Consider the following 72,089-nt stretch of genomic DNA (forward strand, 5'->3'; position numbering starts at 1 on the left):
CTTATCTCTAGTAAATATTCTGTTTTGATCAATGGCTCTCCCCAAAGGTTCTTTCAGCCAGGTAGGGGTCTCAAACAAGGTTGTCCATTGTCCCCTTTGCTATTTATCTTAATTACTGAACACCTTACCTCTATTATCAATTCTGTTGTCCACAACAAGGAGCTTTGTATCACTCATGGTGTAGAAAAGGTTCTTCCTGTGTTAAGTCATGTGTTTTTTACTGATGATTTGTTGATTACCTGTAAAGCCTTAATATCAAATGCTAGAGTACTAGCAGCTTTGCTCAAGAAATTTGAGAATTTAACAGGTTTACAAGTCAGTGAACATAAGAGCAGTGTCATCTTTTCAAAGGCTATGGTAAGAAAGTTATCAATGTTGAGAATTCTGAAATGCTCTGAAGAACGTTTTCCAATTAAGTATTTGGGGCTTCCTTTGTGTCCATATGGTTTGAAGAAAGCTAACTGTCAAGGTCTGATTGATAAGGTTTCTCATAGAATAAAGTGTTGGACCACTAAGCTATTATAAGTTGCTGGTAGAGTTGAGCTTATTAGATCCACTGTCACCCCCATTTTTCTATACTGGTGTAGCATTTATAATGTTCCTATTTATGTGATTAATTAGCTTTAAAAGATGTATAGGGATTTCCTATGGGGTAGCACTGATAATTCTAAGAAAATGCATCTCTTGAGTTGGGATATGATCACTAAAACTAAAGCTGAATGTAGCATTGGTTTAAGGAAGTTAGTGGATATCCAGTCTGCTTCTAAGGTTGTTCTAGCTTGGGACTTTTTGACAAACAAGGATAGGTTATGGGTTTTATGGTTTAAAAATAAATATACTCCTCATTTCTCTTTTTAGACTGCTATTACTAAGATTACTCACTCTGTCATTTGGAAATCTGTTGTGGAGACACGAGATAGTATGTTACAACATGTTGGTTTTTATATAAGGGATGGAAGATCAGTCTCTCTTCAAGATCTTTGGTGTGATGGTTTGACACTGGCTAATAAATTTGGCCATAGGATTTTTCGATCTTTAAATGTTCCTAAAGCTACTACTTTGGATATTCTTATGGCAAATGGTAGTTGGGATTTTAATCTCTTACAGGGACAAGAGTTACAGCAGCTGAAGGATTATCTGGTGTTACAGCCTATTCATAATTCTGCAGACAAACTTCTATGAAACAATGGTAAATTCTCATACAAGGAAGCTTGGAAAATATGCAGATTTCAGGTAGAGGAAGTCAATTGGTATAAATTTTGTTGGGGTAAAGCGAGACCTCAATGGTCTATAACAGCAGTTTTTGTGATGTTAAACAGAATTCCTTCTACGGTGAATCTCTAAAGAAGGAAGCTCTGTTTGGTGCCTAGCTGTTCATTGTGTCAGAATGCAACTGACTCAATGAATCACATATTTATTGAATGTAGGTGTTCTCAAGAATTTTAGAGATGGCTGAGAAAGACTCTGAAGTGGAATATGCATCAGTTTGCTTAAACTGAGTCTTTAGTTAATCTATTTACTTGGTTCTAGACTGCTTCAACTGTGGGTTTTCATAAAACCTTATTTGCTACTGTGCTTTGGGGAATTTGGCATAAGCGAAATGCTAGACTATATGGTAATGCTACTGCTCCGGAGATTGTGGCAAAGAATGTGTTGTTAAAGGTGTTGGATATTCATAGTATCCTTATCTCTGATATTGCTGTTTGAATTGGTGAGTTGTCTGTGATTTTATATTGAACTTTTCCTTAATTTGCTGAATGTTGAAGGCTGTAACAAGGAGTTGTCAGTGTTGGTCTTAGGTGTTTTTTCATTTGCTTTGTTTTGGAGATGGATTTTTCCATTTTTCCTTATTTTGATTTTTTTTTTTTTTTGTTTGGTGAGTTTGGATGTTTGTATTCAACTCTCATTGGTGCTTTTACATTCTGAGGGTATGCCCTCTGTGATTTTTGTACATATTTTCTTTTCTTTTATACAACCACAATTATGAAAGAAAAAAAAAAATTAGTTTTAATTTTTAATTTTTTAATTTAAAAAAAAAATTCAAAAAGAGATCGTTTCAGTTCGATCGATCTGAGGTCTCAGTTCGATTGATCGAACTGGTTTGGGGAAGTTTTTAAAAAATGAAACCGAGGGTTTCAAGATCGATCTAACCCTCTCAAACCCTATCCCTCTCATCGCCGCTGCACCCAATCTTCTCCATCTCTGGCGAGACCTCCGGCGACTTCCCCTTATCTCGAATCACTCTCTCTCCTCTTGGATCTTGGATCTCGTCACTTCTTCACATCTCATCTCTTTTCTCTCATTTTTAGTAAAATCCGAGACTTCATTTGTGATTTCAAGCTTCAATATGTTATAGCCATGCTTTAAATGTTAGATCCATGTTATTTTGATGATGAAACTCTCTATTGATGAAGCTTTGACTCACTTTGTATATATATGTATATATGTGTGTATATATTTTTTTGTTAGATTTTTAATTTTTGATTTATTTTGAGAGTATGGGCCTCGTTAAGTGATTAGGAATAATTTTTTGTGTGTTGATGGGCCCACGACTATGTTCGTGAAGGCCCCGTGCCATCCACGTCACAAATCTGTGATTGTCCACGTTCTTCGCAGAGTTCGATCGATTGAACATATTTCTCAGATCGATCTAGTGAGATCGATAGAACTTAGTTATTTAATTTCTCAGATCGATCATGTGAGATCGATCTCACATTTTTTGTGATCGATCAAACTTTACAGATTTCATATACACATTCCATGCATCTTATCTTGTGTCTATGCTATCTCATTCATGCCCAATGCCTGTGATTTTCCACATTGGATGCATTTTACACTTATACTGCTTAGCATGTTCACATCCTGTCACTTGTATAAATTCATGTCTCTAACTGCTTTGTCTATCCTACTTGACATACATGATTCTATTTTATGTTTTAAATTTCTTATTCTGGCACTAACTTCTATTGCAAGTTTTTTTTTTTGTAGGTTATGACTCGATACAAGACTGTTGTCAAGAGGCACCACGGCCCACAGAGACGAGTCAAGCCTAGGACAGAGAAGCCAACAGAGCCCTCACATGTTCAGGAGGAGCTAGCAGAGCCCACACAGTCTCCACATTCTGATAGCAGAGTACATTCATCTGCTGAGGCATCACCTTCTCATTCAGCTGAGGCTGAGCCCACACCATCACCAACTCCACCAGCTCAGCCAGTTGAGGAGTTAGACCAGCCATTGCGCAGATACTCACGCCTTTCAGTGGTGCACAAGTCAGTCTTTAATACAGATTTCTTTTCTAGATCGGTGCTTACCCGATCCGCATATGACCATATACTACGGAGGGGCCTTGTAGCCATTCTTACCCTTATCACATACCCGATGTACCCGAGGCTAGTACGAATGTTCTTCCAGAACCTCCGGCCTGCCCCGCATAACACGGCGAAGCTGAAGACCTCCATTAATGGCCATTTAATTTCTATCACTGTGGACACATTATCCAAATCGTTTCATTGTCCACATGATTGCCCTCTAGAGCTACATGAGACATATCTTAGGCTATACCGGCCTTCATATACAGATATGGCCATTTTTCTTACCGGACATTATGCCGCTGGCGAGACCTTTGCCACCTGCACCTATTTGCCAGATGATTTGTGGTTCTTTGACTCAGTCTTGTTCCGCAACGTCTTCATGGCCGCCATAAGATTCAGTGGAGAGGCACCTACTTGATAGCTCTATACGCTTTTTATACAAGGCATTGGCTGTCTATCCTTGAGCTCATCTGGAGCATGATGAGAAAGCTCTACAATGATCACATTAGAAAGGAACGGCCCAAAAGGGCTAAGTTTCTTCCCTTTGGCCACCTCATCACCTAGATCTTGCTAAACCAGCGCTATCCTTTCCATCCACAGAAGCGCCCTGAGAGAGAAGCTTCTTCTTTCAAGAAGAATGACTGGGCTAAGAGCTACAATGCTATTATCAAGAGATTACAGGAGGACGCAGTCGAGGCAGCAGAGGATTTAGAGGCTGAGGAGGTGGCAGCAACAGCAGACCCGGCAGCGGATGATATACTAGTCGATTCGACTGCCGTACATATGGACATCGATTTGGAGCAGCCTGCCGAGGACGCAAAGCAGCACTCTTCAGTTAGGTCACCCATTCATGATGAGGAGCAGGCTCAGGATCATTATTCTTCCGATCTAGCACCTGAGGCTCCAGATCACATACCCAGCTTTGGAGAACGACTCCAGGCTTTGGAGGATGCTGTCATATCTATCCGCACCGACACAATCTCTCTCCGAGAAGATGCTGTCTCCATTAGAGCTGATATTGCTACCTTCCGCATGGATGTCGTGGCCGCATTTCGTGATCTATCCCGAGACATCCGCAGAGCACGACCTGCCCATTTTAACTCTTCTTCCTGATCTCTCTATCCCTTTCCTCCTGTTATTTTATATATATATGATCTCATCACATTTTTGTCACTATATACTTTCTTGCAGCCGGTCTGTCGGCTTTAATTTTATGATGTACTATGCACTTTATCCTGCTTTATATATATATTTTTTTGTATGGATGTCATATTCTTATATTCTTATATCTGTCTGTTTTACTCCATCAGGTGCATCTCAGTGACTTCAGTGAAAGAGAGTACTGCCCAAAATTTTCAGGACCACCCTTATACCTCTCTCTATATTTCAGTTGTTATCCCATTTACACTTGCATATCCACTGTACACTGTTATTATCCCTTTTATTATTTGATGAGTTTATCCGAGTGCCAAATTTTAGGACCATAGTTAATCCCAAGTTTGGGGGGGCTATGCCACCCACTTTGGATACTTCAGTCCCAGCCATTCTTTGCCTTAATTGCACTGGTATACTCTTTCATTTTGTTCTCTTTGCACATTGAGGACACTGTGCCATTTAAGTTTGGGAGTAATGGTGTTTTGCAGTACTTGTTTTTAAATTCAAAATTTTGAGCATGACTTGTGTATTTGAGGGATTTTCTATGATTGGTCCATGTTAGCTATGATTTTAATCTTTTGAGGACTATATTGCTTAGAATTTAAAAATTGCATGACTTGAGAGTCCAATACTCCTTGTATGCCTTGTGGATGCCATTTATGAGTAAATTTTTTGAAAAATTGATATCATGCTTGCATTTGTGGTCCACATCATCCTGATTTTGTGATTGTTTTAAGATTCACTCTAGTATTCTACACTACCACAGGCACACATTAGCATTTATTTGTGGGGTACATGCTTTGTTGACTATTGAATTGGTTATATCCCAATTGAGTTAGTAGTGCATTGAAAGCTTTCATTCTTGATAAAGGTGGATAACAACCCCTTTTCACTAAGTAACTGGGATTCTAGCCTCATCAGGCACTGAACTTCTCACGCCGAAAGGTGGAGGGTCCAAGCTCTAGGTTAATAATTGAAAAAAAAAAAAAAAAAAAAAAAAAAAGAAGGTTGCAAAAGCAATAAAAAAAATGAGGACTTCTCCCAAAAGGTGAGAAGTAGGAAATGATTAGATGGAGGTTGTTTTGATTTGTAACCTAGTTGATTTGAGCTTGTAAGTCCGTAGGTGTGTTTGAACACCTAGTGCCCTAAAGCCGTCTGATTTGGGAGTCATTGACCTAATGCTCGACCTCATGAATCGCTAGAAAGCTTAATAGATCAACACATTGCACCATGCTTCCATCTTTGATCCTAAAAAAAAATTAAAAAAAAAATATATAAAAAAATAAATAAAAAAATTGATGAGTGAAAAGAATAAGCGCACTTAGAATAATAAATCTTTAATAAAAGGTCCACTTCTTGTCTTGATGATCGGTACTAGATTTGTGTGCTAGTTTGAGGGTAAGGATGTGATTAATTCTTTAGTTAGCTTAGATAGCAACATATTTGATGCCGGTCCACTCAAAAAGAATACTAGAGTTGTTTTGATTTGCATGATCATTTTGTTGATATATGGAGGACCATACTTGCTTGCTTGATGTTGAGATTTTGGGAGATTGCTTGGAAATATTTGAAAATTTGCATACTTGAGGTAGTTTTCTCCCAATGCTTGTTTGCAATATTGGTACCTCTTTTGAAATAATGAGCTTAATGTTTATGGGTATCATTTCTGGAAACCCTCACGAGACTTCACTTGTCCACTAGGAGTAACCTAGGGGTTTAAAAGGCTTGTTACATATGCTAAGTGTAATCGTGTTCCCTACGAAAGTGGCGTTATCCATTTATTACTTTCTAGTTCATAGTTAATTAGTTGTTCATTTAATTTCATTACTTTCTAGTTCATTGCTAGGGACTAGCAATATTTAAGTTTGGGGGTGTGATGAGCGCTGAAAAGTACGTATTTAAACCCCTTAAGCTTAGGTATTTTAGAACCTTTATCGATCTTATTTTACCGTTTTGTATTGATTTCGTGTTATTTCCATTTTCAGGTACTTATCCCCAAAATAAGCTAACTCAGCCAAGTAAGAGCATCATTGAAACAATTCTGGGATGAATTAAAGAAAGAAGCAAAGTGGAGCAAAAGGAAGCAAAAAGGTGGAATTTTAGCAACTTCGATCAATCTTAAGAAAAGTTCGATCGATCCAACTTCCATCGATCTCAGCACTTCAAGATAGATCCAGGCCATGATGTCATTTTCAAAGATCTCAAAAGTTCGATCGATCCAACTTCCTTCTCTGATCGATGTAACATTCTTGTCCTTATCCAAATGATTGATCTTATCCAGTTGTACCACCCTACCAACCACTTTTGTCCTTTTCCCAAAAATATTTTCAAAATATCTCAGATTTGTTTTTATCCAAAAAGGCGCCGCCATTGAGGATCGATCCAACTTCAGTTTGATAGATCTCAGCCATGTTTGATCGATCCAAACCCAAGGTTCGATCGATCAAACTTCCTCTAGTGCGAAAAAGTTAAATTCACAAAAAGTTATCCTTTATCCAATCATTGGGGAATATTTGTTGTACGACCCCAGCTCATTTTGGGTGTCATTTGACCTACCTATATAAGGATAAGGATTACTTTTAATATCATATTGTATCATAACACACCATATCATATATACCTTAGAGAACTCTTAATGAGGAAGAAAAGAAGAGGAGGAAGCTGGAGACACCATTGGAGACTTTTCATCAACCAAGGAGCAGATTTCTTCCATGGAGCTTGCCCTTAAGGGTTGGAGAGCATCATCCATGAGTGGCTAGACATCCTCTTGGGGCTAGAGTTAGCCCTAAGCATGCTTTCTACTTCTTGATTTATATATTTTTGAGGGGATTTGTATTGTGATTCATGTCTTGACACTTTTATATATATAAATCTTGTTTATTCAATGATTTATGTGGTTTAATGCTTCCAATTGATCATTTCATTCTATCCATATGTCTATGTATGCTAGAATAGATGTTCATGTGTTTGTCTCTATTTCTTATGTTATTAATACATGTCTATGTGTGTTGATGTTATAGATCTAGATATTGTCAAGACATAGTGCTTAATGTCATGTTCTTGTGGTTTATTTGATGGTTCATACTCATTGGTTGATGGATTGTACTCTCCCTTAGTTTAATTAATTTAATTTCATATCATTAGCTTAGTTGTAGTGTAGTTGTTAAATGGGAGGACAATCCATGCTTGTTGTTGATGTTCCATACTTATGAAAAGTAAGTAACATGTTTCTCTATCCTTGTGATGTATTTGATTGTGAGCTTAAAGAAATGATTAATGACTTAATTTTATATGTTGTGCTATCCACCATGTTGTTTAGACAATATATGCTTAATTTGTCATCCATGCTTGTTAAAACAACGACACACACACACTCTATATTGCAATACATGCTCTTTCCCTCATTAATAATTCATTAAAGGTGTAGAAAAGTTATGCTTAGTGGTGATCTCTAAACCCCAAGATCTCTCTCTTTTATTCTCTCTATTGTATTATTGTTTACCTTAGTTTAATTTGCATCTAGTTTGATCCAACCAACCAACCACTATTTTGATCACTCGATCTACTAACCCTAATTTTGATTCCTCAACCTAGTACGACACTCAATCCCTTGGGACGATCCCTATTCACCCTAACTATATTTTTAGTGAAAGGTAGTAGTGGCAATTTCTAAATGTAAAACTTGGCCACATTGCATAAACTTTGGGTTTGGTTTGACGACACACCACAACATTCTAGAACTACCTAGATTAGGGTGTAGCCATGACATGCTCACTGAGCTAGGGACTATCAAACCCCTCAATCACTATGGTGATAGCACATGGAGCTAAGAATCAAGATAAAATCCATCAAAGGAAAGCCTAAGCAATGGACTACAAGGTTCTCATACAACATGCCAATAAAAACCATTCCACAATCTCATTTCCATTCTCACTATGAAAATGTAAACCATACAATCATGTGAACATATAATCTAAGACAATATGATAGCTTTAACATAATCATTTATATAAATTAAGATCCATTACAAAATGTAGAGTGTTCTAGATCATGGAACCACCATATATATGAACCATTTCCCAAATTAAATGAAATTAAAGCATACTTACAAGAAAGGGCTTCATCACCTCCCTAGATAGGGAGTTAGTTACCCATATGAGCAATAGAAGAAGGAGAAGAGGTGAAGAAACCTTCCATTTTCGCACCTAGAGGACCCAAAATACACAAACCCTCAAGAACTCAATATTTCTCTCCCTAAACTTAGCAAAAATATGAAATATCCAATAATACAAGCTTCCAACCTCTTATCTAGGCAAAATCCTCCCTCCAACCACTTAATTTCGAGCTCCAACAACCCTAGAAGCAATCTGGACCACAAAAATTGCATAGGGAACAAGATTCAGCACAAAAACAGGAGCAGGTGATCTACTACCTGTAGATCAGCAGGGGCCCACGAGGCGCTGGTGGGCACCCGCGGGTTCCCAACATTGAGAGAACCTACTGGACAAAACGGCGGGCGCCCGCGGTGGCGCGGCGGGTGCCTGCGGATGCTTGCGGCGGGGGCCTGCGCAACACTACGGAGCCCCGCAGAGGAAGGCTTGCTACTGGGGTTTTTGGCGGGCGCCTGTGGAGGCCTATCTTCAACACAAATCACCATTTCTTTGAATCACATGGATTGGCCCGATGACACGATTGTCATTCTGAATATAATGCTACAAAACTCACATGCATTATGACTAAAGAAACTTGGCCCAAAAGACGGTTCCCAGCAACTGCGTCCTTTGATTCTTCAAGAGATTGTCAAAACCATTCCTTTAATCATATTCGAAGCAACCAACCTGAAAGTGGAAGAAAATAAACAAATAAAGCTAAACTATACATTATGATCAACTAATGGACTTAACTAATGCAAATAAGGGCGCTTGAATATGCAATATTCGGCGCTTATCAGTGATCATTGCTTCCAATCTTACAAGTTTCCAAGAAAGTAGTCTCTTAAAAGTTCTTGAGCAAAATAAAGAGGCTATTGGGTGGAGTGTGGCTGATTTAAAAGGAATTAGCCCCTAATATGAAGGAGGTGGTGTTGAAGGAAGTTATGAAGTTACTAGATGCGGGAATAATCTACCCCATCTCAGATAGCAAGTGGGTGAGTCCTACTCTGATAATACCTAAAAAGACAGGTATTACAGTCGTTGAGAATTCTGAGGGAGAATTAGTTCCATAGCGCACCACCACTGGAAGGCATGTGTGTATTGATTACTGAAAACTCAACTCTGCTACTAAAAAAGATCATTTTCTATTTCTATTCATTGATCAGATTCTAGAGCGATTAGCTGGTCAGAGCTATTATTGCTTTTTAGACGGATATTCCAGCTATAATCAGGTGGCCATTGATCCTAAGGATCCAGAGAAAACTGCTTTCACTTATCCATTTAGTACGTTTGCATATAGACGGATACCTTTCGGATTATGTAATGCGCCAACAACATTCCAGAGGTGTATGATGTCTATCTTTCCGGACATGGTTGAAAAGTTTCTCGAAGTCTTTATGGATGACTTCTCTGTTTTCGAGTCTACATTCGAAAACTGTCTCCAAAATCTTTCCCTAGTGCTTCAGCATTGTAGGGGAGTGCGATCATTTCTTGGGCACACCGGGTTCTATCGACGCTTCATTAAGGACTTCAGCAAAATTTCCCGTCCTTTGTGTAATCTACTTGCAAAGGACGCTCCTTTTGTCTTTGATGAATCATGCCTTGAAACTTTCCATAAGCTTCGCTCTCTTCTTTCTTCAGCTTTTATTATGAATCCTCCGAACTGGGCTCTTCCATTTGAGATTATGTGTGATGCATCTGATTATGCTATGGGTGCTGACTTGGACAACGAGTGGATAAGCTTCCTCATGTTATCTACTACGGGAGCAAAACTCTATCAGATGCACAGTTGAATTATACCACTACTGAAAAAGAGTTACTTGCAGTTGTCTTTGCTTTGGATAAATTCTGATCATATTTATTAAGTTCCAAAGTCGTAGTCTATTCTGATCATTCTACTTTAAGACATCTTCTTTCCAAAAAGGAAACCAAACCCCATTTGATTCGATAGATCCTCTTGCTTCAAGAGTTTGATTATGAGATCCGGGATAAGAAAGGGTCATTAAATGTTGTAACTGACCATCTTTCTAAAATTTGTATTGAGGATACCTCAACTTCACTTCCAGTTTGTGATTCCTTCCTGGATGAACAACTATTTGGGGTATCTCAGTCGGATTTGCCTTGGTTTGCTGATATTGTGAATTATCTCGCAATAGGCCAAATTCATTTATCTTGGTAAAAACAGGAAAATGATCGATTCTTTTCTCAAATTAGGATATACTATTGAGAAGATCCTCAGCTATTCAAATATTGTGCTGATCAAATCATTCATAGATGTGTTCCTGAGAATGAGTTTCATAGTATTCTGACCTTCTGTCACAGTTTGGCATGTGGAGGTCGTTTCAGTGCAAAGAAAACTACAGCTAAAATTCTTCAGTGCGATTTCTTTTGGCCTTCACTCTTTCGAGATGCATACTTATTCTGTAGATCATGCCTTAGATGTCAGCAGCTAGGATCAATTTCCAGAAGGAACATGATGCCCCTAACTCTAATCTTAATTATTGAGGTTTTTGATGTTTGGGGTATTAATTTCATAGATCCTTTTGTTTTGTCAAATAAAAATGAATATATTCTAGTGGCTGTAGACTACGTGTCTAAATGGGTTGAAGCAATAGCTACCAAAATCACCGATCACATAGTTGTGGTTGAGTTCATTCAAACGAACATCTTTAGTCTGTTTGGTATGCCACGAGCTATAATTAGTGATGGAGGTGCTCATTTCTGTAATAGGTATTTTTGGACCTTGATGCAAAGATACTCCATTACTCATAAAGTTGCTTTTACATATCATTCCCAAACAAGTGACCAAGTAAAAAATATCCAATCGTGAAATTAAGAGAATTCTTGAGAAAACGGTTAAGCCAGATCGTAAAGATTGGTCTTACAGGTTGAACAATGCTTTGTGGGTTACCGTACTACTTATAAGACTCCGATTGGTATGTCACCTTACCATCTAGTCTACGGTAAAGGGTGGCATCTTCCTGTAGAGTTAGAACATTGAGCTTTATGGGCTATTAAAAAGCTCAATTTTGATATAATAACTGCTGGTTTTAACAGGAAGCTTCAATTAACTGAGCTTGAAGAATTGCGTAATGATGCTTATGAGAGTGCTAAGGTTTACAAATCAAAGACTCAGGCATTTCATGACAAGCATATCTTATGTTAGACTTTTGAGCCTGGGAAGAAGGTTTGGTTGTTTAATACACGACTGAAACTTTTTCCTGGAAAGATAAAGTCATGTTGGGAAGGTTCATACATGGTTATTTCTATTACACCTTACGTGCAATAGAGATACAAGATTGCAAGACTGGATAACTATCTAAGGTCAATGGATAAAGACTGAAACCCTACATAAAGGGTAGTGTGCAGAGAGGTACAGTGGAGGCAGTAGAACTTCATGATCCCATTTACTTGGACTAGAGAGGTCGGGTTTACATCGAGCTATCGACGTTAAACTTAGCATGTTGTCGAGCTATTAACGTTAAACTTAGTACTTGTATGTTGTACAGTAGATTTGTTTTGTTATTTCTGTGTGTTTTAATTAGTTATTTTTCTAGGTTTTTGTAATTTTTAGGTTTAGGTTATTTATAGCTTTGTTTGATTTTAGGTTAAAATGGAAAAATAATTTTAAAAAATCCAAAAATTTGTAACAATACTCGAGCCTGACAGTTGAGGCTCGAGCATCAGTAGCTATAGGATTGAGCATCCATACCTAGAGCTCAAGCCTTTCATCATCAAGAATCTAGAGATTAGTGGCGGTAAGCTCGAGCTCATACCCTTGAAACTCGAGCTTGAGGTTTAGAAGTTTGTAAGTCTGGAAATTAAAAACTCCGTATCCTATACCATAAAGGATATCTATTCTCTATATAAACTCTCAGAGTTCCCTATTCTTAATCAATGTTGCTTCACCGTCTCGTCTTAGATTTATAGGCATTAAAGAGGTAAACTCCTCTTTCTTCTTCCTCTTTCCATTTGGTTTTCTATAGTTCATTACCTTTGTCAGATCTAATGAGGAGGGGTATGATTAGTCCTTTGATTACATGATTCTTTGGATTTTGTTTCTGCATCATCCACTTAGACTAGTTGTGTAGCTCAACTCGTGATTAATTCATATACTGAGATCTGAAATTTGTTGTTCTGCAATCCAGGTAAGGCTCGAACTCTACAGATTGAAGCTCGAGCCTGAAAGTTTAAAGCTCAAGCCTCGGTTAACAGATTACATATGCTGGAAAGTTTTGGGGTATTTTTAGATTTTCTTAGGGATGGTTCATCCTAATTCTATTAAACGCACTAGAGAGACGAAAGATGTGTTGCCTAGTGCGTGGAGGACAATTCCAATTTCTTATGAAATGACCTTTGATTGTCAGGCATTCATCACTGATCCTCGCACTAGATAGGCTATGAAATCGTTCAGTTATAGGCACCTTCTTTGTCTCATGGTTCCTGTTACTCAAGTTGCTTATCCTCGTCTAGTTCGTTTGTTTTACCTCAATCTTGTTTATAGTGAACAAGACCCTTGGGAGCTTAGGACTACGATTGATGGGCATGAGTTGATTATTAATCCTGATGCTATTGCTACAACTCTAGAATGTTATCATGCTCTGCCTGAGGTAATAGATGAATGACGTAGTTATCTTGTTTTCACACCTTTTCCTAAGGTACAAATTGCAGAAACTCTGATTTAGAAGTTGTATGATGGTAGGTTTGCTAAGAGGAAGCGTAGTAGCACTACCAAGGCTAAAATTCCTAAGAGGTTGTAGATTCTAGATTCTATCATCTCTGCCAATATTCTTCCTCTTGGATATAAGAATATTAAGAATACCGATTTTCTCCAGGCACTATATGCTATTCAGTTTGAGCATTGGTATTTGTTCCCTAGAATGATTTTATGTCAGGTATTATAGTTTTGGTCAGAGATTGTACCACACAAAACTATTTCAACCCATAGGCTACCCTTTCTATACATGATTTCCAGATTGTCAGAATTGCAGGGTTTTGTGGTGAGTCCAAGAGAAGAATCATGTGATGAATCTCCTAAGTTTGGGATGAAGGAATGGAATAAAGTATGGGGACATATGTCGGCACATCGTCGGGATGCAATAGAGTTTGGTGATGAGGGATACGTTGCAGTTGCTGCTAGGAGGGCAGATGATGAGATTAGAGAGGAGATGGATTGCTCTGATAGTCGACCTCAGGTTAGGAGGAGACCTGCTCCTGCAGCCCAGCCTAAGAGCTCTTCTCAAGCTGAGATTATAGAGTTACAGGTTAGGGTGGCCGAGCTATAGGATGGTCAAACGATGTTGTGGCAGATGCTGGCTGTGCAGCAGAGCGTACTGGAGCAGCTATTGCACCGCACTCCGTCCGCTTTATCTTCTTCTTCTGTTCCACCACCATCACCTATGGATTAGTTCTTAGGACTTTTCTATATTTTTGTTGACTAGGGCAGTTCTTTTAGATGTATTTATTTCCATATGATGTATATCTGCCTTAAGTCTTTATTTCAAAAACATTATACTGATTTCAGATATATACACATGTTTTTTGTTCTATTTCCTTGTGTTGATATTTTAGATCACTGTGATATTTCTCTCCGCTTACTCTATATACTTGATACTCTGATATGTGTTGGAGTTTATTGATTTTTCTAGATACAACAGATTAAGTTTGGGGGTGATTTGACTGACAACAACCTTGGATGGTTTTGAGGAACCACTATGTTGAAGAAGGAGATGCTGGAAATTCTTTTTACCCGTCTTTGCATTATAATGTTCTATCTTTGCTGGTCTGCTTGTATGGTAATATCTTTCGAACTCTCTTTTATTCTCACACATTGAGGACAATGTGCACAATAAGTTTAGGGTTAAGGTTGTGTTGGGGACGAAAAATTAAATTTTTGTTAACACAAGGATATGTTCTGATTATTGATGATATAAGCATGTGTCTGAGTCTGTTGATAGTTATATACTCTGTTTGCAGTCTAATGCTGGTTAGAGATGGTTTGTATGCTACACTACTGTGAAAAGGATTTCTAAAAAAAATTTTGAAATCAGTTGGTGGCCTATGGTCCACTCTATTAGGATAATTATTGTTTAATAATATTAATCTCTGAGATGCTACACTTTGCACATAATCACACTTGCATGAATTCTATGGGGTAAAAATTGGAAGTCTTGTTTTGTTTTGAGTTAGACTAAGATGACTAGGTAGAATTGATAGTTTTGATGACCAAGGCATAATGAAAAGAAAAGAAAAGAAAACAAACAGAAACAATTTGGTATGTATGCAAAAATTCTTCACCAATGTGAATGAATAAAAAATAAAAATAGAAAAAGTAGAAAATGATCAAGTTCAGGTTTGTACTTAGATTGCTTGAGTGATTAAATCCCTAGGGGTGTGTTTTGACACCTAATGCCCTAAGATCGTCTGGTCTGAGAGTTATTGGCTAAAAGCTTGTTACACAAGGGGTTTAAGTTTCCTAGATTACTTGAGTAACATTAATCTAGCATGATAAACATATATATAAACATCTATATATGCTACACTAATCACATCCATTAATAGATTTATTAAATTTTCAAAACTATTAAACAATGATTAAAATAATAATCACACCTATACAAATTCACCATTTCTTTTAAAAAGAAATTCCTTTAACCTTAATCCCATCCTAGTGAGTTGTTAATCATTTAAACAAATAAATTATAATAAAAGGAATATTATATTTAATCCCAAAGCCCCATAATGATTTTAATTATTTAAATCACATATCCCAAAATCTAAGGTTTGATAAATCATCCATGGCTCCACCAAAATTGTTTTATTAATATAAAATAATATACTAACCTTTAAGTACTAGTTTATTCTAATTTAAGAATATCTAGTCCTAAACCAATCTATACATACAATAGCCATTGATGATATTTTAATCATTTAACTTGTAATAATTTAATTACGCTTTGGCAAATCAGCCATGCCATTGTAAATATTTTCATTTATAAATTGACAACTCAACCATGCCTCCTTGAATATATTTATTTATACCTTGGCAAATCAACCACGCCCCCTTAAGTATATATTTATTTATACTTTTAGTTAACAATTCATCCATACTTCCCACGTATGTATTTTATTCATACAAGTAAGGTAATATATTTAAGTCCTCGACAACTCATCCATGCCTCTAATTCAACCATGTACCAAACCTTAAAAGTTAATTTATCAACCGAACAACTCTTACATAGAAAATTAACTTACAAACAAAACAACTCATGCCTAGGCATTCCATACATATCTTGTGCATATACTTAATTTAATAACCAGTCTATCCATATATATAGAGTAAGAATAATAATTTAACCATCTTAAATGATATATACATATACACGTATATTATTTTATATATATATATATACCTCATTCTATACTATACTAATCATATTATTTAATTCATATATAAAATATATACATATATATATATATATATATATACACACTTCCTTCCATACCCAGTTTATTAACTAATTATAACTACGTCAATTAAACGCAACTAAATATCGTAGTAGCATCATACAGCCCTCAAATACCTAAAAATACATCATTTAATGGTTGATTCTAGTAGTAATAAGCTTGAAAACAATTATGGAACATCTCTGGACTTAACAGGGCTTTTCTAGGACTCCAAACACCTCCCCACGCACCCCCACACGAACCCAAACAATCCTTACCCGCTTCTACAACCTTTTCCACGCGCGCACGCGCTCCCACGCGCCCCTATGAGTTGACACACGCGCACACACTCTGGCACTCGCTGAGATGCGCATGCACACGCGCTTGGCTGTTCTCTTTGGTGACGCGGCGCATCCCCATTCGGCGGTTGCACCGTATCCCTCTAGGTGCACTGCACTAGATTAGACAACCTTTGACCAGACAAACGAGCCGAGCCCGAACAGCCTAAAGCTCGGCTCGGCTCGGCTCATTTGCAGCCCTACATTTAATGGCCCATAACAGGTGCACACCATTATAGTTTGATCCACACCGCACCGGATTACTCGTCTGTTGATGCGCCGATTCACAGACCCAGATATATATATAAACAGTATCTATTTATATATAAATTTTCAATAAATACAAAAGAATAAATTATAATAAATTCTCAAAAATACCAAATAATTTCAGAAAATTCAAGGAAAATACTAGAAAATAAAGAAACCCTAATTAATCATCTTGGGTCACAAACTCACCTATACATTGATTTTAAAATATATATATACAACACCTAATATATAACAATTTAAAACCCAAAATTCCAAAAGATTAATTATAATAATTTATGCTATTAATTAATCCGATCTAACAATGATTTTTAAACCAATAAATTTAAATCTTAACATTGATACTCAAGGTGATAAATTTATAGGTCCTAAGAGGAGAGTTAAAAAAGAACTTGCCTGAAGGTTTTGAAACGAAACCGACGCTTCAAGTTTTAATTGTCTCTTCCAATTCCAGCGTCTTCTTTCTTTAATCCGGCTTCCTCTTTGTCAGCCTCCTCCTCTTCTCTCTCTACTTCTCTTATTTTTCTAACTTGTCAACCCTTAACCCTAAAGCCTTATGTGTATATTTATACACATAAAAATCCAAATCATATTCCAACTAGGACTCTCAAATAAAATAATAATCTTTAAATAATATATATCTATAAACATATATTATATTACATGTATATATATATATCTTCCATAATTAACCCATTGGTTAATTAAATTATATATACCTATATATATCAATAAATATAAATATATATATATATATATATATATATATATATATATATATATATATATATATTTCAATAACAATTATTAATTAATTATATTTATATATAATTATATATATATTTATAATTAAAACAAAAATGATCATTTAAATAATTAAATAACCATGCTCCTTTATTAATTAACCCAATAAGGCTTCATACAAGCCCAAGACCACATCTTTTGGTCCAACTTCCCTTAAGCTCAAATCCAATTAATTTAAATAATCCAAATAATTAAATAAACACATAAATAAATAAAAATAAAAACTAAAAACTAATTGCACTAAGCACATAAACAAAATAATAAATTACAACCAAGTCACACCATTCTAATAAAATCAACACGCCAACAATTCAATCAACAATTAAGCATACACACAGCAATTATCATATCAATAATTCACGAAATATAAATAAAATAAAACAATTCATCTAAGCACTCAATTAATTAAAAATTAAAATAAATGCAATTAATTTAAAATTAAATCAAATAAATCATTTAAAAATAAAATAAAAGTAATTAATTCCAATTAATAAATCCTTTAAAATATCGGGGTATTACATTCTTCCCCCCTAACGAAAGGAATTCTGTCCTCGCAATTTATGAATCCATGAAATGAAAACATTAAGAATTTAATTATTCTTGTTTAATTAAGTTCTATCTAATGGCTCCATGGATCTAGTTGTGTTTTAGAAGTCGTTTCTATATTAAAATCATGGACTTGGACTTGTTGTGGATTCACTTGGTTATGTTTTGAGCATAGGATAACATTGTTGTTATAATTATATTCATGAGAGCATGTTTTCTTTATGGGATATATTGTTACCTTATGTAATGAGTTGCATACCTTGCATTTGACATTTTTCATGCCATAGTAGTTGTGGACTTAGAGCATGTACTGTATGTGTTTCCAAATTTGGTTGTGCGTGCTAGATAGTTGATATCTTGTATATACATGTCGATATATACGTTGTTGAATAACTTGTTAATTTTTGAAACTTGGGGATATCGTTGTTTGGCTACGGCTAGGACTTGGTTCTAGTACGGGGTATTGTCCCCCTACAATCTAGTGCGCACATAGGGAGGTTACCCATGGGCTAGTAACCATGGTGTCGGCCTGATCCGGCGTCACGTCCAAGTATCCACCTCATTTGATTTCGCATTTCATTTCAAGTTGATAACTGTGACGACCTTGATTTTTAGGCCAGTGTGTCCTATGATGAACCGAAGATTAACCTGATAACAGATCCGATATGCGGAAGCGAAAACAAAAAACAAGACTCTAAGAAGTCAAAGTGACCTTCCATGAGGTCGTGGAACTCAATGAGAATTGATGAAGAAGCAAAAGATCAAAAATATGACAAATAAGCCCCCAGGGACAAAATAGTCATTTTGTAAAGTATGGATTCCGGTGCCATCGAGCACACCGCTGGAAAGATAACAAAAAAATAATCACGATGGACTCAAGAATCGCATGATTCGAAGTCCGGACAAAGGAGAAACGGCCTGACGAAGAAAAACGAGCACTTAAGGCTAAAAGGGTAAACTGGTAATTATCCAGGATGATCCGGGTGCAACCGAGCACACCGTTGGAAAGATAGCAAAAAATTAGTCAAGTTCAAAAAAAAGTTCCCTCGATTTGGAGTCCGGATGAGAGAGAAACGAGGATTTGAAGTTGAGACGTCGCGGTAGCCCAACGAAGGCCATGGCGCAGATGGCGCCCATGCACGAGCCCACCGGCACCCATGCCCGCGCCCAATGGCATGCACAAGCTGACAGCAAAAAAAAAAAAAAAAAAAAAAAAAAAAAAAAAAAAAAAGTGAGATTCCAGAACTGAGGCTTGAAACGGAGGTCAAAAAAAGTTTTTCTGGAAAAACACGAAAAAGAAACCCCCCCTAAAATTGAGTTTCTACCTTACAATGTAGACGGAATCGAAAAAAACTCACTGTGAAATCCCCAAAATGCCCCTAGATCAGAACTGGACAGGAGGGCAAAAAGCTGCTACAGGATCTGTATACATCTAAGATCAAAACGGGCAAAAATTAATTTTTATGGAAAAACACAAAGAAAAAACCCCCCTCAAAATTGAGTTTTCTACGTGACTCATGAAAGAATTAAAAAAAAAACGCAATGTAGAATTCCCGAAATGCCCCTCCATGAAATCTGGTCATGGAGGTCCAAAAAGCTGCTAAATAGAAAAAACAGAAAGCTGAACTTTGCGATGGATTTCAGATACCAAGATGATGTTTTCTGGAAAAACCCAAAGAAAAAACCCCCCCTAAAATCACGTTTTCTAAGCGACCATGTAGAAAGAAGAAAATAAAACTGATGTAAAAAGTCTATAATGCCCCTAAAACAGATTATGCAACAAAATTGAAAAATGATTCCGTAGGAGACTCAAATCACAAAGGAAATGGTTTTTCTTCAAAACGATCATGTACACAAATGTAACTTACCTATTTGGATGCGCTACAATGGTCCATGGCTTAAAAATACCACCGATGCAAAATCCGACCCCCTAACGGCCGAAAAGGCAAAAATGGACTTGAAATGGAAAACATGAAAACCAAAATTGACAAATGATTTCAAATTACCATTTGGCCCTTGGCCAGACTTCAAACATGATTTATGAGACCCTATGAAAGAATGAAAATGGAATTCTCACACCCGATACAAAAGTTATGACATAATATCTCATGAATTTTTAATATTTCCATAATGAAGTTTGTAAGTAAAAGTGCATAACATACATGATATATGATATTGGCCTCCGACCTCATTACATACACATCAAAAAAGTGTCAAAAGGTGCACTTAAGTGCACATTACATGGCTTAAACAATAAGAACAAGTTTTGTCAAAATAAACAAAAGTAAACATGATATGCTACCATATGCTTATTCAATGTTATCAAAAATATTTCAAGACTTCTAGCATGTCTAAGAGTGTTGTATATCTCACAACAAAGCTTCTTTACCTGCAAAATACCCAGTAACTTCGGGGTGAATAAACAAGTCTAACAAGTTTATTCGTAAGGGACGAGCATGCATGACTCGATTTCTTTAAGATTTTTAGACAACATGAATCATTTCAAAAAGGGATCATGTCACCTAACATCTATGTCAAAGATTAGACTCAGGGATCATCCTAAGCTATCTTAGATCATTTTCAGCATAAATCACAACATCTATGCAATTCAAACAATATGGAAGCACGTTATACAAAGCAACAAGATAAAGGTTCTTAAAGGTATCAACTTGCAATCTAGAATACAGAAACAACTAAAGTGATCATGCCACCTAACGTCTATGTTCTAAATAAGTCTAAAGAATCATCCTATACCATGTTGAACAATCAAAACACAAATTACAATTTCAATGCAATCTAGCCACATAAAAGCATGTTATACAAGGCAACAAAATACAAATTCATAAAGCTATCAGTTTGAAATCCAAAGCACGAAAACAACAGAAGTGGGTCATGCCACCTAACGTCTATGTTCCAATTGAATCTATAGGATCATTCCTAAACTACATTAGAACATCAAAACACAAATCACAATATCGATGCCATCTAACCAACATTAGAACTTTTAATACAACACGTAAAGCATGGTTTCTCAAAGTAAACATCCTGAAACTTAAAACGAGAAAACAAGTAAGAAACAACAAGTTATAACATCATCTAGTTATCAACTTGAAATGAAATGCGAAATCAAATAAAGTGAATACTTGGACGTCACGCCAGATCAAACTGACAATGTGGTCACTTTAGGGTTACTAGCCCATGGGTAACCTCCCTATATGCGCATTAGACTATATAGAGGGACTATCCCCCGTACTAGAATCACGTCCTAGCCGTAGCCAAACAACGACATCCCCAAGTTTCTAAAATCAACAAGTTGTGCAATAACGTATATATCAGCATGTATATACAAGATAATCAACTATCTACCATGCACAACCAAATTTGAAAACCTATACAATACATGCTCTAAGTCCACAACTAATATGATATGATGAATGTCGAATCTTTAGTGTGCGATTCGTTACACGCTATACATGAAAGATGTTAAATACGAAATGTGCAAATCATTACACAAAGCAACAATATATTCAATAAGGAAAACATATTCTCATGAGTATAAACATCGCAACTATGTTATCCAATGCTCAAAACATAACCAAATGAATATACAATAAGTCCATATCCAGGATTTTGATATAGAAACGACTTTCAAACACAATTAAATCCATGACTCAATTAGATAGAATTTAATTAAATAAAAATAATTATATTCCATAAATTCTAATTCAATTCCAAATAATCTCAAATTAATACATATTAAAGAACATGGCATGGTCATCACCTATATCCATTCTAAAACTCAATTAGGTTATTAGAACAACAAAGTAGAACTCTAATTAAATCATGTTAATTTAATTACCAAGGTTCTAAAGCAACTTCAAATGGTCCACAATTAATACATACTAGTAAACAAGTCATAGCCAATACAAATATCAAGTTAAAATCTTAATTAAGCTAATGAGACCACAAAATAGATTTTAATTAATTCTTTTAATTAAAATCTCTAGATTTTCAAACTTAACCAAATGCTCTCAATTTAACATATCTTAGAGAACATGCCAAGGACTAATATAATATCACATTACAAGCTTATTTCATGCAAGTTACACTTATGTAAATTAAACTTTCACTAAAGTTAAATATAAAATAAAGGTTGCAATTCTCATGTAATTAATCCCAATTTAATATATGTGAACAACTATACCAAAGCTTAATTTTCTAGCATGCCACAATTCAATTCCAAGTTGTATATCACCAAGAGGATTAAATCTTAAACAAGGAAATTAATTAAATTAAAGGTTTCAGAACCTCACCGAATATTCTAAATCAAATATATGTGAAGCTATATGACATGTAGATTAAGAATATCAAGTCGGAATTCAAATGGAGTGAATAGTGCACTCGGGGTAAATTAATTAATCAAATTAACTAAAAATTACTAATTTTCAAAACACCTCCAATTACTTTCAAATTCAACTATGTTGAAGAGCATACTAAGACCAAATATAATATGCTATCACACATTAATTTCAAGCTAGTTAAGGCCACATGAATTAATATTTTATTCAAGATATTAAATAAAATCTTCATTTCTTATCCAAATGCTTCAATTTTAATATATGTTAATCAAGATATCAAGGTGTAATATAATGTCAAGCCACAAGTTTAAAACATGCTATAACTCACCGGGAAAATTAAATTTCATACTAGAAAATAAATAATAAAAAATTCTTGATTTAATATCCAAGCATGCAATTGAGTTGAATAAGCATCACAAACATGTAATAGAGCAAAAAATTAAATTATATAACACCCCCTACCTCAATTTGAGATGAAAACCTCAAAGGCCCACCGAAAAAAAAGTGTTCTGAATCCGCCGAAACCGAAGGGTTTTGACGAAGACAACAAGATCTACATGAATCCGAAGGAAGCCCCATGAAAATCACAACTTGACCTCAAACCCAAACTCAAGAAATAGTCGGAAATGAATTCTAATAAGGGGGAATGGTAGAACACGTCGAGGGAAACAAAAAACGTGAAAGTCGAAGACTTTTCACTTAGGAAAAGTAAATCAAATGAGGAGAGAGAATGTGGCAAATCCATGGGCATCCATGGCTGCTTCAGGTCGTGCAAAGGGAGTGGGGAAGATGAAGAATGAAATATCTCATCCCCCTTTTATAGAAATCTCAAAAAGTGCCCCGAACGGACCCCGCCGGGTCCGAAAAAGTGGATTTTGAGCAAACACGCTCAAACGGCAAAATTTCGTTAACAAAAAAGGTTCAAAATGAGAAAATATGAATAACAGAAGTGATAAGCGCCGAATACTGTATATTCAAGCGCCCTAAATTACATTAACAAAGTCCATTAATTGATTATTTTATGTAGATTATCTCCATTTGCATGTTTTTGTACATTTTCAGGTTAAATTGCAAAAAGGAAGCAAAAATGATGCCTTGTGGAATTTTGAACAAAAAGGGTGCCAATTCTGAAATTCTGGCAGCAGTAGAACCTGACTTTTGTCGCCATTTTCGACCTAGCAAACTCAAGAACTGGACTTCCATCATAACATGAAAGATTTAGAGCTCTGAATCAGCTTTCCAAATCTTCAAGCGGTTCGTCATTCGGAGTTCGGAGCAGAGAGTTATGATCTTCTTACCAGAGGTGCGCAGAACTGCCTGGCAGCACTGAAGTGCTGCCTTTCTCCCCATTTTCGACTAACCAGACTTGAGAATTGGGTCTTCATCAAAACATGAAGTTTTTAAAACTCTGAATCAGCTCTCCAAATCTTCAAACAGATCATCATTCAGAGTTCGGAGCACAAAGTTATGGTCATTCTTCCACAGTGGGTTAGAGATGGGCAAGAATTGCATGTTGCTCATTACACTAATTTGGAGTGCTAGAGACCACCCTTCGAGTGCTCGAAATTCTGGCAGATTGCACTCGGAAATGGCTCAATTTCAGCCACTTGCACATTGGTTTCCTCAATGCCATCTTCCTTCTTTATGAAGTGGTTGGAGGTGTTCCTTGGAGGAGAGAGAGCCTAGTTTGGTGGTAGATAAGAGGGATAAGAGCCACACATCTCCTAAGTAAGTTTGGATCAGATTTTGGGGAGAGAAGAGAGCAAGGAGATTTCCTTCTTCAAGCTTGAAGAAGGAAGCACGAAAATGGAGGAGGTCTTCAAGCTTCTTCCTTCTTCCATTGCTCCTATGGGTAACTAAATCTTCTCTAGGGAGGTGATGAAGCCCCTCCCTTGTAAGCATGTTCTAGTGTAGATTTTACTTTTGGGATTTCAATGTATTATTGTTGGTGATTTTATGATCTAGAGCATCATATGTGTTGTAATGAATTCTAATGTCTATACATAATTATTTTGAGCTATTCATCTTATCTTAGATGGTTTCTCTTCCTAATCATATTGCTTGCATTTCCATAGTGACAATGGAAGTTAGATCATGGAATGATTTTAATGGCATGGAGTTTGAGAACTTTGATAAATCATTGCTTAGGATGCCTTTTGATGGTTTATACTTGACTATTAACTTTGTGTGCTCTCATCATTTAATTAGGGGCTTGATAATCTTTGGCTTAGGGAGCATGTTGAAGACTACACCCTAGTTTAGGTAGTTCAAGCATGTGAATCTTTGATGGATTATTCTTGTTTTTTATTTAATGAACCTCTTGAGGATAGTATAGCAACCAAGGGTTGTTAAGTGTCATGACCATCATTTATGTTGATTTTCCCAATTTAATCTCAATCTAGAATGTGTATAGGGTTGGAGCGGATTCATTTCCCTAGTTTTTCTCTACTTGTATTTCATCTTTTTTTAATTCTTGCAACCTACTAGTTTATGCATCTTTGAATTCCTAGTTTAGTGACCATTAAACAAACCCTTATTACCCCTTATCATTCTAAGAACAATTCTAGACACTTGGGTTGCCATAGACTAGCACAGTCCCAGTGGTTCGACTTACCCGACTAATAGCCCTATTTTACAATGATTCGTGCTATTGCGAAGAGGGTTGATTTATAATTGATTTCGACCGTCGATCAATTTTTGGCGCCGTTACCGGGGACTTGCAAACGGTTTAGCAACCAAAGTTTAGGGTTAAATTTAGTTTGATTGTGCATATTGTGTTTTGTGCATTTTTTTTTCGTGTGGTTTAACCATTTTCGTGTTGTAAGATTCTAGGGACTCGAATCTCGCCATGGGAACGCTAGCGAAGCGTAAGTCTAGAGGACCCCAGGTAACTTTCTTGACCTTTTAGTTTCACATTGTAAGATATCGTGCATGTGTTAAGCTTAGAAGTAGTTAATTTATTTGCAAGCCCTTGTTGAGGCTATATTATTGTTTTAATTCTGTGTATAAGCATCGGTCCTTGTCGTGGCCATTTATTTTCTGTCTTGATAATTGAGGAGAAAGGGAACATCGTATGTGGAGTTGTGGATAATGAATTGTTTTGTTAATTATATGCTGTGCTGTTGATGTTCTGTCGTAGGTCACTCTCTCTACCCACAATCGATTCGCCCATTGATATCAATTCTCTTGAAAGAACTCTTAGAAGAAACCTTAGGGAATCAACTCTTACAAGGGATCTTGAAACTGAATTTAATACAATGGGAGATAATATAGGAAATTTGGGGAATGAAAGGGCTGAAATTCCTAATATCAAGCCAATGACTCTTAGAAATCATTTCATCCCTACCACCTATGCTTCTCCTTCTTGCATAGTAATGCCAAATATCGATGCAGCTCAATATGAGATCAAATCAAGCACCATCCAAATTCTTCCATCATTTCATGGCTTTGATAATGAAGATCCATATAAGTATCTTGAAATCTGTTTGACCATCCGGTTGAGAGGTTTTCCGGACAATGCACTCCATCTCCATCTTTTCCCATTCTCCCTAAAGGATAGGGTAAAATATTGGTTGAACTCCCTCGCTCCCAATTCCATTACTTCTTGGGCCCAATTGCAACAAGAATTCCTTAAAAAGTATTATCCGGTGAGTAAAACCAACCAATGAGGCGTTCCATTCTAAGCTTTTCTCAAATTGATGGAGAACAACTCCATGAGACTTGGGAAAGGCTACAAGATCTTCTTCGGAAATGTCCTCATCATTTGATTCCAAAATGGCAATTAGTGCAAGCTTTCTATGCCGGCTTGACCGAAACCCATAGATTCATGGTTGATTCTTCTTGTGGTGGGATGTTCATGTCCAAGAATGCGGATGAGGCTTGGACCCTACTTGAGAATTTAAGCGAAAATTCACTTCAACATAATTCTCGTAGGGCTTCGACCTCAACCATTGCAAAGAACACCAACCCTTGTCAACCAAAATCAATAAGGGAGGAATCATCTCAAGTGGATGCCATCACTCATAAATTCTACCAATTGATGGCACCACATCTTCCTCCTTCATTGTCTCAAAATTCAGCAAGTTCAGTTTGTGCTTCATGTACTAGTCCATTCCATCTCTCGGAAGATTGCCCCACACCGGAGCAATTTCCCAATCCCAACCAAGAGCAAGCTAATGCCATGTTCTCAAGGCCCGGGCATAACCCGTATTCCAATACATATAATCCGGGTTGGAAGGACCATCCAAATTTTTCGTGGAGGCAACAAGCCCCACAAAATTCCCAATTTCAAAATCAAGGACCTCAAAATCAGCCCTCTTCTCAATATCAATGTAGGCCTTTCCAAGCCTCTTCAAGCTACCGTCCTCCTTACAATCCAAATGTTTCCAATCAACCTCCTGTGTGTCCAACTGATGAGATAGTAGCTGCAAACAAGCAAATGATAGAATCATTAAATAAGCAAATAATGGATTCCAACAAGCAACTCTTGACATCCTTGCAGCCTACTCTCCAAATGGTTCACTCTTATACTCAATCCATAGCTAATCTTGAAAATCAAGTGGGCCAAATAGCTAACTCGGTGAATTAATTGCTTCAAAAGGACAAGGGCAAGCTCCCCTCTCAACCTTTTGAAAATCCTAGAGGAATGCATGTGATTGATGAAACCCCTCCTCCGAGTGGGCCGACTCATGAACAAGTTCAAGCTATCACCACCCTTCGGAGTGATAGAGTGGTTGACAACAAGGTTGATGGAGACACAAGTGAGAAAAACCCTCCTTTGAAAAATCCAAATCCAAGCTCTTCTAATCCAAATTCAAGCTCTTCCAATCCAAATTCTTGTCCAAATACCATTCACGGAAATCCCACACATGTCACCCCAAATGTGGAAACTACTTATGAGCCAAAAGCTCCGTTTACTCAACGTCTTCAAGAGTCGACACATATTGGGAACAAGAATTGTAAAATTCAAGACATGTGGGAAGTTTTCAAGCAAGTGGAGATTAACTTGCCCCTCTTGGATGTTATCAAGCAAATCCCTCCCTATGCAAAATTTCTCAAAGATTTGTGCACTCAAAAGCGCACTTCTAAAAATCATTTGCCAAAAAAGGTGAGGTTGACTGAAAATGTTAGTGCTATCATTCAGCACAGTACTCCTCCGAAGTATAAGGATCCGGGTGCCCCCACAATCTCTTGCGTCATTAGTGACAGAAAAATCGAGAGGGCCCTCCTTGACTTAGGAGCTAGTGTGAATTTAATTCCATATTCAGTCTACCTACAACTTAGTTTGGGAGATCTTAAGCCGACTTCCGTGGTTTTGCAACTTGCCGATAGATCGGTCAAGCATCCACGAGGCATTCTTGAGGATGTTATCATCAAAGTGGACAAATTCTACTTCCCAGTAGACTTTGTGGTTCTTGATACGGAACCAGTCCATGACCCAAAAAAGCACATTCCCGTGATCCTTGGTAGGCCATTTTTAGCCACGGCTAATGCATCAATTAATTGCCGAACTGGGGTGATGGACATTACTTTTGGAAACATGCAAGTCAAACTCCACATCTTTCATGCAACTCAACATTCCTCCAATGAGGATGATTGTTTTCTTGTGGATGTCATTGATGAAGTGGTCGAAGAATCTCTCCCCTTCATTCTAAGCAAAGATCCTCTTGAAACTTGCATGTCCCATTTTGACTTCTCAAACTTTGATGTTGATCAAACCATTCAAAAAGTTAATTCCTTGCTTGATATTAATGCTATCATGGATGTACCTCCTTGGAAAATTCCAAAAGAACCACTTCCCCAACTTTCCACTAGTCTTCCGGTCCCATCATTGCTATCTCCGCCACAACTTGAGCTTAAGCCGCTCCCGGCCCATCTCAAGTATGTGTTCCTTGGTCCAAAGCAAACCCTTCCGGTCATCATTGCCTCGGACCTTCAAAAAGACCAAGAGACCAACCTTTTAGCGGTGCTCCAAGAGCATAAAGAAGCTATTGGTTGGACAGTGGCAGATTTGAAAGGAATTGACCCCTCCATTTGTATGCACCGCATTCATATGGAGGATGACGCAAAGCCTACTAGAGAGGTCCAGCGCCGGTTAAATCCAAATATAAAGGAAGTGGTCATAAAAGAGGTGATCAAATTGCTAGATGCGGGAATCATCTACCCTATCTCTGATAGCAAGTGGGTGAGCCCCACACAAGTTGTTCCCAAGAAATCCGGTCTCACCGTTGTTGAAAATTCAGCGGGTGAGCTCGTGCCACAACGGACTACCACCGGGTGGCGTGTGTGCATTGATTACCGGAAACTCAATTCACCAACTAGGAAGGATCATTTTCCACTTCCATTCATAGATCAAATCCTAGAAAGGTTAGCCGGCCAAAGATTTTATTGTTTTCTTGATGGTTATTCCGGCTATAACCAAGTGGCAATCGCCCCCCAAGATCAAGAGAAAACAACATTCACATGTCCCTTTGGTACTTTTGCCTATCGACGCATGCCTTTTGGGCTTTGCAATGCTCCGGCGACGTTCCAAAGGTGCATAATGTCCATATTCTCGGATATGGTTGAAAAGTTCTTGGAAGTTTTCATGGACGATTTTTCCGTATTTGGCTCTTCCTTTGACTCGTGTCTCAAAAATCTGTCTCTTGTGCTCCAAATATGCAAAGAGACGAATCTCATTCTAAGTTGGGAGAAAAGCCACTTCATGGTCCAAGAAGGCATTGTTTTAGGACATGTCATTTCTAAGCGGGGAATCGAGGTAAATAAGGCAAAAGTTGAGTTAATCTCTAATCTTCCTCCTTCGAATTCCGTCCGTCAAATTCGTTCTTTTTTTAGCCATGCCGAATTCTATCGTCGCTTCATCAAAGATTTTAGCAAAATCTCACGGCCCTTGTGTAATCTCTTAGCCAAGGATGTTCCGTTCAATTTTGATGACGCTTACATGGAAGCTTTCATCAAACTTCGCACTCTCCTCTCATCCGCCCCAATCATGAAACCCCCTAATTGGTCTCTTCCCTTTGAGATCATGTGTGATGCATCCGACAATGCATTAGGGGCGATTTTGGGCCAACGTGCGGATAAACTTCCGCATGTCATTTATTATGCTAACAAAACTCTCTGCGATGCCCAATTGAACTACACCACCACTGAAAAAGAATTGCTAGTTGTGGTGTACGCCTTGGATAAATTTCGCTCTTATCTTCTTGGCTCCAAGGTCATCGTCTTTTCAGATTATGCAGCACTTAGGCATTTGTTAGCGAAAAAAGAGACAAAACCCCGTTTAATTCGATGGATCCTCTTACTTCAAGAGTTTGACATTGAGATCCGGGACAAAAAAAGGACCGACAATGTTGTCGCCGATCATCTCTCTCGCTTACTTATTGAGAAATCTTCAGAATTCGCAGCCATCCGTGATTCATTTCCGGATGAGCAACTTCTTCAAGTTTCACATTCTACTCTTCCATGGTTTGCGGATATTGTCAATTATCTTGCGGTTGGCAAAATTCCAGCTCATTGGTCCAAACAAGAGAGGGACCAGTTTTTCTCCCAAGTCAAGCATTTCTTTTGGGAAGATCCAGAACTATTCAAGTATTGCCCGGACCAAATCATCCGGCAATGCATTCCTGAAACCGAGGCCACAAGCATTCTAAATTTTTGCCATACTCTTGCTTGTGGAGGCCATTTCAGTGCCAAAAAGACCGCTAACAAAGTTCTTCAAAGCGGATTCTTTTGGCCTACCTTGTTTCGGGATGCATACAATTTTTGCAAATCGTGTGAACGATGTCAAAAACTTGGATCCATGTCCCGAAGAAACATGATGCCCCTCATCAACATTTTAATTGTTGAAATTTTTTATGTGTGGGGGATTGACTTCATGGGACCATTTCCATCTTCTTATGGCTATGAGTACATCCTTGTAGCAGTGGATTATGTGTCTAAATGGGTTGAAGCCGAGGCTACCAAAACCGATGATCATAAAGTCGTGATCCATTTCATTTAGTCTCACATCTTTAGTCGTTTTGGTACGCCCCGAGCAATCATTAGTGATGGCGGATCTCATTTCCGAAATCGTTATCTCAAATCCGTTCTTGCTAAGTATTCAGTCATTCATAAGGTTGCTACACCTTACCACCCTCAAACGAGTGGTCAAGTAGAGATTTCTAACCGAGAGATTAAGCACATTTTGGAAAAAATGGTTAGACCGGACCGCAAAGATTGGTCATTAAGGCTAAACGATGCGTTTTGGGCTTACCGGACAGCTTATAAGACACCCATTGGCATGTCACCATATCGACTTATTTTTGGCAAAGCATGTCATCTCCCGGTAGAATTAGAGCACCATGTTTATTGGGCCATAAAAAGGTTCAATTTTGATCTCAAACAAGCCGGCTCTAATCGTGCATTGCAATTAAATGAACTTGAGAAATTGCGTAATGACGCGTATGAAAGCGCAAAAATCTATAAGGCAAAGACTAAAGCTTTTCATGACAAACACATCGTCAAGAAGTCTTTTGCCCCCGGACAAAAGGTTTGGCTTTTCAATTCCCGCTTGAAACTCTTTCCCGGTAAACTCCGGTCAAGATGGGATGGTCCATACATTGTCACTACTGTCTTTCCTCATGGAGCAATCGAACTTCATGATCCTGCAAAAGGATCACTCTTCAAGGTTAATGGCCAACGGCTTAAGCCTTGCATTGATGGCACAATCCCAACCCGAAAAGTTGAGGAAGTCCTCTTGACAAACCCAATTTATGAGGATTAGTGCCAACTCGAACTTCGTCTAGCTATCGACATTAAATTTAGCAAAGCAATGGAAGCAATTCTTCCAATTTCCAAGCTTTCCCCCCTCTTTCCATTGCCTGAGCCTTGAAATTTTCTGGGAAATGGTTTCGAAAAGCCAAAAATTTGATTTTTCTGGAATGCTCTTTAGTTGTGTTCCACAATTTTAGACCGGCTTCTTAGACCTTCTCAACTCTTGTTTTCATTCTCGGAAGTTTCCGACTCTATCGGGCAATTTTTTCGGACTTTCGACTAGGCCCTCACATGCATAGCCTCTTCTCTTCCTGCATTATTGGATCATGATTCCTAAAAATCATCCATACATTACATTGATGTTGCAAAAAGTTGAAAAGTTTCTTAAATTCATTCATGCAGTAGAGAGTAGTTGCAAGGTCTCAAAATTTTCCCAAATTTCATTCATATATTCATTGGCGGAAAATTGCACAGTTTGAAATTTTTTCTAATTTTTCCATGCATTGCAATGAGGTATAGAGTTGAATTTTTCAGCCTTGCATTCGAATGACATGATGTTGCAAAGTTTAAATTTTGTTGCAATGTTTCAAGTTAAAAACATATATATTTTTATGCAAAAATTTTGCATTATTATTATTATTATTAACAATAATAATAATAATAAATTTTCATGAACTTGAAACATTGTCTCAAAAAAAAAAAAAAAAAAAAGATAAGCAATTTTCATTCATTCATAGGAATTCCATTGCAGCCATAAGCTCATAACTTCATGCATTCATTCATCCATGCATTCAAGTTGGTTGAAAAATTTGTATCCCATTATCATGCATGCATAAAAATGATAAATCTTCAGGTTCACAGTTTGCATGAATGCATGCATGCATTGCATTCATGCATCCTCATTCATGTAGTCCAAGTCTTTCATCCAATTTGAGTCCATGCATCCCATGTTACATTTCTTTGTTGCAATCATCCATGCAAACTCATTGCCTTCATATTGCAACATTCAATTTCCATGATGAGCAACTTCATTGCTGTGCTCATTGTCTTCATTTTGAGCAATCCCATTTCCCATTTGAGTGCTCGCAGCTTTTAAAGCATCAATCCTAGCTCACTGCCTCAATTTAGAGCAATCCAATTTCCATGTGGAGTGCTCGAAATTCCTTGCAGCTACAATCAAGGTTCAACACCAAAATCACGAGCCTACTGCCTTTATTTAGAGCACTCTAGCTCCCATTTGGAGTGCTCTAAATGTGAACCAATCTTGCATGCACTCACTGCCCAATTTTAGAGCACTCTAAATTCCATTTGGAGTGCTCTAAATTTTCAGCCCACCATCCCAAGCAGCATGCTTCAAACTATGCCAGCGATGCATGCTCGAAGCTTCTACAAACCACACCAACCCACAATTCCAAACCCACCAACCATGCACACTCCCAACTCTCGGCTTCCCTCACAACAAACCCAACACCTCCACTTCGATCATCAACCCAATAACCAACCAACCATACCAACCTAACCAATCTCTCTCTATCTCTCTACAACACCGCAAACCATCCTGCAAACTACCCTAACCATCAAACCCACACCATGCAACCATTCTCCACGACCTGCATGCATGCCCCTCTTGGTTCACCACCCTGCAGGCAACCCCCATGCTCAATCACCCCAACCCCTCCACTCACCTTACTGCCCCATTCTAGAGCACTCGAAGCCAAGCTTCGAGTGCTCGCCGTTCCTTGAGTCCTCTCACCCCAGCTAACCGAGCCACTGCCCCATTCTAAAGCACTCGAAGTCCAACTTCGAGTGCTCGAGCTAAGCTTTCCCTCTCTCTTTTAAAACCCCGAAACCACAACTCCAACCTCAACTCCTCTCTTCGGCTGCAAGCCACACCAAGCTCTCACTCTCCTTCCCCACCAAACCCACCACCTTTTCTCTTTCCTCCAACCCCCACACAACCTCACCCCCTCTCGGCTGCAGCACCACTTCTCTCTCCCTCTCTCCCTTCACCCGAAACTCCTCACCCACCTTCACCATAACCAACAAAAACCACCACTTCACCACTCACCACCCACTGCCCCTTACCCCAACTCTTCCACCACCCTAGGCCACATTCCCCACACCACCTTAACCCACCATCACCACCACCCCCCCCCCCCCACCTAGGATAAAGTCATTCTTGCTCTAGGATACACTCTCTCTCAAGGTATGCCTCTGCTATCTTTTCTTTTCACTTTCTTAGTTAAGTTGTTGTGATCATATTGAGGAGTATGGGAAATACCTTTAAGGAGGTTTTGTTGTGCTGTTGATGTTGCTCTATGCTAGAGCCTTGTTTGTGCACAAAATTTTTGGGTTTTGATCCTCCATCCCACTCCTCTTCACATTCTCTCTTTTGTGGTGCACGCCAGGTGCTCGCTGAAATTCCTCAACCAAGTCCACCTCTCTAAATGTCTCGTGCCGGTCCTTCTCGCCCTCCTAGACCCTCTGCGGGTGCCCGTGCTGTCAATCGTGAGCGACCACGTGATCCTTGGGTTGGCAAAGAGCTCAACTACGAGCTCTCATTTCCGCTCACGGGCGCCTTTGACACTGTCCCCACTACTTCGTGGCTGTAGCCGAATTGACTAACCGGCGTCTGCAGCACATTTGCGCGCCCCTTGCCAAGGTTGCCTACCCCCGTGTAGTGCGCCTCTTCTACCAGAATCTCCAATGCCCTAAAGAGCCACCCATTTCTCTCACTACATCCATTGATGGCACCACCTATGCATTCACTATGACTGACATCATTCAGGTTTCTGGTTGCCCCATTGAGTGCCCCGCTGACCTTTTGGACCCTACTGGCCATACGTTGTATGAGCAGGTCGATGATATGACTGTCGAGCAGGTAGTGGCCGCCATTGGCAATGTTGACGATCCTAATAGGCCCCGGCCTTTTATCCGCAAAACCGCCTCTGGTTCATTGACACTGTTTTCAAGCACAATGTCTGTTCTTTGGTGCATAGCACCGAGCGTAAGGGCCTCCTTTTGCAAGCCTTATATGTCATGGACCAAGGCCAATGGTTCTCCATTCCGGAGCTCATTTGGACAACATTTATGAAGTTTTGGCATGACGCTCATAATGCACGGGTTCCGCTAGTTGAAAATCGGAAATTGCCTTTGCCGTTTTTCATCACTCGGCTCCTAAAGCACAAGGGTTTCATTGTTCCTCCCCATGAACCAAAAAGCGAAAAGATTAAAAATTTTACAAGGCGCCGGTGGATCAATGTTCTTAGCCATTCTAGTACCCCTCAGCCTGCTGCCCCCCTGTTCATCCAAGCTCCACCTCCTCCTCCTTCTGAGGATGCTTCCACGGCCGCAGCCGCTGCAAGGTTAGAGCCTCCAGTCGACTCTCAGCAGGACCAAGCTTTCATCCGGGCTAGCATTGCCGGTATTCATGAACGGATGGATCGTTTTGAAAATTCTTTGTCCGCATACACTCGGACTATGTGTGTGACTTCTTCCCGTGCCGAAGAAGATCGTCGTCTTGCTATTGAAGACCGCCGTGTCGCAGCTGAGGAACGTTGTTTGGCTCAGGCCGACCGGCGTAAGACTCAGTCTCTCCTCCATTCCATCCTCGCCCGTCTTCCCTCTGGACCATAGCTGCTGCGAGTGTTGGACCTTATCTTTTTGTTTCATATGTACATATTTCTCTTGTATCTGTTGTTTTACTTTTGCACTGTAAAAATTTGCTATGTATAGGTTGCTCTAGTAGACATGATCCCTGTACAGCTCTTTTTGTAATCATGTAAATTCTTTTTGAAATGCAAATTCTCTCTTTTCTGTTAACTTTATGTACATTATTTTTCTGTATTTATGCTTGTGCTATTAATGCTTTTTGTAGTTGTCTCTTTTTGCTTTTCATGATGCTATCTAAGTTGCGCAGTCCAATTCAAGTTTGGGGGTTCTTCTCCCCATGCCTTTTCCTCCCCCTGGGTATTTTTGTTCCTTTTCATTTTTCTGTCATTTTTTGTCTTTAACTTCAACCCATGTCCACATTGAGGACACTGTGTAGTTTAAGTTTGGGGGTGCAATATTGCATTTTTGGCATAATTTTAGTATCACTATTTTGTAAAGCAATGATAGTATAGCTTGAAACTTGTCGGAAACAAAGCATATGTTTAATACCTTGTGTATAGAAGCAATTGAGAATTTTTGAAAATAAAGAAATTTGAATTTGAAGTAATCATGCAAAATATAATGTAGTCTGTATAAATGCCTCAATTAGATTCTTGCTGGATTTACACTCTTATAAGCTTCACAATGCACAGATGCACATTGGAAACTTAACTGAGACATGCAACTTGATTGACCTTGACCTTGGCCTAGTTAATCTGATTTGATGAACCTGATAGATGAATATCTTTGGCATGATATAAGTTGTCAAAAAAAAAAAAAAAAAAATGAAGATGAGAAAGAAAGAAAATAATGACCAGTTGAAATTCGTAACCTTTCCAACTCGAGCTATTAAGCCCTATGAAGTGTCTCTACACTTAACACCCTAAAGCCGTCTGGTTTGGGAGTTGTTGGCCTAACGCTTGCTACATGGGTTGATTAGAAAGCTTAAAGGACTTAAACATTGCACGATCATTCAAAAAAATGTGTGTAATAAACATGCTTTGTTGGAATTCGTAACCTTTCCAACTTGAGCTATTAAGCCCTAGGAGTGTCTTTATACTTAGCACCCTAAAGCCGTCTGGTTTGGGAGTTGTTGGTCTAACGCTCGCTACATAGGTTGGTTAGAAAGCTTAAAGGATTTCAACACTGCACAACCATTTTATGTTTCACTTTTGAGTTATAATAAATTCTTAACAGGCAACAAAAATTGTCTTGAAAATAAAATCATGCCTTAGAGACTTCATGTAAAGGGGAATTCATTGATTTGAAAACTTGTACCTTGGAATTGGAAAAGAAAGTAAAAGCCACATGTTGAGAATTCAATTCACTTTCACTGGAGTTTGAGTTATTTCCATTTAAGATATGACAATTGAATTATTTATATGGACTATGATGTTGATGCATGCATGTTGAAATGGTTTTTGCCAATTTTTGTATCAATGCTTCATATATGCAAGGTAGTCTTCCCAATGATCCCGTCACCAGCTCTTTATCTGTTTCAAGTTGTATTTGAGCTATGTTTATGTTTATTTTTGCCATGGTGGATATTTTTGTAATAGCATTCCCATGTTTTTCATTCCATTGAGTTTTGCATTTTGGTTTTGCTAAGGGACTAGCAAAATGTAAGTTTGGGGGTGTGATAAGCGCCGAATACTGTATATTCAAACGCCCTAAATTACATTAACAAAGTCCATTAATTGATTATTTTATGTAGATTATCTCCATTTGCATGTTTTTGTACATTTTCAGGTTAAATTGCAAAAAGGAAGCAAAAATGATGCCTTGTGGAATTTTGAACAAAAAGGGTGCCAATTCTGATATTCTGGCAATAGTAGAACCAGACTTTTGTCGCCATTTTCGACCTAGCAAACTCAAGAACTGGACTTCCATCATAACATGAAAGATTTAGAGCTCTGAATCAGCTTTCCAAATCTTCAAGCGGTTCGTCATTCGGAGTTCGGAGCAGAGAGTTATAATTTTCTTACCAGAGGTGCGCAGAACTGCCTGGCAGCACTGAAGTGCTGCCTTTCTCCCCATTTTCGACCAACCAGACTTGAGAATTGGGTCTTCATCAAAACATGAAGTTTTTAAAGCTCTGAATCAGCTCTCCAAATCTTCAAACAGATCATCATTCGGAGTTCGGAGCACAAAGTTATGGTCATTCTTCCACAGTGGGTCAGAGATGGGCAAGAATTGCATGTTGCTCATTACACTAATTTCAAGTGCTCGAGACCACCCTTCGAGTGCTCGAAATTCTGGCAGATTGCACTCGGAAATGGCTCAATTTCAGCCACTTGCACATTGGTTTCCTTAATGCCATCTTCCTTCTTTATGAAGTGGTTGGAGGTGTTCCTTGGAGGAGAGAGAGCCTAGTTTGGTGGTAGATAAGAGGGATAAGAGCCACACATCTCCTAAGCGAGTTTGGATCAGATTTTGGGGAGAGAAGAGAGCAAGGAGATAGAGTTCTTCAAGCTTGAAGAAGGGAGCACGAAAATGGAGGAGGTCTTCAAGCTTCTTCCTTCTTCCATTACTCCTATGGGTAACTAAATCTTCTCTAGGGAGGTGATGAAGCCCCTCCCTTGTAAGCATGTTCTAGTGTAGATTTTACTTTTGGGATTTCAATGTATTATTGTTGGTGATTTTATGATCTAGAGCATCATATGTGTTGTAATGAATTCTAATGTCTATACATGATTATTTTGAGCTATTCATCTTGTCTGAGATGATTTCTCTTCCTAATCATATTGCTTGCATTTCCATAGTGACAATGGAAGTTAGATCATGGAATGGTTTTAATGGCATGGAGTTTGAGAACTTTGATAAATCATTGCTTAGGATGCCATTTGATGGTTTATACTTGATTCTTAACTTTGTGTGCTCTCATCATTTAATTAAGGGCTTGATAATCTTTGGCTTAGGAAGCATGTTGAAGACTACACCCTAATTTAGGTAGTTCAAGCATGTGAATCTTTGATGGATTATTCTTGTTTTTTATTTAATGAACCTCTTAAGGATAGTATAGCAACTAAGGGTTGTTATGTGTCATGACCATTATTTATGTTGATTTTCCCAATTTAATCTCAATCTAGAATGTGTATAGGGTTGGAGCGGATTCATTTCCCTAGTTTTTCTCTACTTGTATTTCATCTCTTTTTAATTCTTGCAACCTACTAGTTTATGCATCTTTGAATTCCTAGTTTAGTGACCATCAAACAAACCCTTATTACCCCTTATCATTTTAAGAACAATTCTAGACACTTAGGCTGCCATAGATTAGCGCAGTCCCAGTGGTTCAACTTACCCGACCAATAGCCCTATTTTACAATGATTCGTGCTATTGCGAAGAGGGTTGATTTATAATTGATTTCGACCGTTGATCAAGAAAAAACGGCATCGAAAACTGAGTCCCGAGCATAAAGTTATGCCCAGAACAAGTTCAGCGGCAACCGGGTCCAGAAACTCTGAAACTGGAAAAAAAACGACCAGAAGGAAATTATATGAATTTACAAGTCAACAAAAAGTGAAAATGAATCCCGTATGAGGATCCAGGTTCCAGACAAGATATTTTGCAATAACTTTCGTTAATTGCACAATGGCCCCTACAAAATGGGTTAACTGCGAAACTGCCCCAGAATGAAAATATCTTCCAAAAGATATTTTCTTAGATACCCCTGAAATAAAATATCTTCAAAAGATATTTATGAAAAACACCCCAAGAAATGAAAAAGATTCTGAAGAATTATGCATCCACACCCCTATAGACACCGGGAGCAACCAGAGTATTTTCTTGAAAAAGTAAAGATACGTATTTCAAGGAAATCACTCAAGATGAAGGCACGTGAAGTCAAAAACCAACTCTGAGCATGAGAAGTGAGGTTGTGCCAACAACGTGACAAATGGGAAAAGGACGAAACAGGAAAAAAGACGAAAGACGTATAGTGTCGAAAAACAAAAAATGCGAAAATGACTTAATCCTCAAAGGAAGTTGTCAATCCTCGGAAAAGAGTCTTAGGAACCAATTTCGAGCACTCGAGATGACACTAAGCGACACGAAACAAAGCTCTAAAAAGAAAATTAAACGAAAAAAATTCATTCGTAAAATTTCAGGAAAAAGGAAAGGGAGGCAAATGACCGGGTCGTTACAATAACTATATGATGTTGTAACTTGTTGTTCCTTCTTTGATTTCCCATTTTAAGTTACAAGATGTTAACTTTGAGAATTCGTGTTTTATGCGTTATATTGGAAGTTCCAATGGTGGTTAAATTGCATCGGTATTGTGATTTACGTTTTGTTGTTCTAATGTAGCCTATGACGATTCCTTAGACTCATTTAGAACATGGACGCTAGGTGGCATGAACCACTTTAGTTAATTTCGTATCTTAGATTTCAAGTTGATGATTTTGAGAGTTTATATCTTGTTGCCTCGTATAACATGCTTCTATGTTGTTTGGAATTGCATGATATTGTGATTTATGCTAGAAATGTTCTAATGTAGCTTAGGATGCTCCATAAGTCTAACCTTTGACATAGACGTTAGGTGATATGATCCTTTTGAATCGTTTCATGCTAGTCTAAAAATCTAAAAGAAATCGAGTCTATGCATGCTCATTCTCTACGAGTAAACTTGTTTACTCACCCCGAAGTTATTGGGGGGTTATTTCAGGTACGAAAACTTGGTTCGTGATGCTCACCATTTCATGGATGACTTGTAACCTTTAAGTTTCCATTTCATGTAAATGTTGGCATGAAATGCCTTTTTGTAGCTCTTTATGTCAAACTTGTATATTCCATGTATGTAATGTGTACATAAGTACACCTTTTACAATGTATTTGGCATGTATGAGATGAGGTCGAAGGCCAATGACATGTCTAATGTATTCTATGTAACTTTTGACATCATGAAATAATATGAAAATATTGAAAAACGTTAAGTTATTGTTTCACCATGAGTGCATCGGGTGTGGGAATTTCATTTTCATTCCTTCATAGAGTCTCATTAGTCATATATATGAAGTGTGGCCATGTAACGACCCGATCATTTGCCTTCCTTTCTTTTTTCCTGAAATTTTACGAACGAATTTTTTTCGTTTAATTTTCTTTTCTGAGCTCTGTTTCGTGCCGCTTAGTATCATCTCGAGTGCTCAGAATTGGTTTCTGAGACTCTTTCATGTGGATTGACAACTTCCTTTGAGGATCGAGTCATTTTCGCATTTTTTGTTTTTCGGACACTATGCGCTATTTCGTCTTATCTCCGTTTGTCAATTTTTGGCACAACCTCACTTTTCAAGCTCGGAGTTGGTTTTTGACTTCACGTATCCTTATCGTGAGTGGTTTCCATGAAATACGTATCTTTACTTTTGCAAGAAAGTACTCTGGTTGCTCCCGATGCCCATAGGGGCATGGATGCATAAATCTTTGGAATTAATTTCATTTCTTGGGGTGTTTTTCATAAATATCTTTTGAAGATATTTTATTTCAGGGGCATCTAAGAAAATATCTTTTGGAGAATATTTTCATTCTGGGGCAGTTTCGCAGTTAACCCTTTTTGTAAGGGCCATTTGCAATTAACGAAAGTTATTGCAAAATGTCTCGTCTGGAGTCTGGATTCTCGTACGGGATTCATTTTCACTTTTTGTTGACTTGTAAATTCATAGAATTCCATTCTGGTCATTTTTCTCCAGTTTCAGAGTTTCTAAACCTAGTTGCCGCCGAACTTGTTCGGGCATAACTTTTTGCTCAGGACTCAGTTTTTGACGCCGTTTCTTACATTGTTCATATTTTATTATTTTAAATCTTTTTTGTTCATGGAGTTTTTCCGTTTGAGCGCGTTTGCTCAAAATCCACTTTTCCGGACCCGGCAGGGCCCTTTCGGGGCACTTTTTGAGATTTCTATAAATAGGTTGCCCTAATTTTTAAAATCAGATTTTCAGATCTTCTTCCTCCTCTTGGCTGGCAGCCATGGGAGCCCAAGGGGCTGCCTTCACTCTTTCTTCTCCTCCGCTTGATTTCCTTGGTAGAAATCATTCGGCCTTAGCATTTGTTGTTCCCCTCGTCGTGCTCTACCATTATTCCTTATTAGAATTCATTTTCGACAATTTCTTGAGTTTGGCTTTGAAGTCAAGTTTGGATTTTTATGGGGCTTTCTTCGGATTCATGTAGATTATGTTGTCCCCGGCATAACCCTTCGATTTCGGCGGATTCGGAGCACTCTTTTTTCAGTGGGGATTTGAGGTCTTCATCTCAAATTAAGGTAGGAGGTGTTATAGGTTTAATTCTTGTTATATAACATGCTATTGATGCTTATACAACTTAATTGCATGATTAAATATGAAATCTAGAGATTTTATTATTTAATTTTCTTGTATTGGATTTAATTTTCCCGGTTGCTTATAACTTGTTTTAAACATGTAGTATGGTAATATAATACTCTATAATATGGTCATTGACATATATTAAATTGAGGGAATTTGAACAAGTATTAAAGATTTTATTTAATATTTATCTTGAATAAAATATTAAATTATATGGCCTTAACTAGCTTAAAATTAAAATGTGTTAGCATATTAAATTAGGCCTTAGCATGCTCTCTAACATAGTTGAATTTGAAAGTAATTGGAAAATTAGTAATTATTAATTAATTTAATTAATTAATTTACCCCGAGTGCACTATTCCCTCTATTTGAATTACGACTTGATATTCTTGATTTACATGCCATATAGCTTCACATATATTTGATTTAGAATATTCGGTTAGGTTTTGAAACCTTCCATTTAATTAAATTCCTTGTTTAAGATTTAATCCTCATGGTGATATACAACTTGGAATTGAATTGTGGCATGCTAGAAAATTAAGTTTTGCTATGGTTGTTCACATATATTAAATTGGGATTAATTGTATAAGAATTGTAACTTTTATTTTATATTTAACTTTAGTGAAAGTTTAATTCACATAGTCATAGATTGAATGAAATAAACTTGTAATGTGATATTACATTAGTCCTTGACATATTCTCTAAGATATGTTAAATTGAGAGCATTTGGTTAAGTTTGAAAATCTAGAAATTTTAATTAAAGGAATTAATTAAAATCTATTTCGTGGTCCCATTAGCTTAATTAAGGTTTTAACTTGATATTTGTATTGGCCATGACTTGTTTATTAGTATATATTAATTTGGGACTATCTGAAGTTGCTTTAGAATCTTGGGATTTAAATTAGCATGATTTAATTAAAGTTCTACTTTGTTGTTCTAACAACCTAATTGAGTTTTAGAATGGATATAGGTGATGACCTTGCCATATCCTTTAACATGTATTAAATTGAGGTTAATTGGAATAGAATCGGAATCTAGAGAATTTAATTGTGTTTATCTATTTAAATTCTATCAATTTGCTTCATGATCTAATTGTGTTTTATAAGTGGTTTCTATATTCAAATCATGGACTTAGACTTATTGTATATTCATTTGGTTATGTTTTGAACATTGGATAACATAGTTGCTATATTTGTACTCATGAGAATATGTTTTCCTTATTGAATATATTGTTGCCTTGTGTAATGATTTGCACATTTCGTATTTAACATCTTTCATGCATAGCGTGTAACGAATCGCACACTGAAGATTCGACATTCATCATCTCATATTAGTTGTGGATTTAGAGCATATATTGTATAGGTTTCCAAATTTGGTTGTGCTTGGTAGATATTTGATTATCTTGCATATTCCTATTGATATATGCGTTGTTGCACAACTTGTTGATTTTGGAAACTTGGGGATATCATTGTTTGACTATGGCTAGGACGTGGTTCTAGTACGGGGGATAGTCCCTCTATATAGTCTAGTGCGCACATAGGGAGGTTACCCATGGGCTAGTAACCCTAAAGTAACTATGTTGTCGGTCTGATCCGGCGTGACGTCCGAGTATCCACTTTGTTTGATTTCGCATTTTATTTTCAAGTTGATAACTAGATGATGTTGTAACTTGTTATTTCTTATTTGTCGTTTCATTTTAAGTTACAGGATGTTAACTTTGCGAAATTATGTTTTATGCATTGTATTGGAAGTTCCAATGTCGGTTAAATTGCATCGATATTAAAAATCGTGTTTTAACATTCTAATAAAGCTTAGGATTGATCCTATTGATTCATTTATAACATAGACGTTAGGTGACATGAACCACTACTGTTATTTTGTGCTTTAGATTCTAAGTTGATGGCTTTGAGAACTTAAACCTTGTTGCATTGTATAACATGCTCTTTTGTTGTTAAATTGCATGGATAATGTGATTCTTGTTAACTTGTATTCAAATATGCTTTTGTCATGTTGTGTGGATTACTCTAGACCTAATTCAATTGTATTGAAAATGCAACTCATGTTAATCTATGCTCAAGCATTCTTCTTGTCGTGTTCTTTGGATTATCCCAACCATGATTCGTTTCATACACGTATGTATATCATGATTCTTGTTGCTTAGACTCTAAGGTAGCTCAGGATGCTCCCCGAGTCTCACTTGGACATAAACGTTAGGTGGCATGAGCCCCTTTGACATGTTTCACCTTAAGGTGATAAATTTGTAAAATGCTAGATCAATGCATGCTCATCTCCTACGAGTAGCTTTATGTTACTCACCCCTACGATACTGGGGCATATTTCAGGTACGAAGACTTGGTTCGTGAAGCCTAGCATTCCTTGGATGTCATGTAGCTTTTAAGTTTCCATTTCATGGAAATGTTAGCATGAAATGTCATTTTGTAGACTTATATGTCAAAATATGTATATTTGATTCCATGTATGTAATGTGTACTTAAGTACACTCCTTTCAATGCATTTGATATTTATGAGATGAGGCTGGAGGCCAATGACCATTATATTGTATTCTATGTACTTTTTAACTTCATGAAATATTGTGAAAATGTTGAAAAATCGCAAGTCATTGCTTCACCATAGTTGCATCGGGTGTGGGAATTCCATTTTCATTCTTTCATAGGGTCTTATAAATCATGTTTGAAGTGTGGCCAAGGGCCAAACGGTCATTTGATCCCGTTTTGTATTTTTGGATTCTGAGTTTTCATTCTAAGTTCCATTTTTGCCTTTTTGCCCGTTAGGGGGTCAAATTTTGTATCGGTGGTATTTTTAAGTCGTAGACCATTATAGCACGTCCAAATAGGTAAGTTACGTTTACGTACATAGTCGTTTCCGGGCAAAACCTTATCGTTTGTGATTTGAGCCTCTTGTGAATTCATTTCGCACTTTTTTTGCATATTCTGATCTAGGGGCATTATAGACTTTTCACTGTAGTTTTATTTTCTTCTTTCAACATGGTTGAATAGAAAACATGATTTTAGGGGGGGTTTCTTTTTCGTGTTTTTCCAGAAAATATCGTCTTGATATCGGAAATCGCTTACGAAGTTCAGTTCTCAGTTTTTCAATTTAGCAGCTTTTTGGACCTCCATGACCAGATTTCATGGAGGGGCATTTCGGGCATTCTACATTATGTTTTTTTAAATTCTCTCGCGAATCACGTAGAAAACTCAATTTTAAGGGGGGTTTCTTCTTTGTGTTTTTGCAAAAAAATTCATCTAGGCAAATTCAGCCTCTGTTCTGGATTTTTCTGAAAAATAACCCCACAGCAGCTTTATGGGCTGCTGCTGCTAGCCATGTGTGCACCCAGTGCGCGCACGGCGTGCATGGGCGTGCGCATGGGGCTGTCATGGCCCCTTGTCGGGCCGCCGCGACGTCAATTCTTCTTTTTAGCTTTTCTCCTTCGTCCGGACTCCGATTCAAGTGAAATTTTTTTTGAACTTGATTAATTTTTCGTCGTCTATCCAACGGTGTGCTCGGTTACACCCGGATATTTTTGGATAATTACCAGTTTACACTTAAAGCTTTAAGTGTCCGTTTTTCGTTGTCATGCCGTTTCTCCTTCGTCCGGACTCCGAATCATGCGATTCTTGAGTCCATCTTGATTAGTTTTCGTTAACCTTCCAGCGGTGTGCTCGGTGGCACCCGAATCTACAGTTTTCAGAAATGACTATTTTGCCCCTGGGGGCTTATTTGTCATATTTTCGATCTTTTGCTTCTGCATCAATTCTTGTTGAGTTCCACGACCTCATGGAAGGTCACTTTGGCTTCTTAGAGTCTTATTTTCTGTTTTTGCTTCCGCATTCGGATCCGTTATCGGATCATCCTTACGGTTCATCACAGGACACGCTGGCCTAAAAACCAGGGTCGTCACAGGCTAAAGGCCAAACGGTAAATTCCAATCATTTGTAAATTTTGGATTTCAAAATTTACATTTCAAGTTCATTTTCGCCTTTTTGGCCGTCGGGGGGTCGGATTTTGACTCGGTCATTTTCGGGAGCCGCAGACCATTCCTGCGCGCTCAAAATCACTTACTACGCTCGCGTGCATATTCGTTTCAGCTTAGAAGTGCATTTGGGGTCAAATGCAGGCTTGGTACAAAGTTTCATTTTTGTCGTTTTTAAGCCTAAACTGAGCATAAGGGCATTTTGGGATTTTCACATGAAAAATAAAGTTTTCTTTTGCCATGGTTGGCTAGAAAACATAATTTTGAGGGGGGTTTATTCTTTGTGTTTTTTGAAAAAAAGCCCAAAAAGTCCTCAAAATCACATTTCAAACTCAGATTCTGCTAAGCCTTCAGCAGAACGAGCGCTCGTAGGTGTCGCACGAGCGCTCGTAGATGGGGCAATAGGGTTTGGCCCTGGGATGAGTGTCATACGAGCGCTCATGGCCTTTCACGAGCGCTCATGGTACTGTTCATGTGTGTGTGTGTTTGTGTCTTGGTTCAACACTGCACCTCCGACTTCAAATCATCATATCTTCTTCGTTTTAACTCCGAATTGGTCCGTTCTTGAGTCTAAATTGACCGCGTCGAAATAAGATTTCCAATGGTACCAATTAAAGCTTCAGACTCATCTTGTAGCTCAAGATATTTAAGTTTTAGTGAAATAGTATCAGTTTTTGGTTCGAACCGGGATAAAGTTCCCCTTCCTTCGACTTCAGGACTTGATATCTTTGTCATCCGGACTCCGAATCAAGTGATTCTTGAGTCCAACTTGGTTAGTTTTTCATTATCTATCCAATGGTGTACACGAGGGTACCCATTTCAGTTTAGAATTATCATTTTACCCTTTAGCCTTAAATGCTCATTTTTCATCGTCTTGCCGTTTCTCCTACGTTCGGACTCTGAATCATGTGATTCTTGAGTCCATCTTGATTGGTTTTTCGACGTCTTCCCAGCGGTGTGCTCGGTGGCACCTGAATCCATATTTTTAAAATGACTATTTTGTCCCTGGAACTTAATTGTTATTTTTTTTTATCCCTTGCTTCCTTATTCCTTTGGGTTCCATGACCTCACAGAAGGTTATATTTCACTAACACTTAAATTCAAACAATTATCCAGAAAATCCACAACTTATAATTAACAATTAAAAATTTCAGCACTTGAAAATTCTAAAAAAAAATTAGTGATTAATTCCCTATTATGTGTGTGTTTGTGTGTGAACCTGCAACAACAGCTCCAAAATTGCAATTAAATAGTGCTGTTCGAGTACTTAATTCAGCTCTTAATTCTAAAATAAATTAGATTCTTATTCAATTGAATGTGTGCAATTTTATCTTTTTAGTGAGCTAGACTTCACTTAACACTTAAATTCAAACAATGATCCAGCAAATTCAATATTTATAATTAACTAAAAGTTTCAGCACTTAAAAATTCTTAAAAAATTTAGTGTTTAATTTCCTGTACCTGCAACTACTGCAAATCCTAAATCTAAAACTCCAAAATTGCAATTAAATAGTGCTGTTTGAGTAGTAAATTCAGCTCTTAATTCTAAATAAATTAAATTCTAATTCAATTATCACTTAACACTTCAATTCAAACACTTATCCAACAAATTCACAATTTATAACTAACAATAAAAAGTTTCAGCACTTAAATATCTAAAATTTTAGTCTTTAATTCCCTATTATGGGTGTGAATATATATATATATATATATAGATAAATAAAGAGAGGGAGAGAGATAGTACTCTGTGGGAATTGAGTGTGATGCCGAAGGAGGGATCGAGGGAGGCGGCAATGGCGGAGTCGGCGGCGTCTTTGGAGCGGAAGGTGATGTAGGCGACACCACCAGGGTCCATGCGGGTGCGAGATATGCCGCCGTAGATCTCGAATCGGGATTTGAGGTCTAGGACAGAGCAGTCCGGGGAGATTCCGATGACGATGACCGTCATGAGCGACTTGGCGGAGGAATTCCCCGGCCGATCGCCGTCGGCAGCGGCGGAGTCGGGCTGCGGAGTGGGCAGAGGGCGACGCCGTTTTGGGAAAGAGTAGGGGGCATGGCGGGAGACGTAGGGTTTATCTCTCTTGCGGCTCATTTTTGTTTGGGGAGAAGGAAAATATGTGGGAAAAATAAGTATCTTACGGAACGGCGAAAGAAATATGATTCGCAGGTATCCAAGGTTGACACGTGTCAACGTACTAGTGGTAACAGACAAAGTTTCGTAACCTTTGAAGTTGCAAAAACATATGCTCAATAGATTTCACATCAGCCAATTAAAATTTTTCTGAACTTACAAAAGAAAAAAACCACTAAAAAATGTGCAATCCCATCTCAAAAAATACATATAAATCCTTATAATTTAAAATTTTAAAATAAGTTGTTACTGATTAATATTTTTGACATTTCAAATTACTCTTAAGAAAATTTTAAATATTTCTTTTTTTAATAAATAAAAAATAATTTTTTTTTTTGGTATTTTATTTTTTGTTTATTCTTATTATTTAATTTTTTTAGTTTTTATTATTTATTATTATTCTGTCTTGAGGGCGTTTTAAATATTTCTGTCTTCAAATAAAAAATTTGTCCTAATTTGCTCAATTTTAAAACACCCTTAAAACAAAATATTTAAAATACTCATATGGTATACAACAGGTTTTTTTTTTTTTTAACATTTTTATTATTAAATGAAAAGGCAATATATAAGAGTAACCCTTCCTTGCCGAACAGAATGGCGACTTCATTTTCAGTGGTTAATGCCTCAACGAAGAAGAATTTTACCCACCAATTTCGAAACATAATCGAAGAAGGCAACATAGTAAAAAATTCATCATGTGATATTCAATCTAATTTCGTGGTAAAACTCCATAAATTTTAAATGAGTTCTATGTAGTATGTGTTGTTTGATAAAAAGTGAAAGGTAATAAAAATTTCAAGAGAGTTGAATTGTAAAGTGTTAATTATAATTTGAGAATTTAGTTGATAGTTTGTACTTTAAGTGTTGTGCATTAATTGATAAACGAAATTTCTTCCTCTTAAAATTTTAAGTGACTATTAGTTTAAGTGGTATCTAAGTTAGGTTATTAAAATACACTTAATTTAATATTTACTTAATTTACAAAATGTGATGTAGTATCATATTTCTTTCCAAAGTGAAAGACTTGCTTGTCAATATAAAAATAATAATAATAAAATTATTTTTGAATTGAGTTATATCACCATATTGTGTCTGGATTTTCTAGAATTTTAAGAAGGGCAGATCGAGGAAAGATGAGATTTTGAGGAGTGACATGTGAGTTAATCCAAAATTACGAGATTGGCCGAGAGAGAAAAAAATGTTATGAGAGGAGATAAAAGAAAGAAAAATAATAAAATAAAAAAACATCAAGGTGTGGTTTGATAATCAATTTAGAGAATTAATTTTGAATATATTAAAGAGTTGGGGATGTGCAAGAAAATGACTAACTTTCCATATGTTGGCAGCTAATTGTCATGGTCCACTAATTTGTAAGGGAGTTGTGCCACACAAGGCAATACCAAAGCGCTAGGAGGATTATGTAAGACATGAATGGAGTGAAATTTTAGTCTTTTATGTTTGTGTAGAATTGAAATAATTTAAACCATGGGTGAGATTGTAAATATTCATAAAGTATAGAGAAAATTTTTGAAGTGTCTTGAATTTTATAGATTTCTATATATTTTAAAGGAGTATTCTAAAGAATCATAATATCTATTAAGATGTCTATATAAGGAGGGAAGGGTGATGTTTGTAACCATCACATATATGTGTGATGACTAAATAATAGAAGGTGTAATAGTAGTGACAGCACGTTTTAGAGTGAAAATCAATTCCGAGGGTATGCAATTTCGATAATCTATATAACGATATAATATATACACCTTAATTTTGAAATATATCAGGAGTTGGGGATGTGCAACAAAATAACTTTCCATATATTTGGTTGACAGCTAATTGTCATGGTAAGAAACATGAGATTGTAAATATTTATAAAGTATAAAGAAGATTTTTGAAAATAATAGAAGGTGTAATAATTATTACGTTGAGTGAAAATAAGTTTCGAGTATGCAACTTCCATAATCCATATAATGATAGAATATATACTTTAACGTTATTTTGTTTGCATGGTAATTGAAGCAATTTTGACCAAGGCGATATCTTTTTTTGTGAAACCACCTAGGTAAAGAAAAAATGTAACCCACAAAATAAATCTAGAAAGAGATTCAATTCCAAAACAAAAAATAATAATAAAATAAAATAAAATTGTTTAATAAATAAATAAATGAAAATTTTGCTTTGTTTTATTTTTATTTGTTTATTTATTTTCTCCAATAATAGTGGTGTGGGTGTATAAGTTCAAGGGTTAAATGTAAAAAAAAACCCTTGCACTATTAGGGTTTTGCAATTAACCCCCTTGAACTACAAGAAACCTCCTGAATTATGATTTTGTTGCAAAAAAACCCCATATACTATTGATTTGTTGCATCTCTATCTTTCAATGAGAGGGCCCCGGTTATTAATTCTCTGTAAATCTCCGAATTCTAAGGATCTCTAGAATTCTAAACAAGAGGGAGTTCTTAGTACTAATTGAATTCAATCAATCAGAGATTTCCTTCAGAAGGATCCTATGGAATCCATTCACCTATGTATGCCAAAAGTTTTGTGTTATTGATTCCTAGGTGTAGTGATTCTTCCCCTATGCCGCCTATTGGTACTAGTAGAGGAGGATTAACTTGTAACACAGAACCTCTAGGTGTAACCTTGCGCTCAATACTAGAATCGATAATTGAAGCATAGCCTTTAAGGCAGCACTAATCAAGGATTACCACTTAGACCTTTTTGAAGAAGGTTCTGTTACTAATATATTTACTTCCATTGTGGGTAATGTATTTGGGTTCAAAGCCCTGCGTGCTCTACATTTGGAAAAAAAAAAATAATAATAAATAAAAAAAAAATTAAAAAAAAAAAAATTAGAGGATTACTTCGTTCCTGATAGTTATTTACTGAATCGGTGGATAAGAGCATACTCTGGATCGGAATCTATCAATTAGATCCTTTATCCATAGAATAAAGTAGCTAGGCATATCTATTTCTTCATATTTTGACTTCTATGAAGTTTCTTTCTTTGCTACAATTGATAAAAATCGTTGTTTTGGACGATGCATATGACTTGGTCGAAAATATTAAAAGACAAATTTACCCTTACTTAAAACTACGACGTTTGAGAGTTATACATAATGTGGCAGTTGATAATTTCATAAACCAATAAAAATGTGACACCAATGCAACAGATGATACCATCACGGCAAGGTTTGGGGTTAACATCGAGGTTGATCTCGACATGACGACAACGATGATTCTGGTCTGGTGGCAAGGACGCAATGATACTAGTTTTCGGCGTTGGAAAGAGAGCCCCTGGTCGGAATTCATCGCCTCCTACTCATTCAACCGTCTGGCTACTACCGAAATCAATCACCTAATCACCAATTCGGATCATTGTGCTCACCCCAAAAAATTGCATAAACACCCACAAACCACCACCTCTGTAATCAATCAAACAAACCAAATCTTACACCCAATCACAACCCCACAATCAACACCCCTATTCACAAAATCGGACTATGTAATCAACAATCCAGAACTGTAAATTCACATTATTGCAACAAACAGCTATCCACCATTATCACAAATTAGTCACAAACATACTTACAACAACACCACAGCCCTGCTGACGACGGCCGTTCCAATACGCCAAACTAAATGTAGTGAATGTGTGGTTCAAGAAAAGCCTTTTATGTCAAATTTAAATTTATAAAAACCACTACCAACACCACTACTAACGTAGCAAGAGTGAGTAGGGATCGTCCCAAGGGATTATACGTGTTGGAATTTCAACTTCGACTCTAGCGTACCAAATGATTGCAAAAGAGAGTTGGGTTGGTTGATTACTTCTAGAAAAGAATTAATTAAAATGCAATAAAAATAAAACTAAGTAGAGATAGGGACTTAAGAGATGAGAAGAGAGGACTTAGGGTGTTGGAATCACCACTAAGCTCATGTAATTAACCACTTGCTTTCCATTAATGGGGAATACATTGTTGTGAACAAAATTGGTTCGACTAGCAAAGGTGACTCAACAAGTGTATAATGTCTAAACAACATGTGAAAGGCCACAATATATCTATTGGAAGAGGAATATATTGTCTAGACAACATGTGAAGAGAACAAAATATCAAATCAAGTCATTAAACATTTCATTAAGCTCATAGTCAAAATAATTCACAAGGATGACTTAGTTAAACATATATTGTCTAAACATCATGTGAGAGGCCACAATATATCTATTGGGAGAGGAATAAATTGTCTAAATACATGTGAAAGATACAACATATCATAACTAGTCATTAATCCTTCATTAAACTCAAAATTCCATTACACCACAATATTAGAGCATATGCTTCTCGCATTCAAAAGCATGGAACATCAAAGAACAAGCATGAATTGTCTCCCCCATCTAACACTATACTACAACTACACTACTAGCATGAAAATAAACTAAGGGAGAGGTACAATCCATCAAGGAATAAGTATGAACCATCAAGAGACATAACAAGAGCATTCCATTAAGCACTAATGTCTAGCCATCACTAGATTCTCAATTAACCACACATAGACATGCAATTAATATAGAAAAACTAGTGTAGAGATCAATTCCCCAAATAATCACACATAAGACAGCATGTAATTAAAATAGAGAATCAATGGAAGAATTAACCCATATGAATCATGTGAGACATAATTCTTAATTTAATCACACATAGACATGTAAATAAACTAGAGAATTAATAGGAAGAATTAGACCATGGAAATCATAGAAATATACCAAGATTCATGAAATTCACAAGGCTAGAACACTAATCACAACAATATATATATAAATCCTCAAAAATAGAAATACAAGGGTTTAGATTACACAAGACTTAGGGCTCATCCAAGCCCTAAGTGTAGATCTAGTCAATCATAGAGGAGGTGGATGTAGTCATGGAATCAAGCTCCAAACATGGCTCCATCTTCTTCTTTCTCTTCTTCTTCTTCTTCTTTGAAGCTCTAGAGATGGAGAGATAGTGGATTTAGAGATGTGTTCTTGAGATGTGCCTCCACTTCTCTTTTTTTTTCTAACCCTAATCTCTAACTTTTCTAGAGAAATAAAAATTACAATATAGAAAAATAAAATGATAAAAAGCCTCAAGAAAAATCTTGTACAAATGGGTTGCTTCCCTTTATATAGAAGGTCCTTTTCTTAGTCACTAAGTCTAGAATATATGCCCAAAAATATCTAATCTCGCAACTTTTTGGTAGGTGAACTTTTGGGCGCGCACGGAAAAAGTGACAGCTTGCTGCCAGCATATCCAGTTCGATCGATCCAACTTATTTTCGATCGATCCAACTTTTTCGATCGATCTAACTTTTCTAATTGATCCAACTTATTTTCGATCGATCCAACTTTTTCTGCGATCCATCCAACTTTTCAGCTTTTCAGTATCAGCTTCTTTTGCTCCAAATCAGCCTCTTTTTGCTCCGGATCATCGCTAAGACTTAGTTTGACTCCAAAAAGGCCTTAAGAACTCATTTTTAGCCTATTTTAACATTATTGACCTGAAATAGACAAAAAGACAAATAAGTACTAAAACGGGTAAATAAGATAGATAAAGGTCCTAGAATACTCAAGCTTAAGGGGTTTAAATTTGTACTTTTCAGCGCTCATCACACCCCCAAACTTAAATATTGTTAGTCCCTAGCAATGAACTACGAAGTAAGGAATGAAATGAATAACTAAACAACTATGAACTAGAAAGTAATAAAATGATAGCGCCACTTTCGTAGGGAACACGATTGTATTTAACATATGCAACAAGTCTTTTAAACCCCTAGGTTACCCCTAGTGGACGAGTAAAGTCTCGTGAGCGTTTCCAGAAATGGTACCCACAAACATTAAGCTCATTCTTTTAAAAGAGGCACCAATATTGCAAACAAGCATTGGGAGAAAACTACCTCAAGTATGCAATTTTTCAACCTTTTCTAAGCAATCTCCCAAAATCTCAATATCAAGCAAGCAAGTATGGTCCTCCACATATCAAGAAAATGATCATGAAAATCAAAACAAGTCTAGAATCCATGTGAGAGGTCCGGCATCAAGTGTGTTGTTATCTTAGCCAACTAGAGAAGTAATCACATCCTTACCCTCAAACTAGCACACAAATCTAGTACCGATCATCAAGATAAGAGAGTGGACCTTTTATTAAAGTTTTATTCTTCTAGGTGCGCTTATTCTTTTCACTCTATTTTTTTTTTTTTTTATTATTGAGGATCAAAGATGGAAATATTGTGCAATGTGTTGATCTCTTAAGCTTTCTAGAAGATTCATGTAGCGAGCGTTAGGTCAATGACTCCCGAACCAGATGGCTTTAGGGCATTAGGTGTTAAGACACCCCTACGGACTTACAAACTCAAATCAACTAGGTTACAAATCAAGACAACAACCATCTAATCATTTCCTACTTCTCACCTTTTAGGAGAAGTCCTCACTTTTATTACTTTTTGCAACTTTTTTTTTTTTTTTTTTCTTCATCTTTTTTTTTTTTTGAAATCAATTATTAACCTAGAGTTTGGGCCCTCCACCTTTTGGCGCGAGAAGTTCACTGCTTAATGAGGCAAGAATCCCGGCTACTCAATGAAAAGGGGTTTTTATCCACCTTTATCAAAAATGAAAGCTTTTAATGCACTACTAGCCCAATTGGGATATAACCAATTCAATAATCAACAAAGCATGTACCCCACAATTGAATGCTAGCGTGCGCCGGTGCTAGTGTAGAATCCTAGAATGAATCTCAAAACAATCACAAATTCAGGATGATGTGGACCACAAATGCAAGCAAGATATCAATCTTTTGAAAAATTTACTCCTAAAGGGCATCCTTAAGGCATACAAGGAGTATTGGACTCTCAAGTCAAGCAATTTTTAAATTTTAAGCAATATAGTCCTCAAAAGATCAAAATCATAGCTAACATCAATCTCAAATCTCAATCATGCATTTAAAGCTCAAATCTTAAGTAGAATGCAACAAGACACCTTACCCCCAAACTTAAACCGCACATTGTCCTCAATGTGCAATGAGAACAATGGAAAAAAAAAAAAAAAAGAAGAAGTGGAAAGAGTATACCGTGGTGGTGTAGACATGAAGACCGGTCATGATCCAATTCGAAAGACGTCTCCCCCAAACTTGGAATCAACAACCTACTTGAATAACCATGCTAGCAAACTCACATCAAATATCAAATGGGATAAGAATAATCAAATCAAGCATTCTAAGGCAATGTAACACATGATGCAAGAGAGATATAAGATCAAGCCCTAACTAAAGCATAAAGTATGCATGACTACTCATAAGGGCACAATGATGAATCTTTTTATATTTTTCATTTAATGAAAGCAAGTATATACAAAATGCAAAAAAAACAAAGAATAAAATGCATGAACAAAATATAAAAAGAAAATTAAATAAGGCAAAATGTAATGAAAGAATATGTACAATGTAAGAAATGAAAAATAATATGTGCAATGCAAGAAATGAAAAGGAACATGTACAAAGCAAAAAAAATGGAAAGAATATGTACAATGCAAGTATATACAAAATTTTCTTACTTTTTGTTTTTTATTTTATTATTATTATTATTATTATTTTTAATATATATGTGAAAACATGCAAAGAAAAATGAAAAATGTAAAAAATATGCAAAATAGGTGCTAAGTTTAGCGTCTCTAGTAAGACGGAATTATTTGAAAAATCGTCTTTTTTTTATTATTATTTTTTTAGACAAAACAAGTATGTACACAAACAAAAATAAAAAGACAAGTGAATAAAAAGAAAAATAAAAATGCAAGAAGTAAAAATGTAAGGAAATAAAGAATGCAAAAAATTTTTTTTTCGAAATTAAAAATTAAAGTTAAACAAAATATTTTTGGATTTTTGGAAATAAGATAAAAGGAAATAAAATAAAATAAAAGAAATATTATTATTATTATTATTTTATTTTGTTTTTTATATATATATATTTTTTATTTTTAATACCAAGATAGAAGTAACTAAATAAAATAAAATAAAATAAAATAAAAATAGAATAGGAAAAAATCAAAAAGTCAAAGGGTCAAAGGGGCAAAGTTGTGATCGATCGAAGATGAAATTCGATCGATCAAACATGTAAAATTTTGGAGATCCCGAGAGCATTCATTTTTGAAAAATGGATGAGGCCTGAAAATTTTTTCTAAGTGTCGGGACTCATGATCGATCGAACCACATGTTGAATCGATCGAAAGGTAGTTCGATCGATCGAAATGGTTTACGATCGATCGAAATGGTTTACGATCGATCGAAATGGTTTACGATCGATCGAATCTTTTGAAAATTTGGAGATCCCGAGAGCATGCACTTTAGAATTTGGATGCAGGTCCAAAAATTTTCTAAGTGTTGGGACTCATGATCGATCGAACCGAGAAATTGGATCGATCGAAGTACAATTCGATCGATTGAAGGTGCTCTTGTAATCGATCGAACTGGCACCAAATGCCTAATTTTGAACTGAAAGTGCAGAAAATCCTATGCTAAGCCCCAATGATGGTAACAAGAATGAAAATTTGAAAAATAGATGGAAGAATGTACACAAGAATGAAAAATAAAAAGAAATGAGGGAGAAATAGAGTTGTGAAACTCTACGAATTCTAGTGTTTAACGTCTCTAGCAAGACGTTAGGTCAACTCACTAATCAAATGAATCAAAAACTGGATATGAAACATCCTTATTGACCCTCTTTTCACTTTTCTCATTTAATGTCCCACTTATGACAATGAAATCATCCTCCAAAAGAATGACTTGAAAAGAAATAAAAGAGATGATATTGTTCATTTCATCCACGGTCTTGAAAACAAAATCAATCATGGTTAGGCTTGCCTCTTTGTTGTGTTCTTGAAACACATTCAAATGATCATCCATATTGATAATTGGTGAGGCATTGTCTTTCAAAGACTCATTTGGATTAATAAGAAACACCCTCTCTGCATCCCTCTTCATCTCTCTTCTCCTCCTCATAAATTACTATTTCCTCACCTTCTAAGTAAGCTAAGGAGTCTATTAGAAAGTTCACTTCATTTTTGGAGCTTTGAAAGTCAAAACCACAATTTTTATACATTTCCAAAAGACACTCCTCAAAAGGGTCATTAGAGATAATAGAAGGAAGGCCCTCTTCAACAAGTTCCTCCTCCTTCTCTCCTACCTCAAGTGTGGTCAACATCTCCTCACTCTCTAGAGTAGCCATCTCCGAAATAAAATCATAATCAAAACAAGGAAAGTCCTCATTAATCATGTTATGTTCTATTGGATTAGCCACTAACTCACTTGCCACTTCCTCCTCTATACAAGATAGAGTGCTAGGCATTAGCTCACTTGTTTCATTCTCCTCACTCTCATTATCCTCATCTATATACATTGAAATTCTTACCATTTTTTCATTTGCCTCTTCCTCCTCCTCTTGATGAGAAAGAGTACTTGCAATTTGCTCAACTTGAGCTTCTAAGTTGGCTAAAGTTTGAGAATGAGAATTAATAAGTGAAGTGTGTGAAATATGCACATCAAGTAAAGCTAACACTTTTTCTTCAAATCCGGGTGAGTACTTAGAAGGTGGTGGAATTGATTCATCATAAAATGGTGGTGGAAGGCAATAGTCATAAGAAGGATTAAATGAGTGATCAAGTCCATAATAAGATGATGCATGAAATGAATTGGACTCAATCTCATAAGGATTAAAATGTGATGGAGGAGCATAAAGTGAAGGGATGTAATTCCCCCCCAAACTTGGATCAAACAATTCCTCCATTCACAATTAAAACCTAAATGCAAGAAAAAATTGGCCTTAACAAAGGCCTATGCTTGGACAAAAATTTAGCAATAAAATGACCCTCAACAAGGGCTATCACAAGCATACAAAGAAGTGAAACAATTAAAATACAAGAGTGCCAAGAATTGCTCACAATGGTCCTTTAGCACTTCAACTCCAAATTTAGCTTTTAAGCTCCAATGATTGCTTTAAGTTCCAAAGTTCGCCTTCCTTGTAGTTAAGTACCTAATTGAACAAATAATAATGAGAATCAAGAGAAAAGAATATACAATGGAAAATAAAATAAAAATAGAAGCAATCTAATGAACACTATTGTCTAGTTTAATTCCAACAAAACCGTTAATCCCCGGCAACGACGCCAAAATCTGACGACGGCCGTTCCAATATGCCAAACTAAATGTAGTGAATGTGTGGTTCAAGAAAAGCCTTTTATGTCAAATTTAAATTTATAAAAACCACTACCAACACCACTACTAACGTAGCAAGAGTGAGTAGGGATCGTCCCAAGGGATTATACGTGTTGGAATTTCAACTTCGACTCTAGCGTACTAAATGATTGCAAAAGAGAGTTGGGTTGGTTGATTACTTCTAGAAAAGAATTAATTAAAATGCAATAAAAATAAAACTAAGTAGAGATAGGGATTTAAGAGATGAGAAGAGAGGACTTAGGGTGTTGGAATCACCACTAAGCTCATGTAATTAACCACTTGCTTTCCATTAATGGGGAATACATTGTTGTGAACAAAATTGGTTCGACTAGCAAAGGTGACTCAACAAGTGTATAATGTCTAAACAACATGTGAAAGGCCACAATATATCTATTGGAAGAGGAATATATTGTCTAGACAACATGTGAAGAGAACAAAATATCAAATCAAGTCATTAAACATTTTATTAAGCTCATAGTCTAAATAATTCACAAGGATGACTTAGTTAAACATATATTGTCTAAACATCATGTGAGAGGCCACAATATATCTATTGGGAGAGGAATAAATTGTCTAAACACATGTAAAAGATACAACATATCATAACTAGTCATTAATCCTTCATTAAGCTCAAAATTCCATTACACCACAATATTAGAGCATATGTTTCTTGCATTCAAAAGCATGGAACATCAAAAAATAAGCATGAATTGTCTCCCCCATCTAACACTACACTACAACTACACTACTAGCATGAAAACAAACTAAGGGAGAGGTACAATCCATCAAGGAATAAGTATGAACCATCAAGAGACATAACAAGAGCATTCCATTAAGCACTAATGTCTAGCCATCACTAGATTCTCAATTAACCACACATAGACATGTAATTAATATAGAAAAACTAGTGTAGAGATCAATTCCCCAAATAATCACACATAAGACAGCATGTAATTAAAATAGAGAATCAATGGAAGAATTAACCCATATGAATCATGTGAGACATAATTCTTAATTTGATCACACATAGACATGTAAATAAACTAGAGAATTAATAGGAAGAATTAGACCATGGAAATCATAGAAATATACCAAGATTCATGAAATTCACAAGGCTAGAACATTAATCACAACAATATATATATAAATCCCCAAAAATAGAAATACAAGGGTTTAGATTACACAAGACTTAGGGCTCATCCAAGCCCTAAGTGTAAATCTAGTCAATCATGGAGGAGGTGGATGTAGTCATGGAATCAAGCTCCAAACATGGCTCCATCTTCTTCTTCCTCTTCTTCTTCTTCTTCTTTGAAGCTCTAGAGATGGAGAGATAGTGGATTTAGAGATGTGTTCTTGAGATGTGCCTCCACTTATCTCTTTTCTTCTAACCCTAATCTCTAACTTTTCTAGAGAAATAAAAATTACAATGTAGAAAAATAAAATGATAAAAAGCCTCAAGAAAAATCTTTTACAAATGGGTTGCTTCCCTTTATATAGAAGGTCCTTTTCTTAGTCACTAAGTCTAGAATATATGCCTAAAAATATCTAATCCCGCAACTTTTGATAGGTGAACTTTTGGGCGCGCACGGAAAAAGTGACAGCTTGCTGCCAGCATATCCAGTTCGATCGATCCAACTTATTTTCGATCGATCCAACTTTTTCGATCGATCCAACTTATTTTTCGATTGATCCAACTTTTTCGATCGATCCAACTTATTTTCGATCGACCCAACTTTTTTTGCGATCCATCCAACTTTTCAGCTTTTCAGTATCAGCTTCTTTTTGCTCCAAATCAGCCTCTTTTTGCTCCGAATCATCGCTAAGACTTAGTTTGACTCCAAAAAGGCCTTAAGAACTCATTTTTAGCCTATTTTAACATTATGGACCTGAAATAGACAAAAACACAAATAAGTACTAAAACGGGTAAATAAGATAAATAAAGGTCCTAGAATACTCAAGCTGAAGGGGTTTAAATGTGTACTTTACAGCGCTCATCACCTGCAAATCAAACCTAACCTCGGCAACGATGGCTGCCACCGAGAGTCGCAAGACCCAACAAATCTGGCAGGAGACGAATCCCAACCAGAATCGGACTTAAACCATGCCATCGGAATTTGACCACGGCCCACAAACCCTCTGAATTTTAACACCTACTTCACCAGGGGAAAAAAATATGATAACCGCACCCATAGTCGACAACGCAGCAACCCACGGCCGGAGAAGAACACAATTCCAGCACCAAACCCGTAAGCAATGTAAAACAGCGATAAACAAACCGTGGACGGAGAAAAATGCTACCCGTGATGCTCGAAATACCCAATCAACCGTGCCCAGAGAAGAATCCTGAACCTGGTATCGCACCCCATCACCGGAATTAGACACCCACTGTACCGCGGAAGAGAAGAACAGAAAGGTAAGGGATAATAATGGAGAGATTGAGAATGGAGGTTGGGTTTAGGGACTGATCGTGGATGGACCCTTAATCGGGGATGAGAAAGATGAAGTGGAATGGGAAAAGGAAAGATCAGTTCGTGAGTCGATTTTTTTTTTTTTTTCCCCATTCAAGAAACGTTCGGAAGAAGATCAACAGTATAAGGGTGTGTTTGGGGTTTATAAAAAGGGGTATGGATTTAATAGTTAAAATAAGGGGCATTAGTGTCTTTTCATGGTCATAAGGCATTATAGTCATTAAAAATATAGTATGTGTCATGTGACCATCACGTGATCACTTTAACTGCAAAATCCAACCGGAACAGTGACAAATAGGGTGATCTGCAACTTTTTTGCATTGTTCGGGAAGTTTCTTGCATATTTTAAAGTTCAGGGGGTTAGTTGCAAGTTTTCCCATAATTCAGGCAGTTTTTTGCACTTAACCCTAAGTTCAAAATCAATTGAACCAATAATATCTTGAGCAAACTTTGGATTTATACTCTAACATATTGGAGGTTAAGAGTTAAAATTTTCCACTTTACTTCCATCTGACCCGCTAGTCTACTCATAAATATACAAGTTGGCGGTAATTACAAAATAGAGAATTAGGGTCTCAGAGGTGTTGTGGCTTGGGAGACCATTGTCTTGTCTTTGCTTCCGCATTCTGGATCCGCTTCGAGTCGTCACAGGACACACTAGGTTGAAAAATCCAAAGTCGTCACAAGGACCCACTAACGAACCGAATATAGAATACAATAAATTATAAACTTAAGCTCTAAGTAAAAGAGTACATAACATGGAAGTCACACAACGAAATACACCCTAGGGACACTTGAACTAGGAATACTCTGATACCAACTGCGATACCCCCTAATTTCGAAACACGGGTTGATCAAATCCACGCACAAAATCAGGAAAATATCAAAACAATTAAAGTATTTAACAAGTACAGAATACAAAGATGAATAATAAAGAATAAACAAACCGCTGAAGAAAACTAATAAATAAATATTACTTAATGATTCTCCAACAATTACAATTCGGGAATCCCATAACTCAAGGTTCCCTTAAAACATTATCCAATAATCCAATACTACTTAAAAGTACACCAGATGAATAGATGAACGACAGTCTCCCAGTTGCGGATCCTCCACCTCGAGACTGGAACCTCTAATAACCTGAAAAATAAATTGTGGGTTAAACCCTACGAGCAAGCTCTCTTTACCAGGCCTCTAAAAACCAATAAGCAGATCATCTCTGATCAAAACCAAACCTAATAAAGTTTTTTTAACTTTAATCTAGCATGATAAACATATATATAAACAACTATATATACTACACTAATCACATCCATTAATAGATTTATTAAATTTTCAAAACTATTAAACAATGATTAAAATAATAATCACACCTATACCAATTCACCATTTCTTTTAAAAACAAATTCCTTTAGCCTTAATCCCATCCTAGTGAGTTGTTAATCATTTAAACAAATAAATTATAATAAAATGAATATTATATTTAATCCTAAAACCCCATAATGATTTTAAGTATTTAAATCACATATCCCAAAATTTAAGGTTTGACAAATCATCCATGGCTCCACTAATATTATTTTCTTAATATAAAATAATACACTAACCTTTAAGTACTAGCTTATTCTGATTTAAGAAAATATAGTCCTAAACCAATCTATACATACAATAGCCATTGATGATATTTTAATCATCTAACATGTAGTAATTTAATTACGCTTTGGCAAATCAACCATGCCATTGTAAATATTTTCATTTATAAATTGACAACTCAACCATGCCTCCTAGAATATATTTATTTATACCTTAGCAAATTAACCATGCCCCCTTAAGTATATATTTATTTATACTTTTAGTTAGCAACTCATCCATGCTTCCCACGTATGTATTTTATTCATACAAGTAAGGTAATATATTTAAGTCATTGGCAACTCATCCATACCTCTAATTCAACCATGTACCAAACCTTAAAAGTTAATTTAACAACCAAACAATTCCTATTTAGAAAATTAACTTACAAACGAAACAACCCATACCTAGGCATTCCATACATATCTTATGCATATACTTAATTTAATAACCAGCCTATCCATATATATCAAGTAAGAATAATAATTTAACCATCTTAAATGATATATACATATACAAGTATATTATTTAATATATATATATATATATATATATATATATATATATATATATATATACCTCTTTCTATACTAATCATATTATTTAATTCATATATATACATATATAGAAAATATATACATATATATATATACACGCTTCCTTCCATAACCAATTTACTAATTAATTATAACTACGTCAATTAAATGCAACTAAATATCGCAGTAGCATCATACAGCCCTCAAATACCTAAAAATACATCCTTAAATGGTTGACTCCAGCAGTAATAAGCTTGAAACCAATTATGGGACATTTCCGAACTTAACAGGACCTTTCCGGGACTCCAAACACCTCCCCACGCGCCCCCACACGTGCCTAAACAATCCTCATGCACTTCTACCACCTTTTCCACGTGCGCACGCGCTCACACACGCCCCTAGGAGTTAACACACGCGCAGACACTCCGGTACGCGCTGTGACTCGCTGAGACGCGCATGCACGCGCGCTTGGCTGTTCTCTTCCCATTCGGTGGTTGCACCGTATCCCTCTGGGTGTGCTGCATTAGATTAGACAACCTTTGAATAAACTTCTTCCATGGTCATGATGTTTGCATGCACCAAACTTCTATATGCTACGATGCATTGGATCCGTCCAGTTATGGTTAAATACATCTAATGGCCCATAACAGGTGCACACCATTATAGTTTGATCCGCACCATACCGAATTACTCGCTCGTTGATGCGCCGATTCACAGACCCAGATATATATATAAACAGTATCTATTTATATATAAATTTCCAATAAATACAAAAGAATAAATTATAATAAATTCTCAAAAATACCAGAAAAATACCAAATAATTCCAGAAAAATACTAGAAAATAAAGAAACCCTAATTAATCATCTTGGGTCATAAACTCACCTATACATTGATTTTAAAATATATATATACAACACCTAATATATAACAATTTAAAATCCAAAATTCCAAAAGATTAATTATAATAATTTATGCTATTAATTAGTCCGATCTAACAATGATTTTGAAACCAATAAATTTAAATCTTAACATTGATACTCAAGGTGATAAATTTATAGGTTATAAGAGGAGAATTAGAAAAGAACTTGCCCGAAGGTTTCGAAACGAAACCGACGCTTCAAGTTTTAATTGTCTGTTCCAATTCCAGCGTCTTCTTTCTCTAATCCGGTTTCCTCTTTGTCAGCCTCCTCCTTTTCTCTCTCTACTTCTCTTATTTTTTTAACTTGTCAACCCTTAACCCTAAAGCCTTATGTGTATATTTATACACATAAAAATCCAAATCCTATTCCAACTAGGATTCCCAAATAAAATAATAATCTTTAAATAATATATAGCTATAAACATATATTATATTACATGTATATATATATACCTTCCGTAATTAACCCATTGATTAATTAAATTATGTAGACCTATATATATCAATATATATATATATATATATATAATTATATATATATATATATATAAATATATATCTTTCATAACAATTATTAATTAATTATATTTACATATAATTTTATATATATTTATAATTAAAACAAAAATGAGCATTTAAATAATTAAATAACCAAGCTCCTTTAAGCCCAAATCATACAAACCCAAGACCACATCTTTTGGTCCAACTTCCCTTAAGCCCAAATCCAATTCATTTAAATAAACCAAATAATTAAATAAACACATAAATAAAAAAATAAAAATAAAAACCAAAAACTAATTACACTAAGCACATAAACAAAATAATAAATTACAACCAAGTCACACCATTCCAATAAAATCAACACACTAACAATTCAATCAACAATTAAGCACGCACACAACAATCATCATATCAATAATTCACGAAATATAAATAAAATAAAACAATTAATCTAAGTACTCAATTAATTAAAAATTAAAATTAACGCAATTAATTTAAAATTAAATCAAATAAATTGTTTAAAAATAAAATAAAAGTAATTAATTTCAATTAATAAATTCTTTAAAATATCGGGGTATTATATTCTTCCCCCCTAACAAAAGGAATTCCGTCCTCGGAATTCACGAATCCATGAAATGAAAACTTTAATAATTTAATTTCAAATTTCATTATTCCTTTTATTCGTGTGGAAATTAACCCATCTACACATATTCATAACTAGCAGACACATCTCGTAATTAGCTAATTTCATATTTATATAATTGATAAATATAAGTACACACTAGAGACTCTCACTGGACTAAAGCAGTTTCAACCGGATAGTGGGTATCTCATGCAAAACGCACACATAGGTGGTCACGAGTCCTCCTTCTACCAGGGCCTACACATCCTTAAATCTAGCTACGCATCTCAATCGACAACATACGCCTCCATCCTAACCACTGATCTTGAGACTCAAGCTCATATCGTGGCACACACACATATATATATAATCCATTATATCAAAATATAAAAGTAAACTATCCCACCATATTATTTCAATGGCATGCCATCCAACTATTCCGTTGACCTGACACGAATAAGTAGGACTTAACTCTATGGTTAATCCGTTCCCTTATAAATATATAGGTAGGACTTAACTTCTTTGGTTAATCCGTCCCTGAAATGCCACCATCCCATACCGGTGCATTAAACCATACAATCCATAAATAAATAGGTAGGACTTAACTATTCCGTTAATCCGTCCCTAAAATACCTCCATATTATTTTAATGGTGCATAAATCCATAAAACCCATACTTCATACAAGATATATAATTATACATCAAATAATCCATAAGTAATTAAAATAAAAATCCGATAAATACATGATTATATTATATGCCAATACATGATTAAAATCACATAAATAGACATTGAAATTTCTAGAATAATATTAAGCAAATAAATCATTCATTCATAACATGTAAGTTAATTAAAATTCCACATGGTTCAAGTCCTTAGCATATTAATGTATATTACGCATTCTGAGATTTAACAAGTCTATTTCAACCATTTAAATCACCTAATTTGATATAAACAACCTCGGAACACCCCAATCCTCAAAACAGAACTTAAAAACCCATTCTGCAACTACATTCATCCTTCCTGACAATACTGAGTGTAGAAGTAATAACTTCCCACAATTCAGTTATCTACTCTATCCCGCACCTACATTTACTATGTGTACGTAAACTATCGACCTTTGTTGTCTATGTCATTCAATCAGTTTCCACAATAAATATTGTCTCCCCAAATACTAATTTGGCATACGATTCTAGCGCCTATACTCCTTCCTCCTCAAATATAGAATACAATGAATCATAAACTTAAGCTCTAAGTAAAAGAGTACATAACGCGAAAGTCACACAACGAAATACACCCTAGGGACACTTGAACCTGGAGTGCTCTGATACCAACTGTGATACCCCCTAATTTCGGAATACGGGTTGATCAAATCCGCGCACAAAATCAGGAAAATATCCAAACAATTAAAGTATTTAACAAGTACAGAATACAAAGATGAATAATAAAGAATAAATAAACCGCTAAAGAAAACTAATAAATAAATATTACCCAATGATTCTCCAACAATTACAACTCGGGAATCCCATAACTCAAGGACCCCTTAAAATATTCAGTACTACTTAAAAGTACACTAGATGAATAGATGAATAACAGTCTCCCAGCTGCGGATCCTCAACCTCGAAATTAGAACCTTTAATAACCTGAAAAATAAATCGCGGGTTAAACCCTACGAGCAAACTCTCTCTACTAGGCCTCTGAAAACCAATAAACAGATCATCTCTGATCAAAACCAAACCTAATAAAGTTTTTTTGACTTTAATCTATCATGATAAACATATATAAACAACTATATATACTACACTAATCACTTCAATTAATAGATTTATTAAATTTCCAAAACTATTAAACAATGATTAAAATAATAATCACACCTATACCAATTCACCATTTCTTTTAAAAAAAAATTCCTTTAACCGTAATCCCATCCTAGTAAGTTGTTAATCATTTAAACAAATTAATTATAATAAAAGGAATATTATATTTAATCCCAAAACCCCATAATGATTTTAATTATTTAAATCACATATCCCAATATCTAAGGTTTGACAAATCATCCATGGCTCCACCAATATTATTTTACTAATATAAAATAATACACTAACCTTTAAGTACTAGCTTATTCTAATTTAAAAATATCTAGTCCTAAACCAATCTATACATACAATAACCATTGATGATATTTTAATCATCTAACATGTACTAATTTAATTACGCTTTGGCAAATCAACCATGCCATTGTAAATATTTTCATTTATAAATTGGCAACTCAACTATGCTTCCTTGAATATATTTATTTATACCTTGGAAAATCAACCATGCCCCCTTAAGTATATATTTATTTATATTTTTAGTTAGCAACTCATCTATGCTTCCCACGTATGTATTTTATTCATACAAGGTAATATATTTAAGTCCTTGGCAACTCATCCATGCCTCTAATTCAACCATGTACCAAACTTTAAAAGTTAATTTATCAACCAAACAATTCCTACATAGAAAATTAACTTACAAACAAAACAACCCATACCTAGGCATTCCATACATATCTTATGCATATACTTAATTTAATAACCAGCCTATCCATATATATCAAGTAAGAATAATAATTTAACCATCTTAAATGATATATACATATACACGTATATTATTTAATATATATATATATACATATATATATATATATGTACAACATCTTCCAAAATAATCGATGATTATTTAAAATCATCTATATATATATATACCTCCATCTATACTAATCATATTATTTAATTCATATATATATACACTTCCTTCCATAGCCAATTTATTAATTAATTATAACTACGTCAATTAAACGCAACTAAATATCGTAGTAGCATCATACAGCCCTCAAATACCTAAAAATATATCTTTTAATGGTTGATTCCAGCAGTAATAAGCTTGAAACCAATTATGAGACATCTCCGGACTTAACAGGACCTTTACGGGACTCCAAACACCTCCCCATGCGCCCCTACACGCGCCCAAACAATCCTCACGCACTTCTACCACATTTTCCACGCGCGCACGAACTCCCACGCGCCCTTAGAAGTTGACACATGCGCACACACTTTGGCACGCGCTGTGACTTTCTGAGACGCACATGCACACGCGGCCACGCGCTGCACGAGCGCTTGGCCATTATCTTTGGTGACGCGGCGCTCCCATTCGGCAGTTGTACTGTATCCCTCTGGGTGCGCTGCACTAGATTAGATAACCTTTGACCAGACCTCTTCCATGGTCATGATGCTTGCATGCACCAAACTTCTATATGTTGCGATGCACTGGATCTGTCCACCTATGGTTAAATACATCTAATGGCCCATAACAGGTGCACACCATTATAATTTGATCCGCACCGCACCGGATTACTCGCCCGTTGATGCGCCGATTCACAGACCCAGATATATATATAAACATTATCTATTTATATATAAATTTCCAATAAATACAATAGAATAAATTATAATAAATTCTAAAAAATACCAGAAAAATACCAAATAATTCCAGAAAATTCCTAAAAAATACTAGAAAATAAAGAAACCCTAATAAATCATCTTGGGTCAAAAACTCACCTATACATTGATTTTAAAATATATTTACACAACACCTAATGTATAACAATTTAAAACCCAAAATTTCAAAAGATTAATTATAATAATTTATGCTATTAATTAATCCGATCTAACAATGATTTTTAAACCAATAAATTTAAATCTTAACATTGATACTCAAGGTGATAAATTTATAGGTCCTAAGAGGAGAGTTAGAAAAGAACTTGCCCGAAGGTTTCGAAATGAAACTAACGCATCAAGTTTTAATTGTCTCTTCCAATTTCAGCGTCTTCTTTCTTTAATCCGGCTTCCTCTTTGTCAGCCTCCTCCTCTTCTCTCTCTACTTCTCTTATTTTTCTAACGTGTCAACCCTTAACCTTAAAGTCTTATGTGTATATTTATACACATAAAAATCCAAATCCTTTTCCAACTAGGACTCTCAAATAAAATAATAATATTTAAATAATATATAGCTATAAACATATATTATATTACATGTATATATATATACCTTCCGTAATTAACCCATTGGTTAATTAAATTATGTACACCTATATATATCAATATATATATATATATATCTTTCCATAACAATTATTAATTAATTATATTTATATATAATTTTATATATATTTATAATTAAAACAAAAATGATCATTCAAATAATTAAATAACCATGCTCCTTTAAGCCCAAATCATACAAGCCCATGACCACATCTTTTGGTCCAACTTCCCTTAAGCCCAAATTCAATTAATTTAAATAAACCAAATAATTAAATAAACACATAAATAAATTAAAAAAAATGAAAATAAAAACTAAAAACTAATTACACTAAACACATAAACAAAATAATAAATTACAACCAAGTCACACCATTCCAATAAAATCAACACGCCAACAATTCAATCAACAATTAAACACACACACAACAATCATCATATCAATAATTCACGAAATATAAATAAAATAAAACAATTAATCTAATTACTCAATTAATTAAAATTTAAAATAAACATAATTAATTTAAAATTAAATCAAATAAATCATTTTAAAATAAAATAAAAGTAGTTAATTCCAATTAATAAATCCTTTAAAATATCGGGGTATTACATTCTTCCCCCTTAACAAAAAGAATTCCGTCCTCGAAATTCACGAATCCATAAAATGAAAACTTTGATAATTTAATTTCAAATTTCATTATTCCTTTTATCCGTGTGGAAATTAACCCATCTACACATATTCATAACTAGCAAACACATCTCATAATTAGCTAATTTGATAAATATAAGTACACACTAGAGACTCTTACTGGACTAAAGCAGTTTCAACCGGATAGTGGGTATCTCATGCAAAACGCACACAAAGGTGGTCACGAGTCCTCCTTCGACCAGGGCCCACACATCCTTAAATCCAGCTACGCATCTCAATCGACAATATATGCCTTCATCCTAGCTATTGATCCTGCGACTCAAGCTCATATCGTGGCACATATATATATATAATCCATTATATCCAAATATAAAAGTAAACTATCCAACTATATTATTTCAATGGCATGCTATCCAACTATTCCGTTGACCTGACACGAATAAGTAGGACTTAACTCTATGGTTAATCCGTTCCATTATAAATATATAGGTAGGACTTAACTTCTTTGGTTAATCCATCCCTGAAATGCCACCGTCCCATACCGGTGTATTAAACTATGCAATCCATAAATAAATAGGTAGGATTTAACTATTCCGTTAATCTGTTCCTAAAATACCTCCATATTATTTTAACGGTGCATAAATCCATAAAACCTATACTTCATGCAAGATATATAATTATACATCAAATAATCCATAAGTAATTAAAATAAAAATCCGATAAATACGTGATTATATTATATGCCAATACATGATTAAAATCACATAAATAGACATTGAAATTTCTAGAATAATATTAAGCAAATAAATCATTCATTCACAACATGTAAGTTAATTAAAATTCCATATGGTTCAAGTCCTTAGCATATTAATATATATTACGCATTCTGAGATTTTAACCAGTCTATTTCAACCATTTAAATCACCTAATTTGATCTAAACAACCATGGAACACCCCAATCCTCAAAACAGAACTTAAAAACCGATTCTGCAACTACATTCATCCACCCTGAACAATACTGAGTGTAGAAGTAATAACTTCCCACAATTCAATTATCTACTCTATCCCGTACCTACGATTACTATGTGAACGTAAACTATTGACCTTTGTAGTCTATGTCACTCAATCAATTTTCATAATAAATATTGTCTCCATACATACTAATTTAGCATACGATTCTAGCGCCTATACTCTTTCCTCTTCAAAGACCTTCCAAATCGTTGTCTTACCATTTTCTGATAAGGCTCAACAATTTACCATTAGGACACACTAACGAACCGAATATAGAATACAATGAATCCTAAACTTAAGCTCTAAGTAAAAAAGTACATAACGCGGAAGTCACACAACAAAATACACCCTAAGGACACTTGAACCTGGAGTGCTCTGATACCAACTGTGATACCTCCTAATTTCGGAACACCGGTTGATCAAATCCGCGTACAAAATTTAGAAAATATCAAAACAATTAAAGTATTTAACAAGCACAGAATACAAAGATGAATAATAAAGAATAAATAAACCACTGAAGAAAACTAATAAATAAATATTACTTAATGATTCTCCAACAATTACAACTCGGGAATCCCATAACTCAAGAACCCCTTAAAACATTATCTAATAATCCAGTACTACTTAAAAGTACACCAGATGAATAGATGAACGACAGTCTCCCAGCTGCGGATCCTCAACTTCGAGACTGGAACCTATAATAACCTGAAAAATAAATTGTGGGTTAAACCCTACGAGCAAGCTCTATCTACCAGGCCTCTGAAAACAAATAAGCAGATCATTTCTGATCAAAACCAAACCTAATAAAGTTTTTTTAACTTTAATCTAGCATGATAAACATATATATAAACAACTATATATACTACACTAATCACATCCATTAATAGATTTATTAAATTTTCAAAACTATTAAACAATGATTAAAATAATAATAACACCTATACCAATTCACTATTTCTTTTAAAAAGAAATTCCTTTAACCTTAATCCCATCCTAGTGAGTTGTTAATCATTTAAACAAATAAATTATAATAAAAGGAATATTATATTTAATCCCAAAACCCCATAATGATTTTAATTATTTAAATCACATATCCCAAAATCAAAGGTTTGATAGATCATCCATGGCTCCACCAATATTATTTTATTAATATATAATAGTATACTAACCTTTAAGTACTAGCTTATTCTAATTTAAGAATATCTAGTCCTAAACCAATCTATACATACAATAGCCATTGATGATATTTTAATCATCTAACATATAGTAATTTAATTACGCTTTGGCAAATCAACCATGCCGTTGTAAATATTTTCATTTAAAAATTGGCAACACAACCATGCCTCCGTGAATATATTTATTTATACCTTGGCAAATCAACCATGCCCCCTTAAGTATATATTTATTTATACTTTTAATTAGCAACTCATCCATTCTTCCCACGTATGTATTTTATTCATACAAGTAAGGTAATATATTTAAGTCCTTGGCAACTCATCCATGCCTATAATTCAACTATGTACCAAATCTTAAAAGTTAATTTATCAACCAAACAATTCATACATAGAAAATTAACTTACAAACAAAACAACCCATACCTAGGCATTCCATACATATCTTACACATATACTTAATTTAATAACCAGCCTATCCATATATATCAAGTAAGAATAATAATTTAACCATTGTATATGTATATATAGATGATTTTAAATAATCTGCGACTATTTTGGAAGGTATTGTACATATATATATATATATACACATATATACATACCTCCTTCTACACTAATCATATTATTTAATTCATATATATATATATATATAGAAAATATATACATATATATATATACACACTTCCTTCCATAATCGATTTATTAATTAATTATAACTACGTTAATTAAACGCAACTAAATATCGTAGTAGCATCATACAGCTCTCAAATAGCTAAAAATACATCTTTTAATGGTTGATTCCAGCAGTAATAAGATTGAAACCAATTATGGGACATCTCCGAACTTAACAGGACCTTTCCGGGACTCCAAACACCTCCCCACGCGCCCCCACACGCACCCAAATAATCCTCATGCGCTCCCACCACCTTTTCCACGCGCACACGCTCTCCCACGCGCCCCTAGGAGTTGACACACACGCACACACTCTAGCACACGCTGTGACTCGCTAAGATGTGCATGCACGCACCG

General features: G+C 35.9%; 1 protein-coding gene across 1 annotated transcript; it reads right to left on the bottom strand.

The window, feature by feature from the left end:
• Positions 1-20,129: 20,129 nt before the first annotated feature.
• On the bottom strand, positions 20,130-47,194 carry LOC132285328 (uncharacterized protein At1g27050-like). The gene is made up of 2 exons (XM_059787504.1): positions 46,829-47,194; positions 20,130-20,407 (listed from the first exon to the last, which is right to left on the bottom strand). The coding sequence occupies exons 1-2, from the start codon at positions 47,174-47,176 to the stop codon at positions 20,288-20,290; spliced, it is 468 nt and encodes a 155-aa protein (XP_059643487.1). The 5' UTR covers positions 47,177-47,194; the 3' UTR covers positions 20,130-20,287.
• Positions 47,195-72,089: the final 24,895 nt, after the last annotated feature.

Source organism: Cornus florida, unplaced genomic scaffold, assembly GCF_030987335.1.
Source record: "Cornus florida cultivar Cherokee Brave unplaced genomic scaffold, ASM3098733v1 CherokeeBrave_3.0.0_Hap2_Chr02, whole genome shotgun sequence".
NCBI lineage: Eukaryota > Viridiplantae > Streptophyta > Magnoliopsida > Cornales > Cornaceae > Cornus > Cornus florida.

What these genes read in the sequence shown, in the direction of transcription:
- LOC132285328 (XM_059787504.1), bottom strand. Translation starts at nt 47,176, where the DNA reads ATGAGCCGCAAGAGAGATAAACCCTACGTCTCCCGCCATGCCCCCTAC. An exon ending in TCACACTCAATTCCCACAGA is followed by an intron (nt 20,408 to 46,828) that starts GTACTATCTCTC and finishes GGTATTTTGCAG; the next exon opens with GTAAAGAAGCTTTGTTGTGA.